At 39.0% G+C, this 72,089-nt stretch overlaps 1 protein-coding gene across 1 annotated transcript; it reads left to right on the forward strand.

The window, feature by feature from the left end:
- The first annotated feature begins 14,231 nt into the window (after positions 1-14,231).
- Trhr (thyrotropin releasing hormone receptor) lies at positions 14,232-52,833 on the forward strand. The gene is made up of 4 exons (XM_028867953.1): positions 14,232-14,462; positions 15,028-15,900; positions 44,883-45,269; positions 50,968-52,833. Exons 2-4 carry the CDS (start codon positions 15,112-15,114, stop codon positions 51,028-51,030), a joined length of 1,239 nt encoding a protein of 412 aa, XP_028723786.1. The 5' UTR covers positions 14,232-14,462; positions 15,028-15,111; the 3' UTR covers positions 51,031-52,833.
- The last annotated feature ends 19,256 nt before the right edge of the window (positions 52,834-72,089 follow it).

Raw genomic sequence — 72,089 nt, forward strand, 5'->3', positions numbered from 1 at the left:
ATGAAACATGGCCATCATAAGATCTAAAAATGATGAGACCAGTCCTGAAAGCACCGTGTCAACACTTAGAAACTGCAGTAGAGCACAAATAAAAATGATTAAATTTTTTTGTGGCAGAAGGTGCCAGAATGCAGACAACAAGCAGCTGTTTCCTTGGAGAATCATTCATTGTAAATGGTCCATTGAGGGTGGCTAGGAGCAGGTGGTCAGGGGCAGGTGGATAAAAAGAGTTTTACGATGTTCTGTTGACTTCAGAAAAGAGGAGGGGTGGAGATGGCCTTAATCTAGGCTGCATGAGCTCTTTCTAGCATCATGTCTTCCTATTCCAGCTAGTTACAATGGCCACACATCTTCCATAGTCTATAGAGGCGTATCTGTGACTCATAATTGTTCCTCTAAGTTAACGTATCTTGTGAAGAACAACTCTAAGAGGTACACACTCCCTTATTTAACCCTCAAAACATTTCTTTGGTTTTGAATTATTACCAATTTCCTGGTACATATTGGGACACCATGACATGGAGATTAACTGCACAAGGTAAACTGAGTAAGAAAAAATAATCCAGGCTTCCAAAAGTGCTAGTATGAACCCAAATCCCACTTTCTTAACATTCTATCCAAATCTGTAAACCACTTCCTCCTGGGCACAGCAATGCCTCTATTTCAATTGCCCATCAACTAAAAGTAACTAGGGAAATGAAAAGAAGAATGTTATATAATACATGAAAATCACACAAGATTCAAAATTCATTGCTAATGCATAAAGTTTTATTGACACACAGTGAAGTTCTTTCTTGTGTGTATTGTCTAAGACTGTTTCTGAGCTACATTGGCTGAACTGAGTCACTGCAACATATGATTTGGCAGCTGGCACAGGCCCTCAAATTTTCTTCCTTGGATCATCACAGAAAAAGAAAATGCAGCACCTAGTCCATGAAATACTGAGCAAGAGAAATAGAGAAGATCCAAAACCCCTTTCCCTGGCCTAGAGATATGTTTAAGTGTACTTGGTGCTCTGTCAGAACACGTGGGTTTGACTCCAGAACCCACCTAGAGCAGTTCACAACTACCTGTGACTTTAGTTCCAGAGGGTCTGACACTTTTTTCTGGCATCCTCTGAGCCCAAGTACACATGCATGTTTACACACAAAGACACATACACAGAAACAGAAACAAATTCCCTGTCCCCATGTAATGATCTAGTCATCTACACTGCCCAAGCCAACCCTCCAACCAACTTATTTCCATCTCTTTCATGTTTACATCTTCCTCTTGAACTGAAGCACATCATAACATGAAATCTGTTACACACTACCAGTAGGTTAGCTTGTACTGAAGTGTGTAAGCAGAGATATGAGCATGGAACACCAGCAATGAAAAGGGAAGACATTCTATATAAAATTGAATAGCAAACAAAGTAGTTTTCCCTAAGTGTAATTAATTTGATTTAAAAGGTAGCTGGAGGCAGAGTCTGAAGAGATGGCTCATTTGGTAAGGGTGTTTGCAATGCAAGCATGGGGAACTGAATCTGGATCCCAGTATCCACATAAAATACCAGACCTGGAGAGATACACATCTGTAACCACTGTATGGCAAGGGAAGAGCAGAGACAGGAGGCTTGTGGCCTGCTTGCTTGAACACTAGCTCCAGATGCAGTGACAGACCCCCATCTCAAAGGAATAAGTCAGATATGGATAGATAAAGACACCCAATGTCCTCTTCTGAGATCCACATGCACAGATGTGCACAGTACACACACAGTTATATACCACACACACCCACACCCACACCCACACGCGCGCGCGCGCGCACACACATGCATATACAAGTCATCTTGACTGGTGTTCTAGGAAGAAAGGAGAATTCACACTTGAAAACTCCTTTTTGATAGAGTGCGCCTATCAAAGATTCAAAGTTTGAGCAGTCACTCAGGAAACAAAGGGCCTTGGGCTGATCAGTAAGTGCCTTCTCTCTGTGGCTCAGCCATCCTCGGCAGAGAGTGAGCCAAGCCACCACAGGTGTGCCATGCCTGCAAAAGACACACATGTGCATACAAAAGCAATCAAAGAGAGGACAGAGCAATTGGAAAAGGAGTGCTTCATCCTCCCAGAGGACCAGATTTCAAATGTTTTAATAAACAAAGTAAAAGCCACATTTAATTTAAACATTAGTTTGGTAAAAATTTTCACCTGAATACTTCATGCCTGGCTTTTGTCTCTCAGGAATCACTATAGCAACAGCCAGGGCAGGATTCAGCATTTCCGAAGCCACAATTAACTTGATAACAGATAAAAGATGTGAATTTACAACAAAGAAACCATAAAATAGATGTCTTTAGACTATAGAGCTCTGTTTTCTTTCCTCTTAGATTAATATGCATACATAAGAACAGAAAACAAGTTTGTAAATATCTAGATTACCTTTAAATAGGAGGCATCCCTCTACCCTCAAGAGATGTGTCTATGTATTTACAGAGATTCAACGGTCCCATTCTTCGTTCTTTGACATCAATGTATGGTTTTTATCTATTTCTTTATATAACTCTTAGTCTTCATAAACACCAGCCAGCCACAGTAAGCCTTGTATACACCAGAGGCTAGGCATTTCCACAATGGAACTGAAGAAGTACAATAGAGACAGCATGGCAGAGGTCACAGACAGCAGCCTCGCAGGCATCCAGTAAACATAAGCAGCGAAGTTTTACAGATGTGATGAAAACAGGGGTTCACATGCAGCAGGTTCAACAACACAGTCTAAAATCAAAACAAAGCCTTGTCTGTCAATGGAAGAAACTAACATTCACTTCGGTTTCCTCAAAATAATCAGCTGGGAGAGATGCTATGGCATGACTACAAGCCACCAGAACCTTCTGTGACTCTCCAGCCAAGCCTGAAATGATCTTCAAATCCAACATTAAAAGCACAACATGTCACTTCTTCTAACCCTCATTTCACAAATGAGAAAATGAAGGCACGGAGAATGGAAGGAAATAGACCAGGACTGTCTGATTTATGGGTTACTAAAGTTTTTTGTTGTTGTTGTTTTTTTGGTTTTTTGGGTTTTTTTTTTTTTTGTGTGTGTGTGTGTGTAAGAGAGACAGAGAGAGACAAAAGAGATGGGGTAAGCAGGTGGATGCGTACAGAAGTCAAAGGAATATTGTAGATGTTAATAGTCCCTCCTATCACTTTGGGGATCCCACACACCTGTGCTCAAACATTTCTACTCTCTGAGCCATCTTGCTGTCTTCTAAACATCTGGGGGAAGACTCGAGTACTTTGTTTCCATAACCTCTAAGACCACCTATCTCCCTTGTTCTTCTAAAGCTGAGGTCATTTGTTTTAAAGACACAATAGATGAGAACTCCGTGAGTGAACTGGGAATGGGGGTGGGCAATGAAGGGTAGGGGATGAGGGATAAGAACACAAGAGAATGGGATGGTGGAGCTGGAACAGGGATGGAGTGGGAGAGCAATGAAAGAGATATGATAAAGAGAGAGATTTTGGGGACAGGGAGAAACTGGGTGCTAGGGAAGTTCCCAGGAATCCATAAGGATAATCTCATATTAGACTACTAGCAATAGTGGAGAGGGTGCCTGAACTGGCTTATCCCAGTAATCAGATTAGTGAATACCCTAACTGTCATCATAGAGTCTTCATCCAGTAACTGATGGAAGCAGATGCAGAGATCCACAGCCACGTACCAGGCCAAGCTCCAGGAGTCCAATCAAAGAAAGAGAAGAGGGATTCTATGAGTAAGGGGCATCGAGATCATGATGAGGAAACCTGCAGAGACAACCAAACCAAACTAGTGGTAACTCATGCAATTTAGACCAACAGCTATAGAGTCTCCTTGAGACTGGACTAGGCTCTCTACATAAACGAGACAGTTGTGTAGCTTGATCTGCTTAAGGGGCCCCCAGGAAGTAAGATCAGGATCCTTCCCTGGTGCATGAGCAGGCTTTTTGGAGCCCAATACCTATGGGTGGACACCTTGCACAACTTTGATGCAGGGGGAGGGGCTTGGACCTGCCTCTACTGAATGTGATGGGCTCTGCTGACTCCCCATGGGAAGCCATACTTTACTGTAGGAGGGAATGTGGAGTGGGTTGGCAGGGCAGGGGGAGGCTAGAGGGGCAGGAGGAGGGGAGAGAGGGGGAATCTGTGGTTGATATGTAAAATGAATAAAAAAATCTTTAATGGAAAAAAAAAAGGACAAGGGATCACTACAAAGCACACTATTGTCAAGAGTTCTATTGCTTACTGGGACGTGTTGTTAGAAACCCCTGTCTAGAAGGAGGAGACAATCTTCTACTGACTTGTTTCACTGGAAGGAAATGGTAAACACTTGACATAATCAAATTGAAACAAGTGAGGCAAGTTTAAAGTTGCTGCCCACAGCATCTCTCTTGGAAGATCAATATCAATCAATAAAAAGTGCTTCAGACTTTGAAGTGTACAGCCCCTTAGGTAAGCCATTTCAGGGAGGATTTATTAAGAATAGGCATAATACTGGGGGCAGTTACTCTTTTCTTGTCTCAATAGCATCCAGTTGTACATGGTCTCAGAGAAAGAAAACATCTACTTTGTCAAGGTTCAGTCTTTCTTCAGTTGTATTAAGACATAAGAAATGTCAATGACATTTTCAGCATTGGAAAGCATATTTGATGAATAGATTGAAATAAGCCATGATTTGTCTTCCCATTCCTTCCCTTTCTTGCACACATTCTTCCTTCAGCATGAAATGTACCTCTCCTCTTTCTAGTCTCAAGATTGAGGTCAAGCTTTACGATTATTACCCAGGAGGTTTTCGGAATCTGAAGGCCAGCATTAGGGTCACTGTTATGTATAACTGGAGACCTTTTGTAATTTTTTGTACCCTCATCATCACACTTACAAGGTTTTATTGTATCTTGTATTGTGTGTTTGGTTTTTTATCCATTAGGACAATAAATTACTTGCACATGGAGGATCTTGTTTTATTTATCTTTGTCCATGGAATATGTAGAGACATATAATATTTACTGCCTAAAAAATGTTCTGTGTTAGCCAGGCGGTGGTGGCGCACGCCTTTAATCCCAGCACTCGGGAGGCAGAGGCGGCGGATCTCTGTGAGTTCGAGGCCAGCCTGGGCTACCAAGTGAGTTCCAGGAAAGGCACAAAGCTACACAGAGAAACCCTGTCTCGAAAAACCAAAAAAAAAAAAAAAAAAAAAAAATGTGAACAATACTGAACTTTTTAGAGTTGGCACATCCTAGAAGTCCCTAAAAGCATGCCCTTCAAAACTTTGATGCTTTGTTCTTTTATGTGCACTTTCATTCCTTTTTTCATTCTTAAATTGATTAGATCACTTGGCTAAAACCCAGAAGTAACCTGAACACTGACACTAGGAATTCTTGCCAAGACTGTTAACTGTCTGCAGAGTGGTACACCTGCCTAGGAATTCTGGGGATGATGGGTCTGCTCATCTTCTCTCCCTGATGGTGTCTTTTAAACAAATGCTTTTGCTGAGGACCCACAGTGAGATATGCAGCATACATTACCCTCATACCTTTCCTAGCTTCTAGAGCCAGACTTTCAACTTGGCATTCACTCTGTCCTTGGAGGTTTTTCAAACTCTTAGTTTCTTCATTTGCAAATTTATGTTAATAATAAGATCTATCTCTTGGGGTTGCTGTGAGAATTAACTGAATTATCATATCAAATTCTTAGAACAATGTCAGGTGTTATGATCAACTTAACTATTCTGTATTATTTATATACATAAATAAAACTGGAAGCTTATGAAATAACACTTAATCATATCACCTGCAATTAAAACAAATTTCTCATGGAACTTTAACTTGGTTTCACAGCCCAATATTTGATGCCATTGCTAGTCAACATGAGTATCTTTCTTTGTATCCATTTTTGCTAGTTCAAGTGAAAGTGAATTGCTTTCTTTTAGAATAGGTAGACTAGACAATTTCAGTCAGAAGGATCAATAAGTCTAGCCCTTTATTTCAAGGATGTCTTCATCAAAGAAGGATCTACATTCTAGCACTCAAGTTCTTTTCTCTATAATACAAATGAGCACTCAGCTTTCTGCAGTTGGCCCTGTATGTACCAATAAACTGAGAACAATTTCAGAAGTCTGAATCTCAATGATCAGTATGGAGAGGTCTTTTCAATCTATTCTAATTGAAGCAACTGCTAAAACATAGTATGTATTTTCTTAGGTATAATTTAAGTAATTTCTATTCATATAATTTCACCTAATGCTAAAAAAAAAGCAACAACAACACAACCTTAAGAGATAACTACTTTTACTAATCCTACTTTGCATGTGAGGAATTCAAGGCACAGAGAAACTAAAGAGTTTTAGCCACATTGGCAGTAAATGAACTAGGATGGAGGTCAAGAGTCATGCAGTGAGCATAGGCCTAAGTAATGAATCCCCAGTCCCAGGGAGGATTTAGCCTCAGCCTGGGCTGTAGAGTTAAGCTTACCACAGGACCCCTTAGGCACTCATTGTTCTCTTCTGAGAATTTGCTTTGTGTAGAGTCTTCCTTATACCCCAGCTGGCTGGTCTGAGGCTCTCTTTTCCAGCTCCCTATTACCTTCTTTTTTTCCTCTCTTTGCCTGTGTCCTTTTGGCTTCTCCCTGGTCTTGGAAAGCTACTCTATATCATACATTTCTATCTCTGTACTCACTTGACAGTGTGCGCATACCTCAGTGATAGCAACGGACACTTTGCATTGTAATTGTCAGTTTATGTTAAGTCACCAATGTCAGGCCAGGAACACCTCTGTGCTTTCTATATTTACGTTTGTCATTGCATGGGGCTGGCACATAGCCTGGCAAATGACTGGCAGTCGGTAAGTGAGCACTTAAACAGTGTGAATTGATGGAGAGACAAACCTCCACACTGCAGGTGAGAAATCGCCTTAATGTTGCCTCTTAGCTGATTCACCACACTTCTCTGTCAGGCTTTGTTACAGAGGCTTTCCTAGTAGTCTGGAAATTTTAGGGGAAAATATAACAAGATATCTCAGAAGTGTCTTGCTTTCAGTGTTTTCTTGTGTTACACTAATAGTTTAATATTTCCACTGTTAAAGTGGCCTTTGATTATCAAAAGTGTGATACTTCTATATATAGCAGATTTTGCTTACTTCAAATAAAATGTTGTTGCCTATTATGACCACTCCCAACAAGTTCTTACCAAATCCACTTTCTACAAGGATTAGGCCACCCATGGGCTGTCAGAAAACATTTCTGCAAAGCAATATAAAGCCAGTAGCTGCACATCAGTGCTAGGATGACCACACAGTAACACCGAACATTCAATTGTTAATGTTAACAATTGGAATCCTTGATTGAATTTTAGTCATGGTTACTGTCTTCCTTACATTTTGGGGGGGAAATGCATATCTGGCTTAATACTGTATGTTGTCCTTTCTGTCTGAAAATGATACTTAAGCCAATGCAGCACAAAGGGAAGGCAGTGTATCACAATACAAAGCTATTTTGTAAATAAGTTATCTGATTCCTCAGATAAGTGACTTAAATTTAATTTATAGCATAGCTGTGATAAGTTAATGATATACCATACACTGGTCGGAGACTCAGTCCCATGGCTGATGTGCAATTGAAGCTTCTATTTACTAAATGAGTACTAAAGGGGGATTGTGAAAAATAAAACTGATATCATTATACTTGTTGAAACTCCACTTAACGTCATCAAAGTGATATCAAACTTATAAAAATATCTCTTTCTGTATCCAATGAGCTTTTTGATGGTTTGGCTAAGGCACATCACTATAGAGACCATAATGCCATATCACCAAGGAAACAAAATAACACAGCCTCAAAATGCATGATTCACAGCATGACAATAACAAAGGAATGAGGAATTCATACTTTTTTGTATACTTCCACACTGTATCCCAGAAATTAACAGAACAACTAGGCAGAAAAATCAATAGAGATGTGGAATACTTAACACTATCAGCCACTTCAAACTAATCAATATTTATAGAACATTCTTTCAAGCCAAAGCACAGCACGTGGACTATCCATCAAGATAAAGCATGTTCTAGGCCATAAAAAAATTGCAATACATTAAATAGAGTTGAAATCATACATAGTATGGAGTAAAAGACAGTAGATAACAATAACATGTTTAGAAAACCTACAAGAATCTGGAAATTAAACAACCCATTCATAAGATCTTAAAGATACTGTAAAATGAAAGCTAGGAAATAAAATTAACTATCATTTCAGAGACGTTTCAATGGGTAAGTGCTTGCCATACAAAGTTGTGGATCTGAGTTCAAATCCCCAGCACCCTTCTATAAAAAGATGAATGTGTCTGTGAGGGAAGAGACTGGGGATGGAGTTGATGGAGCTTCCTGGATGTCAGCCTCACTCCAGGTTCATTGAGAAATCCTGCCTCAAGGGATAAAGGTGGAATATTATAGAGTAAGACACATGAAATCCTCCTGTGCCCTCTAAACAAGTCTACATCTGGACACACATGCACACATACACACAAAGAGAGAGAGAGGGAGAAAGAGAAAGAAGAGAGAGAATATAGTGAACTTAATTAGAATAAAAGTAAAACATATTAATGCAATTCATTAATGTTAAAGAAGGAAATTTGTTGTTCTAATATTTACATTGAAACCAGGAGTTATAAAAATCAGTGAACCCAATAAGTAAGTTTGTGATATAACCTGTATTTATACAATGGAATAATATACAGCAACAACAAGAAAAAAGTACTGAGTCTTACAACAACTATTGGTTAAATATATTTAAATTATGCTGTTAAAAAACAACAGATGTGTACACTACAATTCCATTTATGTGAAAATGCTGTAGGACAAACATCTTCTAGAGATAGAAAGCTGAGCCATGATGAGCTGACTACAGAATTGTTCAGGAGCAATGCACAGAGACCATTTTATGATGATAGGAGTTTTCTTGTGATATGGCTATAAGAAGCTTATGTAATTGTTGCAGCTCAGAAAATTCATAAAAACAATCCTTTTGTTCTACAGAACTTACATTTCAATGAAGTTTCTTTTAGTAATGTATACATATATGTTTGATCCTTATGATTTTCTAAGAGCTCTGTGAAACAGCATATATAGGTGCTCATTTGTATACATGTATGGTATAATAAAGGTGTAAGACTAGGAGAGTAACTAAGGGCAAATTTTATATTGATGAGCTCAGTGAGGAAAAAAAATACCATTTTAGTAGCAAAGATTCACACAATTTTCACATATAGAGGGGAATGTGACTTAAAATTTCTAGAATACAAAGGAAAATCTAGATACAATCTACTAAAGCACTCAGATTTCACACTAGTTTTCTTATAGTAACTTCAAGTTACATGCATTTTGGAAAATCAGGTTATTTGTTTCATAAAACATGTAATAAATCAAACTATAAGTGAGCTCACAATCTAGACAGTTTGATTAAAGTCTATTCTTTTGTTAGATCATATCCTCGAGTAACACTTTAGAGCAACGTCTTCAAACAGTGTTAACATTTCCTGAATATGAGGTTCAAGTAACCTGCTAAGAACAGCCCAAAGCACAAGAAAGGGAAGCTTTGTGTGTGTGTTGGTTCATTTCCATTTTGCGTTTAAATATAAGATGCCTATTTCTCCACAAGCAGGGCCAGGTAATATAAAAATATGTAAGGAACAAAAATATGAAAATCAGTAGCTTGTGCCCAGCTCAGACAACACACACAGTGTCTCTTAGAGTTCTGAACAAATAAGATGACATGTCTATTTTACTCCATGATGAAACCCTTTCATGAAGAGAAGAGGCATCAAGTTCCTTCCTGTGTTGTTGAAGTGACTCACCCTCAAGTTATAGTGACTTTGTAGCCTACCTCCAGAATACAAGGTGTCCCATCTCAGACCCAGGGATCAGAATATTGATACAGTCCCTGTGATGGTTTGCAAGGAAATGGCCCCCAAAGGGAGTGGCATTTTAGGAGGTGTGGGTTTGTTGGAGTGGGTGTGGCCTTGTTGGAGGAAGTGTGTCACTGTAGGGTTGGGTTCTGAGATCTTATATATGCTCAAGCCACACCCAGTGTCTCATTTTGCTTCCTGTTGATTCTAAGATGTAGAACTCTCAGGCACCTCTCCCCACCATGTCTGCCTGCATGTGGCCATGTCCCACCATGATGATAATGGACTGAACCTCTGAAACTGTAAGCCACCACCTCAATTAAATATTTTCTTTTATAAGAGTTGCCATGGTCATGGTGTCTCTTCACAGTAATAGAAACCCTAACTAAGACAGTGTCTGAATCCTAATTTGGTAAATCATATTTCTCATTTCTAGAGCCCAGAAACTTGAATTTCATGCAATTTCCCCAAAAGAGTCTCTCTCTCTCTCTCTCTCTCTCTCTCTCTCTCTCTCTCTCTCTCTCTCTCTCTCTCTCCATTGTTTTCTGAGCTGGTAACTTTTCTAAATCTTGCCAAGTTACCAATGACAATTTGATGTCACCTCTCATGGCCTCTAGTAGCCTAAAATGAAAAACGTGGATAACATAAATAATTACCTCTTCATGGATTTGTGATGACCAGTGAAGAACCACCTATCCACTAGAAAAACTCCCTCCTAGACCTAGAGATGACTCTTATGAATTGCTTCTGTGGGTTTTTTTGTTGTTGTTGTTTTTTTTTTTGTTTGTTTGTTTGTTTTTTTTTTTTTTTTTTTTGGTTTTTCGAGACAGGGTTTCTCTGTGTAGTTTTGCGCCTTTCCTGGAACTCACTTGGTAGCCCAGGCTGGCCTCGAACTCACAGAGATCCTCCTGGCTCTGCCTCCCGAGTGCTGGGATTAAAGGCGTGCGCCACCACTGCCCGGCGCTTCTGTGGTTTTGATAGCATGCAGCCATGCATGTCCTGTGGGTAGGGGTTTTGGTCATACAAATGGAAACTTTCTTGTGGCAGCTAGGAAAGGAAAAACCAAACACCATAAGCAGGTCATCTAACTGTGAATATGATGGGCTCAAAAGAAGTGCTTGCTATTTTCTCAAGCTCAAAAGGAAAGTGTAAGGCAAGATCAGAAGACAAATGAGCAAATCCCAGCTAGGAACTGAGACAATCTTATGAGGTGCCCTATGAATTCTGATGCTCATTTTTTTTTCCATGCAAAATGTGGTACAAGATTGAGAAGTCCTGCCTGAACAGCAGAAGGCCAGAAATACAAGCAGAACGTGGACCTGAGATATGTGTATGTCACCCTGGGTCCATCATCTGTGTACGGTCCTCATTGTTACTAGCCAACTATTTCAAAAGAAATGCTTTCATTTCTCTCTAGTTAGAAGAATTTAAATAAAGACCACAGTTGGTTAGAAGTTAAGATAGTATTATTATGAAATCTTAATGTAAATATAGGGTTTGCTAACATTTTGCTTACTTTTTGTGTTATTTGTTGCAAATAAAAATATATTATATATTAGCCCATTAAGGTTTATAAACAAAATCTTCTTTACAAAATAACAGTTACTTTAAAAATACAATGCTGTAAGGAGCATGAAGTTGATTGGAAACATGTAGACACAGTTTGGGGGTTAAGGCAAGTGTGTGAAGAACTTTTTCCAGCCTGTAAAGAACAAGTTTATGGGGCAAGGGAAGAGGACTCAAGGGAAATGTGAGTCACAGCCCAGGGAGAGCCCTCATTATACACCCTACCTGGCAGTCACCCAATGTCTGTTTCATCACAGCTCGACTCCTCTAGGTCAAGGAGGTGGTAAGATCTTTCTGACCCCGTGAAATCCTTACCACTTCACACAGCCTTGCATATCTCATGATCATTAGTCACGATGTCATCTCTTGTCCCTCTGTTAAAGGAAGCTGTGGTTTTCTTCAAGACTGTTCTTAGATGTTACCTTGTGTGGGACAGCTCAACCTGGTCCCTCTGTCCACCGTACAGCCACTCAGAAGCACCTTTGTTTCATAACTCAGCACACTGAATGTCCATTTTCAATGTACAGCTCACGTAACGGTTCCTAAGTCTGTTTCTCCCAATAACTGTGAGCCATTTGAAGGTAAAAATGTGATGTTTACTTACTAACTATCCAACACATAATAAGAACTTAACAGTTATCTGTTAGGAGAAGAAGAAAACTGAGGGGCGGAGTATTCAGAACAGAGATGCTGAAGAATGCCAATAGGAAAGATTTAACAGGGAGGTCAAATCTTTGACCTCCTGCATTTGCCCACTTTATTGTAAAGATACATAGCACAGTAGTCATGCCACACACCCCTGGGACCTGAAGATTGACTAAAGGCTCTGAGAGAATGAGAAGGGAAGGTGAGATGTGTGAAGTAAGATTTTAACGTGAAGTAGTGAAGTTAGAGTAGGGACACAATGCCTCCCTCAAAAGCATTTTCATTCTGATTAACAGGCAAGAATGACACCATTCAGAGTAATCTCTGCCCTGTAGGCCAGGGAGAAAGGATCAGTCTGTTAAAGCAGTTGAAGGAACAAACTAAAATTCAGGCAAAGATGTACCTAGGATGAGAAAAGATACACTTGACTTTGCCACTCAGAATCCGGGGATAATTCAGAGTCAACACTCAAACACTGACAGAGATCATACATGAGTGATGACAGAAACAAAAGCTGACTTGTGCAAAAGATAGGTGGAAGGTTGTGGAGCATGTAGAAAATGGGAGCAATCGCACCCTACATCAAGGACTCTGACTCCCAGGACCACTTGTCCTCGGTTAACTTCCATGCGGGACTGCAGGCCCATGAGGGCCAGACCCTTCAAATTTTATGAGGAAAAAAAAAAGTCCTGATTTTAATACGTAATTTCTAAATTTTGAAAGGTAACAGCAATCTAAGTATTCTAAATTACACTTGAGCTGGTCCTGTACAGGCCAAACAACACACACCTGAAGCCTGGATGTGGCTGCTGAGATGTTACTTTGTAACAATGGGTGATGGAGGAAAAGGAAACAGGGTACTTAGGGGTTCCTCTGTGAGTCACAGCAGAGGTCATTCACTACAATCCCTAGCTTTGCCTCAATCTCATCGTTACCGTGGGCACAGTTCTGATGCCCCTGTGGTGGTCCTGTCCACTTAAAATAGACTCCCCAAGGATCTGATCTTCTAAAATAGAGACTTGGCGCTACATGTTGGGAGTCCAGCTAACCGCTGTTTTTCATGGTAAGATGGTCAGCTAAAAGCACACAAACATGAACAGTTGGTGCATTCAGTCGGTGTCCAGAGAAGAGCCATGTTATGGACTGGCCACGGGTAGCTTTAGAGAGCAGAAATAACCCTGGGCTAGAATTTCACTAGCAAATTCTCCCTCTTAGGAACATCTAGATAAAGCTTTCGCAGGTAGTTCCTGTGATTGGCATTTCAGGCAACGACATAAGGAACAAAGGTACTTGAAGTAAACAGAGGACCCCAAGCCCTACAAGTTTCCACAGGTGGCTTTAGGTTGAATTATTTCATTTGTTCGTTTTATTTGTTTGTTTGTTTGTTTTTGTTGGTTTATTTATTTATTTGTATTCATGAGGCAAGGTCTCCATATGTAGCCCAAACGGGCTACAACCTCCCAGTCCTCCTGACTTTCAACCTCTGAGATTGCCGCTACCCACCACTACTCCCAGTCTCAAATATTTTCTAAAGCTAATACTTTCATGTGAGCATCAGAAACTCGCAGTTAAAATGTTTTAAAATCGACTTAAACTAATTTTTCATTCATATGACATGAGAGGAGGGAGCCAGTTTTGCTAGTTTACGGAAGAAGCCGTCCAAGGGTTTCCATAGCAGAGAGAGAAGTTGATCTCATTGCAGACTGCTATTGCAGGCTTCTAGGGCTCTGCCCAAAAGGCTTTGCTACCTTCTAAAATCTTGTCAAGCAAGAAGTGGAAATATATTTCAGAGCAGCTCAGGCACAAGAGTTTCTGAAGAACTTAGAGCCTCGTCACCCACAAGATCAAGACAAGCGACTCCTTGGTCTTTTACCTGTGATCAGCCTTCCACACTGAGCACTGTATCAGCCACATGTTTAAAAGTAAATTCTTCAGCAGATTTTGAATCAGTCAGGACTGACTAGCACTTGGAAATGTGTGTGTAGTGTGTGTGTGTGTGTGTGTGTGTGTGTGTGTGTGTGTGAGAGAGAGAGAGAGAGAGAGAGAGAGAGAGAGAGAGAGAGAGAGAGAGAGAGAGAGAGAGAGAGCGCTCTCATTAAGGGACGATCTATGATTTGACAGCCTCGCTGCTGCTCCTGCTGCTGCTTCTGTTACTGCGGCTGTAGGGTCTGTCATGAGTTGAAAGGGATGTGAGGGTTTAGAGGAACTGCCGCTCTGAAGACTGAGCCTCTGCGAAGTGATCTCCCTGCCAGACAGACTAGGCAAGATTTTCTGCAGGACTGGAAACTTGGACCTATTACCCCTTCGTCTACTCTGAGAAGCAGGCATCGTGACAGAGGGAAAAGGTAAGAGAACTGTCTTCTGTTGAGGCTGGGGGCTGGGGAAATGAGGAACTTAGGTGCAAAGGCTTGCTATTTTATATGAACAATGTTTCATTCCTGAGAGCCAGAGGCAGAAGCTGAATTCCTACCAGGCTTGACCATGGAGCCTTTTGGCTTTTCCACTGGTACCTTTTTCTTCTTCATTGTACTTTTCCCGAGCGTCTGAGAGGTTTCTTTGTATTTATTTTGCAGCTAGCACATGATTTTTTTTTTAAGTTTGGGATTATTCGTTCGTTGATTTTTGTTTTCCCCACTGGATCCAGTTTCAAAATAGGAGTATTTTCTGCTTCTCCTTCCTTAAGCACCTTTCCCCATGAAGAGAGAGTTACCCTGTCCCTCTTGAGGTGATGGTGGTCAAAACCAGTTACTTCATTCTGCCTCGAATGGCAAACAAGGAGTTTTCAGAAGTACACAGGGACCCCATTTCTGTAGAAACTCAGAGGTGTAAAGAGAGGAAACAACTTGCCAGTGAGTGTACTTGCTTGGAAATCGTGGCATTGCAAGTGAACATGTGTGTGACTTTTCACAGGGGAAAGAACTACTTCAGTCAAGGTGGAGGCTGGAGAGATGTTTTAAAGAGTCCCTGTGTCCGAGAAACTTCAAGCCACTGAAGATGGAGAACGAAACACTCAGTGAAGTGAACCAGACCGAGCTCCCGCCACAAGCAGCAGTGACGCTCGAGTACCAGGTGGTCACTATCTTACTTGTGCTTATTATTTGTGGACTGGGCATTGTGGGCAACATCATGGTAGTCCTGGTGGTCATGAGAACCAAGCACATGAGAACCCCCACAAACTGCTACCTGGTGAGTCTGGCTGTGGCAGACCTCATGGTCCTGGTAGCTGCAGGCCTCCCCAATATAACCGACAGCATCTACGGTTCCTGGGTCTACGGCTATGCTGGTTGCCTCTGTATTACTTATCTCCAGTACTTAGGAATTAATGCATCCTCATGTTCAATAACAGCCTTTACCATTGAGAGGTACATAGCAATCTGCCACCCCATCAAAGCCCAGTTTCTCTGCACATTTTCCAGAGCCAAAAAGATCATTATCTTTGTCTGGGCCTTCACATCCGTTTACTGTATGCTCTGGTTCTTCCTGCTGGATCTCAATATTAGCACCTACAAAGATGCTATTGTGGTATCCTGTGGCTACAAGATCTCCAGGAATTACTACTCACCTATTTACCTAATGGACTTCGGTGTCTTCTATGTTGTACCAATGATCCTGGCCACTGTACTCTATGGATTTATAGCTAGAATCCTCTTCTTAAACCCCATTCCATCAGACCCTAAGGAGAACTCTAAGATGTGGAAAAACGACTCAACCCACCAGAACAAGAATTTGAATTTAAATGCCACTAACAGATGTTTCAACAGCACTGTATCTTCCAGGAAGCAGGTAAGCAAAGCTGAACTTCCAAATCAAGAAAGGAAATGTGGAATAGTTTTTGTAAGATGGGATCAACTTTGTCCTACTTAGCTGATGGCAAAACCAAAATACAATCATGCAAATGTTTTACAGTTTAAGCTTCTGCTTTGCATATTAAACACACCTCTGGATCACCTGAAGATCTAAAAATAAATGGAGGGATCTGATAGCACTTCAGCGGGAAGCAGTTCCCTGTTAAGATACAGGGGCGTGTAGACAGAACCCCAGAAATCTTGATTTAAAACACTTGTGCCTCTCCAAAAATGTTAACTGAACATTTAAAAAACTTCAGCCCTCTGTAGAGATCTGACAAAGAATTACCTTTCAGGAATTTTACTATACAATTATTAAGAGAATTTGAGACTATATCAATGAGTCAAAATAATGAAACTTTTCTTGCAGCATATAGTTACTCATAACTGATCCAGCAAAAGACAGGTAATCAGCCTTATTTGGTTGATCTTGATGAAAGATGATTCTCTACTCCTTCTCTCTAGCTCTCTCCAAGTTATTCTAGCATGCGGAACCTGGAAATACATTTTTGTCAGGAAAAAAATTACTTCAAAAGAATAACCAATATCAAGTTCAATCACTTAAAAACTAATTTTTAATGTAGGTTTTCTAGCTTAGCATAACTGGAACTCTTTTATGCTCCCAGATTACCTAAGTGCACATGTGGCCACGGTGAAATGATGGTTTTATTAGTGAGTAAAGCATCTCATTTATAAGATAATGTAAAAATAAAAGGCTCTATGATATATACTCATCTGTGTCTAGACAACTGTCCTGAGGTACTTATGAGCCTACCTCTCAGCTCTTTTTCCTTCTCTTTTCAATGTAATAAGTATGCAGTAAATATTTATTCTCATAATGAAAAGAGAAATCATGAAATCAACAATGCTGTTTCTTTCAAATCACCTGAATTTTCTGCAAGGAAAACAGTGTATTGTATTTGTATAGGTAGAAAACTGATTGTGCTTTTAAAAGCATGTATGTGAATCATCCATACTATTAATTCTTAAACTCTGGGTTACCTAGTTTGTTATGAATTGTGAATGAATAAATACACACAGATGTATACAGGCACACAGCAGAGCAAACTCATAAAAGTGAAAATGTCTGCAATAAAAGGTGGGCTGTAGCTGAAGAGAATGCATGCAGCATTTTAAATGAGATGTGACACTTGATTTACATGACATTTATTATGAAGACAGAGGGGACACATGAGTAACTACTCCCAAGTCTTTACTTCTGTAGACAGACAGCAATGTCACCTAATACAAGGTGTAGCTGGACATTACCCAAAGCTTGATTCATGGAGATGGAGAGAGATACATTGGCCATCTGCCAAGACAAATATTAGCAAATACAATAAGATAATAAAGAATATGCACATTTAATTGGGGATCAAATATGAGTTAATATTAGCAGCAAGGAAGGATGCCTAGAAAATTTGTTCTTTATACTCACATTTATATTTTTGTTTTATGTGTGTGTGTGTGTGTGTGTGTGTATTTTATAGCTGTTTGTCTAGCCTGATGTCCTTTCTTTCAATTACAGTCATTAGTACCTGTTAGCATTAATAATGTAGTTTAGATTGCTAATTATTTTAAATGTTGACAATGTTTTCAAAGAATGTTAATGATGAGCATGTGAGAGCAAGATAGAGTGTTTAGAGATGAGAAACTGGCAGCTCTGGATAAGGAAGATTTGAAAGTTGAGACATGGATGGCAGAAAGTTACCCATGAGAGCAGTTGGTGGTAATCTGCTTGCTTAATTAAGATCCTCTACATCAGTGGTTCTCAAACTTATTTAATACAGTTTTTCATGTTGTGGTGACACCAAAACATAAAATTATTTTCACTGCTACTTCATAACTTTAATTTTGCTACTGTTATGAATCATAAGGTAAGTAGCTATGTTTTCTGATGGTCTTGGGCGACCTCTGTGAAAGGGTCATTTGACCCTGATGGGGTCACGACCCACAGGTTGTGAACCACTGCTCTATAGGGCAAATTTAAAGCAAGGTGAACATATGAGACACAAGGGATGAGAAAGGGGCCATTCAACGTGGTAGCAAGCGCATACTGACTCCCCAAATATTGAAATTATTCTCAAATAGAACACAAAAAGTAAAAGTATTCATGACTTAATCAGTTTTTCTAAGCCCTGGTTTCTCATCAATAAAATGGGCACATCAACTGCCTTGTATAGTTGTTGCTGAGAGATGCATTCCCCATCCCAGAGAATGGGATCACAGCGGTGAGTGAGGCCAATGTGTTCTAAACTTAGTGACCTAAGTTCTGGCCTCTTCCTTTTCTAGGAAAATCTTAATTCTTCATACGGTTCAAATCTACGTGTCCTATAACCTAAGGACTTGTATTTTAATATTTCTCTCTGATTTTTTCTTTTAGGCAAGTGTAATTTACATTTTAATAAATACTTGTCTGGGCCAGGGCCTTGTAGCCAAGTTACTTAATATCAAATATACATAGCTTAGAGGGCTACATTTTTAAAGAAAATAAAGATGGTTTTCTCTATGAAAGACAAATGTGATGTTTTCTTTGATGTTTTTTTACTTGTATCTCCAATGTAAAAAATCTAGATTAAAAACTTATTTCTATTACTCAAAGACTTGACTATGTTTTAGTAAACCACCTGAGTTGAGATAAATTAAATTTAGCTCTACTCTGTGGCTAGAAGCTATGTAAAGGGATTACCTGGTTGAATTAGTCTTTTGTTTTACATTTGGGTGGTTTGACTCTGAGGAGATAGGGTTTTAATGGTGGTATTTGTTACATTTTAGCTCAGCCTACACAAAGCCACAAAATCCCTCCATCCACTCAGTTCCTATGTTCAGCATTACAAAGAGAAACTTTCTCTATCATTGACCGTGTATTTCTGCATAACTTATTGAATTTTAAATTTGGAAATACAGAAAACTTTTTTAGTAAAACTCTTATCCTTTTGGTAAAATTCTGTACTATCAATAAATTTATTTTAAATATTTTCTTCCCATGGGCTACAGAGATATGCAAGATATTTTACCAGCCAGGCTTCCGGTTTTGTTTCCAGTGGCTCCACTTAGCGATTTCTCTTGTCTTACAGGATGAGGAGCAGGACAATAGTGTGACCTCATCCCCACAGAAGCTTCCAGAGATTTTGTCAGTTTTTATAGGTTTATTTGATTAATCCATTCTTCAAAATACTTCAAAAAACAAAACAAAACAAAACAAAAAAAAAGCTGTTCCTTCTGTAAACTGCTTACTAGAAAGAATGCTGAAAGTCCAAGACACAAAACAAAAACAGCTTCCCTTTCTAAAGTAACACATGCCATTTGGGGATGACATTGATGATGGTGTTTACGTTGTTATAAATGGTGTCATGTGGGACACATAAAGAGTTAAAAATGAGAAGAAGGGGATTCTCTCTGTCAAAGACCATCAGTCATTTTCTTATATTTCTTTTCTTCTATTTTAAATGGGTCAGTTTAAATTACTATAATCACAACATTATTTATGCTTGCTTCTCATTTTTACTCCCAAAATATTGAAATAAAAGAGAACACAAACAGTAAAAGTTATCATGACTTAATCAGTTTTTCTAAGCCCCAGTATTCTCATCAATAAAATGGGTACATCAACTGACTTGTATAGTTGTTGCTGAAACCAAATGAGATGCACTAGACAAGATTCGTATTTGCTCTCTCCCCACCTGTCAGCTGCTCATCAATTATCACTGCTTTTCAGGAACTAAATCTTCCTTCCACCACCCCACCCCGCTGTTCTGATGCAGCCCTAGCCATTCTGTGTGCTCGTGGAAAGAAAGGTTGTGCTGCGCCTACTCTCTTCTCCTCCTGCCTTCCTCCAGTCTTCCTCTAATGTTAGCTCCCCACCGTGCGTGCGTGTGCATGTGCATGTGCACATGTGTGCAGTGATATGTACATATGTACATACTTGAGTGTGTGGAGGCCAAAGCTAGACAAAGGGTATCCTCTCCAGTTGTTCTTTGCCTTGTTCTTTAGACAAGTTCTCTCACTAAGAGAGCTCACCGACTTGTCTTGAGCTGGCCAGTAAGTTCCTAAGGATCCTCCTGTCTTTGCAAGTTATTGTGTTGGGGTGACCGACACAAGCAACACCACATGTGGGTGCTGCAGATGTGAACTCCAGTTCTCATGTTTGTGCAGCAAACTCTTTACCAACTGAGCCGTCTTCCTAGCCCACTGTGTGCTCTTTAAAGAAACAAGAAAGGTGTCAGGAGTCATAGCCACGCTAACATGGGAGGTGAAAGGCTCACGATGGCCTCAACTCTAGACAAAGAACCACAGGCAACTAAAGAATGCTGAATGCAGGAGAAATAGTCCCCCCCCCCCAAGGTAAAAGTACACTAACTGGTTATCTAGTATCAAATAGAGAGTTCTGAAAACATGCAAGTAGCATCATACAGGCTGAGGCAGGTTGTACGTATACATTTAGGAACACGTGCAAATATATACACACACGCATGCACACAGCAGCAGCAACAACAATTAAAGAAAAGGAGGCCATGGGTTTGAAAGAGAGCAAGGTGAAGATACATGGGAGGATTTGGAGGGGAGAAAGGGAAGGAGGGAAACTAGGTAATTATAATCTTAAACAATGAAAGTATTTAAAAAGAGAGAAAGAATCTCAGACAAAGCACAAAGGAAGTCCAGCATAGTGGTGGTTCAGTAATAGCTGTACTTGAAAGTTCAGCCAGGAAGACAACAAGTTCAAGACCAGCTAGCAGAGCAGCTGAGAAGTTTAATAAACATAACAAGACTCTAAATAAACAAACAAACACAAAGGAAAGAGGCAGAGGCATCATAGTAGAATGTCCTGGCTGTAGGGTTTCTGAGCTCAAAGTCTTTTATGTAGCATGACTCATGCAGCTGGCAGCTGCATGCACATCTTAGAGAACAACTCCCCTCCCCCTGCTTCAAAATCCAGCTCAACATAACATAATCTTCCCTCTCACCCAGGAACTTAGCCAATGATTGTCCTCACAAGGCAAGGACTAGTCAGCTTTCCATCAGAGTCTTCATTAAAGTTGGTGATGAATGCCTTTAATCCCAGCACTGGGGAGGCAGAGGCAGGTGGATCTCCAAGTTCAAAGCCAGCTTGGCCTACAGAGCTAGTTCCAGGACAGCTAGTACTGTTACATAAAGAAACCTTGTCCAAGTTTACTAAGACTGTTTACACAGGTTTGCCTTGCATGTTTAATTGTTTTATTTGTTCCAATCCTGTGGACTCAACTGTGTTCATACTAGTGTAAAAACAATCTAAGTTGCAAAAAAACAAAACAGTTTATCAGTTAGCACACAGCAATACCACTTTGATTCTATTTAAAGAATAGCTTCCTCGTTTCCTGATTCATATATTTTTTCAAGAGAATTTCCCATAAATACACTAAGTGATAACCTCTGCCACTGCGTGCTCTGTGTCCTTCATCCTAGACAAACACAGCCCTGTTTGTTTGCAATTTTAGGTTTGCAGCTTTGAGCCGAGTTTCACCATTACACATAACCTGTGCCACTGCAGAATTCTCAGTTTGGCTGACATACCAGAAGCTCTTAAAATCAGCTATTCTTGAGAATCACAAACCATACTTATCTATACAGTTCCTTGTGGATTTTTTTTTTAGTCCAAATTTTCAGGCAGTAGAGGCTAATCTGTAACATATGCTCAGTCTTGTTTGCTTTGCAATGAGTAGGAGAAAAGTAAAATGTACACCTGAATTAACAATTAACAAAATTTTACATGTCTCATTCAGTCCATACCCTCTAGAAAATCATTAAACATTCTTTCACAAGCAGGAAATGCCTGATACCACCCTAAATGGGGAAGATACAGCGATATTCAATGATAATTGTTTTCCCCTTCAAGGAGCTCCACGCTTGCCATGCACACAAACAATCCTGAGTCAACCACAGGTTCTGTGAAAGATGACAGACTGGGGTGGGGGTGGGGGAATGAGGGAGACTGAAGTGACTGTGCCTCTCTCTCTCCCCTGTTTTGTGTTTCCAGATAGAAACCCAGGAGTCCACCTGAGCACATTTCACTCCTCTTGTGCCTTAACCTAAATCTAAGCTGTAGTAGAGACCTGGTGGTTCTAGTGGTAACTCTCCTAGCTGACCCACTTCTCCACCCACACGGCCGCTGTGCCAGTTCACCACCTCTCACTGTTCTGTTTCAATGCACACCTCTCCCGACTCTCCAACTCCCATTCTACCCCCCACCAGCCCACTCTGCAACATTGCTGACTAAATGGTCTCTCTCGTGCAGAGCTACAGTATCAAAAATAGTTTTTAGGGTTCCCTGAAGCCTAACATTTAAACTACCTAGCATAACAAATAAAATCCTGGCACCATCCCATACTTTTCAGCTCCATCCCCCATGGCTCTTTCAACTTACACTTTATGCTCCAGCAGCACTGGGTTATTTTCAGTCCTCTAACAATGCTCTGTTCTCAGCCAGAAACTCCATCATCTGGCACTTCCCCAATTGTCTTTCAAATCTCAAATCAATCCTTCATGCACACTGTAAAGCCTTTTTTGACATTCTCAGGCAGAATTACACATCCAATTCCCTCACTAGCAGTACACATTTAAACGCTTTTCCTATGCTTCTAAAGTATTTTGCGTGTATTTCTGATTTAGCAATATTAGCCATTCAGAATTATTAACCTGTCTGCCTTCTACACCTTCCAATAGCCTTACCAGTAAGACCTTGCATCCTCTCCTATGCTCAGCACTGAGTTTGGAATATGGTAAGGACAAATGTAAGGACGAAGTAGTGTACTGCATCCTGGGAACACGGGTTTAACAAGAGCAGGCTGTCATGAGTCTCTTCCCACCCCTGCACCCAGTACCATCACAGCATTGCTTAAAACTGTCCTTGTATAGTGTGACTTCACTACAGGAATCAATAAATGTAATGATAAAGTCTTTCCTCCTTTTTTCTGGATAAATAAATGGGAAATATTTATCAGCATATTTCCCTTTGAGTGGTTATACCTCACAAAACCACTTTTCATATGTAATTAAGTAAAAGTGTAAAAAGTACATGCATGTGTGCTTAGGGTCTTAGTCATACCCAATAGTGTTTTTCCCCATGAAAAAACATTGTCTATGCATGTCACATCCTTCTCTAATTATAAGTAAAATTTGCACCTCTTCTATTAAATCCTTCTTTAAAATCCAAAATAGCTCAAATGGAACAAATCAGTGGATGATGGTTAACTTAGTAGATAAGACCATTCAGGGAGATTTTTTTCCCTACAACTCTGACATAGCTAACTCAGAAACATTGAAGACTCAGATAATAATTCACTTTGTAATGCAAAGTTCACTTGCCTTTTCCATGGGCTTTAAAAATCCTCTCCTAAATGGAGGAGTAAAGAAGTAAGTCAATGGCAACCCAGGGAAGATAACCAATATGTGCCCAAGTGAAGACAGTAATAGAGCCAGGTAAATGTCCCCGCATGACTAATTTTCCTAAAATACTTCACACACATCATGTCCTATAAAAAGTATTTCCACTCTCCTATGACTGGCTTTGAAAAACCTTATCATGTTTTCTGGCTTTGCTTATTTATTGTTTATTTAATTCAGTAATGACTAATTGAGCACCAATTTCATGCTAGGCACTCTAGTAGAGAAACCATTATAGTCACTGTTGTATAGAACTTACTGTAAGATGTAACAGATTGACACTAATTAAAAGAGAGAGGCTGGCAGTTAAGGTTTACAGGGTACAGAAGAGGCAACAATAAAGTGGTGATTATGGCACTTAAGGTTGGAGAGCAAGTCTCAACTGCAGTGAGACCTACTCCATTTCTTAAAGAACAATCAAGTATCTGCCAAGCCAAGACAAAATGCACAAACTTTCATAGAAGCAGAAGTCATCTGGGTAACCAAGGTGTCCAGAATAAGACCCCACCAGCCCCTTTGTGACGTCTGAAGGCATCTACACTTGGTCATAAACACTAGAGAACCAGCCACAGCCTTTCCTAGTACTGGTAGAAAATGGGACTTGACTTTTTTTAACTTGGTTCTCAAAATGGTATGATCTAGCCAGTAAGAATTAGGGAGCCAGAAATGAGATCATTGCAATCCAGTCAAGAAGAATCTAAGACTTGGGGTAAGAAGCAACGGTTGAGGTGGGTAGGAAGGACTGCAGATGAGAAATATGCAAAAACAAAATCAGCAGACTTTAACAGCAAAATTTGACAGGTGAGGAAGACAGAGTCTTAGCTGGAATGCAGCAGAATGCTGGAACACACTTAGCACAGATGCAGAGAGAAGAACATTTTTATCCGTATTTATTTCTTCCCTACAGATCCAATATATCAACTATGATTCACACACACACACACACACACACACACACACACACACACACACACACACACCAACTTTATGCCTTTCGATTTTTCACTGATGTAATTCTGTACCCTTCCCTGTAAGGCCCTCTCTAATTTTATGCTTTGGTGATGTTGCATTCAGAGTCTCAGTTTAAGCCAAAGTAAATCAAAGGACTCTGTACACTAGAAAAATACTGGGAGACAGGAAAGTATGTCCTCTATAGCCAGAAAAGCACAGTAGAAGTATCAGATTACTATCTGTATAACTTTTGGTAAGTTAATTTATAATACTTCTAAAATTTTTATTTTTATTGCATTTACTGTGGGGGGCACACGCACCTGCGTATGCATATATGGTGGTCAGAGAATAACTTGCAAGAGTTGGTTCACTCCTTCTACCATAAATGTCTTGGGGAGTGATTCATGTGGTCAGGCTGACAAGCTCCTTTACCAACTGAGGCATCCAGCCAGCCCGGTTTATTATACTTTCTATCAATGCATACAATAGGATATTAACAAGATTAATTCATTAGGTTGCTCTGAAGTAACATACTATATCATAAGTACTCAAAAATTAACATTACATCTAATTAAGTATTTATATTATATATTATTGCTTTAAGAATTTCGTTCAGTGTATTAGGATCATATTCACCCCTCCCCCAACTCCACACAGATCTAACCCCTTTTCCTGTTTACCCAACTTTGTGTCGCTTTTTTTTAACCAATTAGGTTCATTTTATGCTCTTAAAGGTGTACCTTCTACTGGAGTATAGGCAACCTACTATGGGCCATATCCCTAGAGAAAATGGACATTCCCTCTCCCAGCACTTGTCAGTCTCCAGGAGCTCCTAGGGGTAAGACTCTGTGCCCAACTCCAAGATCGGGCTTTGTCTGCCTTGAGCTTCTACTGTCAGAACCACTGTGAGTTCATTTGTGCAACTGCCTCGTGTGCCCAGAAAACAGCTTCATTGTAGTCACCCAAGATTTCCGGCTCTGACAGTCTTTATTCCCGCTCTTCTACCATGATCCTTGAGCCTTGAGAGGAGGAGGTGTGATATCAATGTCCTGTTTAGGGCTGAGCATTCTAAAGTCCCTTTATCTCCAAACTTTGACCAGTTATGGGTCTCGGTGTTAATCATCATCTACTGCAGAAAGAACTGTCCCTATGGAGGGTTGAGAAATGCCTTAATATATGGATATGACAAGAAATCATTAGGAGTTAATTTAACATCATATTCATTTTTAGAATAATAGTAGTAGGCTCTTTCATAGAGCCTATGATGTGTCTAGCAGCAGGTTCTGGTCCTGATAAAGTGGAGAGGGCCTTAAGTCCAATCAGAAAGTGGTTGGTTATGCCCATGGTGTTCATGCTACTACTGGGACAATGCTGTCCCAGTCTTTCTAGAGTAGTCATTATTGAAGCTCCCAGGGTTCACAGCTAGATAAGATTGATAATTACTTTTATCCTCTAGGAGTATACAGAGAACCTTCTGGTACTATGAAGGCTAGCCAATAGGGATGAAGCTTCCAGGTCAGGGGGGCTAGAGAGTTGCCTCAGCAGTGAAGATCACTGGTTGCTCTACTGGGTTGCTCTACCCAATTCAATTCCCAGCACTCACATAGTGGCTCAAAACTGCCTGCATCTACAGCTGCAGGGTATCTGGGGCTCTCTTCTGGCCTTTGTGTACACCAAGAATTCATGTTATGTACAGACTTACATAAAGGCAAAACACTCATTCATATAAAACAATATATGGCCAAATTTTAGTATCTTCCAGGTCAGTGACAATTTGATTTCTCCACTCTATTGTTCGGGTCTATGGTGTCTTCAATAGAATCTTACTGTCATGTTCTGGATGGTAAACAAGAGTATTGGCTATATTGTTTGTGGGTCTATAATATCTCACTGACCAACAACTCAGAAAGAGATAATCCACTCCAGGTTCTGGGGTTATTTGCTAGCCTTTGGGGTCTAGTAAGAGCACTTATTTTAAAAATACCACTTATTTACTCATTCACAAAATATCAAGATAGGTATATACTGATATTTCTACTACAGACAATCATTATATCTAACAGATATTAAGAATACTAAATCAGTAAGTCAGACCTGAGTTCCTTTTATGTGGTCAGAGTGTACACAACAGAGGAGAAACATTCATCGACCTTTTGTTATATGGTTTATACTATTTGGGTGCTTTGAACACACATACTCACTCAGTAAATCTCCACAACAATCTTGAGAAGTGGGAACTAATTATGGAATAGGAATTCTTAATCATCTCTCTACTAATAAACCTAGGGTTTGAACATAGTACTTCTGTTCAAGAATATAAGGGCAAGGGGGTGGGAATCAATGATTAATTTGGTAGAGTTAAGTAAATTTCTTGGAGCTGGAAGTGTGAAGGTTATATGGAGGCTTGGGGAGGATAGTTAAAAGGAATGAAAAAAGATTCATTTCAGATAAAGGAAAGAAAGTGTGAAATGATGTTATTATCATAGAAGAATAGAGGAGAGACCAGTATGAAAATAAGGATCTCTGTGTGAGAAATGATGGCATATAAGCCAAATGTTCATTGTATGCAAACATGGAAAATAAACTAATAGACACAGAGACTGAGGTTGGAACAGTGAGTTCAGAAAACCAAACATAAGGCATCGAGCAATGAACGATAGAGAAAGTCCCACTCTGCAAACCGCAGCCACCGCCCTCTTGAAGCTTCATTCCAAATAGGCTTTCAGTTATCTCTGACAGTATTTGGGGGACTATAATCTGTTCTTTTTTGTTAATTTTTTAGCTGTCATTTTTAAAACTTCTTCTTCTCCTGAAGTCTCTCTCTCAGCAAACTTACAGAGGCTCACAAAGCAATCTCCTTGCCTCTTCATTTCCTCTTCCAATTCAGGTCAGAGTACTGCTAGAATCATTTAAAATGCAAACAGTGTCATGACTCTTCATCTTGAAATCATCCAATACTTTCATCTATATTGAAATTCTAAGTTATTATCATGGTATGTTGGAATATTAATAATATGTTTTCTTATTATTTCCTCAAACTCATTCCTCCATCCTCTGCACTCTACCTCCGTGGTTCTCAACCTTCCTAATGCTGTGACCCTTTCATTCAGTTTCTCACATAGTAGTGACCCCCAACAATAAAATTGTTTTGTTACTACTTCATAACTGTAATTTTTCTACTGTTATGAATCATAATGTAAATATGTGTTTCCTGGTGGTCTTAGGTGACCCCTGTGAAAGAGTCATTTGACACCCAAAGGGGTTGTGTCCCACAGGTTGAAAACTTCTGCTCTACTACATCTTGAAGCCAGTAAAGTCATCCCATATTCTTAGCATTCTACAGCCTCTTATTGGGTGTGTTATTCTCCATCCATCCTTTAGTGGGTCCTTACTCAGTTCAGGCTTTCCTGTTCTTTCCAGGTAGAACTTGTGGTTCTCTATTCTCTTTCTTTCATTGGTATAGCTCACCCCATTGCTGTTGGATCTGCCTCTCCCACAATGCCTTACACTGCATGATGTTTCTTGATGCATGTGAACATAATAAGTGATGAGTGAACCCTGCTCATGAAAGATGAAGGAAATATATGAATCAAATGTTACTCTGCAGATTTCCTTCAGGTGATTGAAAATGGTAAAGTTACCAGAAGTAATATCAATGAAGAGATATTAAAACACTATCAGAAAAGTTTCCCTTAAGATTCCAAGTAATATGTAGGGGTGGAGACTATTAGAAAGTGAGTTGCCAGCATCAAATATGTGGACTTGGGGATCATTAGAATAACAGAAAAGAAGTGTGACAAGTATTGGATTTAAAGAAGGAAGGACAAGCTAACAGCTAATGCTTCACTTATGGAGAAAAAAGAACGAGAGACTTTGCTAAAGATAAAATGACTATTTTTTCCCTCTCAATACATGTCCAAGCAGTAGAAGAGAGTTTTAGGGGATGTTTCCAGTTTGGAGGGGAAGGATAGTAAAAAGTAATGAGCCAGGGAGCATGAAAGGACACAGTTAAAAGAGTTAGTGGACCTATATAAAGCAAAAGGCATGGCCTGGTGCTTGAGTCAAGTACAACACTGTGGAGTTGTATGGTGGCGAATAAGAAGAACTCAATAAAATTTAAAGGGGGAAGACATACAAATTGAGTGCATAGTCTAAAAGAATGATAGCCATATATAGTTGAAACAAAAATGTATAGCATTTAGAAAATAAAGTGTTGTTGCCTCTCATAAACAGCATGATCCCCTTCTGGCTACACACCCTGGCAGACTGCCCTAGGCATAACTCTATAGTAGCTTTGAACACGTCAAGTATCCCATGCCTTTCCACTTGGAGCCATTACTCTTTGATTGGTATGGAGATTGTGAGTATAGGTGAGCTCTGTGTGTTTATTTGGGCAACAGTGATTATCTCAGGACATTAGCGACTCGGTGAGATATGTGATGTCATTATGAGACTGGGAACACTATGGCCAGGAAGTGCTGAGCACTCCACGAAGTTCTGGAGATCGTAAAGTGAAGTGGCACAAGGTGTTCATCAGTGTTCAGGGTTGATACCCAGCATGCTTCCTCTGATAATGCTCAGCTTGGACGGCTCCCACTTTGTCATTTGACACAGATGTGAGATAGGGCAGAAAAAAAAGAATTCCCCGCTGTGTTTTATACTTTATCAAGAAAGATGAAAACAGACTCAGAGTAACAGTAAAATTATAGGAGAAATATTTAACTAAAGATCTTAAAGTGCCAGGGTGAGTCTCCAGGAATTTCTTGAGGAATCAATTAGCTATCTCTCAGTATTAAGAGCAATCAAATCAGTTGCTGTGCACAGACCAACTGCAGGGCAAAGTGGAGGTCCTATTCTGGATTCAGCATGGTCTAGTTAAGCTCTTACAGTCCCTTCCATCATGTTCTATGAGGGAGTAAACATGGGAAATAAAGAGCAGTTATACAAATCCTGGACAGAATTGCACTTTTCACCTGTGAGATGATGATGATGATGATAACACTTAGGCAATAGATCAGGCACTGTGTTAAGGCACCATGTTGCAAGTTTGAATGAGGTAAGAAGTTTGCAATCCAAAAAAGAAAGTAAAATAATAACTGTCTTGGTCAATGTTCAATTGCTGTGAAGAGACGTCATGACCAAGGCAACTCTCATAAAAGACAGCATTTAACTGGGGCTTGCTTAGAGTTTCAGAGCTTTAGTTCATTTTCATCATGGTGGGAAGCATGGCAGCAAGCAGGCAGACATGATTTTGGAAGAAAAACTGAGAGTTCTACACCTGGATCGGCACGGCTTGGGTTTTTGAAACCTCAAAGCCCACCCCTCATGACACATTTCCTTCAACAAGGCCCTGCCCCCTAATTCCTCCCAAGTAGTACCACTCCCCGATGTCTAAGCATTCAAACATATGAGTCTACTGGAGCCATTCTTATTCAACCCGCCACAATAACTAAAGCCACAAAACAATAAGAGCTGTGATAGTAAGCATCATCTTTTTGTGTCTGGGAAGAAGCAGGCAAACAGGAAGCTATGTGGAAACTAGGACTCCTAAGCTGAGCCTTGCTGGTTAATAGGTGTTTGTAGTTGGAATGGAAAGATGATGGCTTCAGCAGAGGAAACTATACAAGTAAAGACAAGAAGACCTAGAAGAATGACCCTGCCAGTAACTGCCAGTGGCTCCTTAGGACTAATGAAAGATGAAGGCACTCGAAAATCTCTTTATCTAATCTACATAGGGAGCTGGACAAGATTTAAAGGTTATGAAAAAAATCACCAGGAGATTTCAAGGCAAAAACCCATGTTGCAGCAAGATCTATGAATATCTTCTATATGGGAAAATAATTGAGAGCCAGGGTCAAAGACATTGTGTTGGGGAGATCTGCAGCAATGTAACATGAGTCATCATATGAAGGGATACCCAAATTAGATAGATGACAATGAATGTAGAAGACTTTAGTTCATTTGGAACAGAATCGATGGACTTAGTGTGAATAGATGGGTAGAAAATGAAAGAAAAAGAATTCAAAGGTGATCCTCAAACTATTGGAAGAGAAGGTAGTATTGAATTTGTAAGCATGAATTCTAGAATATTGTAGCATTGTGTCAGAGCCAAGATTGGCCCCTCCAATGCTATGTGAACCACTTAATTTACAATCTTGAGCCTCAGTTTGCACATGTCAAAAATGATAATAGTAATACCTTTGTTCAAAAATAATTAGGATTAGTACAAAAACCAATTTAAGCACTTGTCATAGTGCCTGGAATATGGAAACAATAACCATAAATTAATACTATCCTTCATGGGTAGTAAATAGGGAATAATACATTGCAATGGGGTAAACCTGCTTTGCCTCTGAGGTATTTAGAGTCCACAAAGGCATGGTTAATAATATAGATCTTGGGCTCGGAAGAATCAGTTATCCTATAAATACAGAGTTCTGAGCAAGTGGCTTGTAGATAGTGATGATGGTACAAGAACAGACTTGTGTCACTGGAGGAAGTGCTGTGGTCAGGAAGGAAACCTTAAAGTAGCCAGAGTTCTAGGGATAAGGAAGCTGAGAAGAAAAGAAATTTTACCCTGAGTATAAGCAAGAACACCAGGCTACTATTTCAATAGTGATCAGTAGAAACTTGTAAAGATAAGCCATCGAAGGGCTGGTGGTAAATGTTGTGAGTGCAGACTCTCTAAAGCACTGAGGGAGATGAATGATGCTGCAGGGAGACAATCGATTATGGATGGAGAAAGAACCAGAAAGAGCAGTCACAGGCAAGCCCAATGATGAAGAAAACCGTGATAACATCGAGAGATGTTTGACTTTCCTTCTGAAGAGAGAAGAATCCAAGCCTTTTAAATCTTCATGAGAAAGAGCCAATAGAATAGAAGGAATTATTTGTTGAGGTAGAACAAGACTTAATACTGATACCCAGGGTGGTAAGAAGGGTTACAGAAAAGAAATCTCCCTTGTCCTTATCAGCAGGAATTGTGTATCTGAGTCACTGAACTATCTGCGATGCCTGGTACTGACTGGCCCACAAGGCAGGATTCAGTAAGTTTTCAGTAAACAGATGGATAAAGGAATGGATAAAAGCAGGACTACGAGCAAAATGAGGAGAGATGGGTTATCATGGGTGCAGATCAAGTCTAGTTATAGGGGAGAAAATAACGAGTCCTTGCAAGCTGGTCTTTATTTCCTTGATGGGATTGGTGCAGGTAATTGCAGGAAGAGAAGTCACATAGCTGTCCACTGAAGAAAACAGGGGAGATAGATCATGAATAGAATGATAACAGAGTTAAGTCCCATTCGTGATTAGAAGAACTGAGCTAGCAAGATCATAAATTACTGAACATCTGCATTTATTAGTGATGCATAAATAATCACTTTCCAATGGGTCTATCCTGGACTTACTCTGCTTAACAATATTTGGATGGACCAGTTTGTTCCCCACAAGCTAAACTGATAGTATCCTTGAGGCGATTTCTTTTGTGCAGCAGTAGGAATACATTGCAATTAGTGCCGTTTTGCGCGTGGCACTCTACCCCCTTCACAGATGCGAGATCTTAAGGCAGACGGCCAGACTGAATCAGATTGGATGAATTACTGCAGGGCCCGGCTCTCTTTATTTGCTAAAAAGTTCCATCTGAAGCCCTAATCTTAAGGGAGGTCTCTCCTCTCTCTGCATCTCCAGCATACATATCTGCTGTTGAGTCTCTTCTCTTTTTACCTCAGATGTCTTGACTCTTTCCACTTTGTCTCTAAAGAATTCAGGAAACCCACTTGGAAGAAATTAGACTTGGAATAAAAGCCCAGAGTTCTTGACTTTACTGCCAACTCCATCCCAAAAGTACACGGTACCATGATACCTAAACACTCTTAATAAAGCGAGTTGGCTACAAGAGTGCTTCACTCCTCATTTTCAGACAAGCTCATTCTGTGTCTTTGCCTTGCAGAAATCTCTGAGCACATTAGAGAAATAAGCCAGAAGAATTTCTCTATCTGTGCGTCACTCTCATACATCACCACCACAGGATGTCTGTTTATTCCTTAGGGAAATGCTCCCAAATTTGTGTCAATCACTCAAAATCCAGTGCAGAGTAAAATTCAGAAGGGTGGGAAACTGCTGTGGACAGCCATATGTTTTAAACTGATGAGTAACAGTCTTTATTACCGGCTGCTCCTCATCTAGGTACACCTCCTCAGAATAATTCTCAAGAGATATTATTGAACTGCACTAGGCTTATTTTTCCTGTCATAATCATATTTTTAGATGAACAAATATTTGTGTGTGTGCATACTGTAAGTTTTAAAAGCACATATCATTTTAAAACAATATTTTAAGCAATCACTGCTCAAGCACTAGAAGGAAACATATTTTCTTTTTACGCTTCAGTATTCAGTAGTCAGATATACAAACTACTGGGCTGTGGTAAACTTAACTTACCTCAAATGAATCTTAGTGATCATGGAGAAAGTCTTAAAGACATTAAAAAAAATAGTAATTTTGCAAATGCGTGTTATCAAATAATTCTGCTATCTAAAAAGCCAAGCTTTTATCATTAGCATGCCATTTATTCAGTAAGGCCACCTTTTGACTGACCTAAACTTGACCCAACATGTTCTTTTAAATTAAGTACAGAATCAAACTATTTTGTAACAATGAGGAATTTATTCTTTCAGGAACACCCATAATTTCTCATACTAGCCCCTTGAAGAATGATGACCAGCAAAGCATAAAAATCACAAAAACACATTCCCTAAACAGAAATTGAATGTCAGCACTGAGAAGTAAAACAGTCTGGTAAATGGTCATAGATTAGTGTTGTGGGAAATACAATGCATAAGAGACGGAAACAAATAGTGGTTTTCCTGTGTACTAGCTAGCCAATCCTTTTTGTATTTGACATGTTTACACTCATCATAAAGATGTGAATATATTCTATCTTAATGTGTTTGTTTTCAACATTTATTCTACTCTAAACCCGTTGAAACACAGAGAATTGTCCCTTTAGCAGCTGATTCAAATTCTAAAAGTGGACAATATTGTAGGCTCTCCTGGAGTATGGAGACTTTTGGAGAGCCTTTTAATTTTTTTTTTTTTTCTTGAAGCCCTCCTCACGCTTCCTCACCTCAGTTTGAGAAGCACTGTTAAAACATGCCCGCTTACACTCTTCCTTTACTAGCTCCCACCACACTCCTTGTCTGGTCTTTCTGACAGTGCCAATTCAGAGCTATCTGCCCAGCTGCAGTGGTATCAGGCATGTTGTAACCTTTATGGTAGGTGATATTGCCGAACTCTTCCTGTTTGTCAGGCACGGTGCCAAGGGGCTTTCAAGTGCCATCTCATTTGATGCTACTGCTATTAATGAATAGAGATCTCAGGCTTAAGATCTTCAAGGTCCTCAAAACCTGGAAGAGCAAGAATTCTAATTCTAGTGTGTAATCACCGCCTTTGATCCACAACCTCACATTCTGGTCCATGTTAACAGGATGTTGAATATGAGGCAAAGATGGAGTGGGCTATATTTGTCCAAGAAAAAAAATGAAACTTTTCTTTATATACATAGCAGTTTAATTTATTTAGTCATTTTACAAAAAAAATGTATTTGCTATCTCCTTAAATATTCTAACAACTAATTTAAAACTTGAGAAACCAGCAATGAACAAATTTTCATTCCATGAACCTCACATTCTATTAGAAAGAGAATAGAAAAATTAGTAAACACAAATACTATGCCAAGATGTAATACAAATTTTGAAGTAAATCTGTGAATATAAGGGGAATAAGAAAAGGATGAAGTAGGAGATTTCTCATATTAAAAATGACAATTTTTAAGATGTCCTAAAATTATAATTCTGTATGCACACATGAACAAATCAATTCTTGAAACTCAACCAAGTCTTTCATATTGCTGCAATATTAAAGCAGCAGGTTGATCTACAGAGGTCTTTAGGCTTTTAAGCAAAGAAGTATGGCATTAGTAATACCATTCAGTTTTATTTCATAACATTTATTAACATTCATTCTAAAACAAAATGGCTTATGTGTTCTAATTAAGAATCGAAACATTCTCCAATAATGGAATAAGAACCATTAGGTAGAATGATAGATAGTAGAAGTTGTGATAAATGGTCTTTTATCCAAATGTTGTCTCAGCATTTGTGGAAGAAAGGATAATAATCTCTCAACCTGAGGAACAGAAGTTACCTTTTTAGGAAAAACGGGACATGACACTGTTCTGACTGGCTCAGATACTGATCTTACCATTCATAAGTGGAACTGGTGCTTGAATTCCCTCATTTTCTGAATGGAAGTAATCAGAGTGTTTTCCTATGTGCTGTTGTAGAAATTAAATTAACCAACACATGAGGTATTTCAAACAGTGCTTGAAACACAGTAAGTAATGTGTTTTCTAAAGATGTCTTTGATTTCTCCAGTGTTTATTATGTTACAAGAAGTGCCATGAACACTTTTGTCTTCTCACACAATACCCCTGGGAGAGAGATGAAATTTCTGTCATCATTTTACTGAGGAAAAAGATGAAAATTAGAAATAGCAATGGCCCAGGTCTAATAACTTCTATATGCTCTGGCCAGGATGTTAAACCAGAACAATTGCTGTAGACTAGGTGAGAGGTTTTTCTTCTGGTAAGTTAGGAGAACTTGATGGGAAAGCTGAGAACCTGACTTGATGAGAACCAGGACATCACCCCCATTGACTCAAATTGTGTCTTTTCCAAGGCCGCATGTGCTTGTTCCTACACAACTGCTGATCTAATCATTCTTGGAGTTCTTCCTCTTCTAGAAAACTTGATTCCATGTTTGTTAAAAGCACAGTGTTGCCATAACAACATTTTGAAATTGCTAGAAAATTAATGCTAATAATTAAAGGCCAATTTTTTCCCAGAGCTAAAAATCTTCCATTATTAATCTATATCATAGACCCATGAATTACCAGATAAAAGACTTGAAAAATTATCCATAAGTCACAGTACTAGTTTGAAAAAAGATTCAAGGCCACTTAGCTCGTACATCATTTTCTTAAACTTAACTCTGAATTTCCCTAAAGAAGATGCTTTGCCCATTGTAACAGAGAATCCTAGATTAATAAACTCTAGAAGACAACGTTACCATCTCTACATGCAGAGCGGCACTGGAAGAAGCAGCTTTCTACAACTTCTAAGTAACAGGAAAGCCACAGTTGATTGAATGTGACCGTAGGCAGGTAAGAAAAAACAAAAAGAGCTGTCAGAATGACAATTGTAACCTTTGGTGGCAAATCCCATCTCACTTAACTTTGTGATAACATAGCATCATCAACATTTGGTATTGAACATGATCCAAGCATAGATCACATTAAATTAGAATCTCCTTGGTTCTTTAATCTTCCTAAATTCTTTTTAACAATATACCCAATAATTCTTATTTTCACAGAATGAAAACTGTGGCTCAAAAAACTTTTGGAGGATCAACATAAATTGATTTACCATCTCTCTTTTAGAAAAGCAATCTTTTTTTTCTAAATTCAACTTTTACTTTCAGCATTTTATATAAAACCTTGTTTTAAGGTAGAGATAAAAATATCCCCAAAATGTTAGTCTTGCCATCAAGATCTTATATGCCAGAGAAGAAAGGAGACACAGCATTATAGTGATATGTGGAATTTGGGGCTGGAAGTATAAGCCAGCCTCTGGAATTGCATGGAGGCAGTAAGGCTATGGACACCATCAGTGGACTCTTTCCCCACTCATTTCCTGAACAGCTATTGTATCTGTTTCATGCCAGATATTCGTGTTGTTCATATTGCTTCATGCAAGCAGGGTAGAGTAGGACTCATCATTCTAGGGAGGAAGCAGAGTGAGAAGCAGGCAAGCAAATGCAAGAACAGGGTGTGTACAGGTTTTTGCTATTAGCAAAAATAAGAGTAAGGCAACAGAACAGAAGAGGGAACAATTTTCAGAATGATTAGTACCCATCCTTCTGTCCAAGATTAACTTCTTTGGGTCTCCTTTAAAAATGAAGAGAATACTTACCTTACAAACACCCTAAAGCTTAAATAATTCAACAAAGTCAGTAGCACTGTGGTTAAAATATAGATTAAGTATTGCTACTTTCAAAAGGGCATTATTTGGTTAATTTTGCCTTGTCTCTCCTATAGTTAAAAACCTTGCCAGTCTAATATAAATTGAGCTTTTTTTTTGAGCATGTTATTTATGATAGCTTTTGTGTGTTTATTGGTTTTGAGACAGGGTTCTGTTATGCAGTTGAGTCTGACCTGGAACTTCTGATACTCCTGCTTCTACCTGCACAGTGCTGCACATACAAGTATGTGCCCCCATATCTGTTGATATTTTATTTCACAGAATAGTGTTGAAGCCTTCAAGAGTAAAATGGCTCATTCCCTGTCATCCAGATATGGGTAGAACTAGAAATAGAGTACAACCCTGTCTGAATAAGCTTTAGTCATTGCATAATTCTTAAATCAACCTAGACTATATCACCCAAAAGGGACTTTGTTGTACACAAATCTGTGTCAAAAGCATAGACCACAGACCCAGGCCTCACAAGCCCCCGCTTTGTCTACTAGACTTTGTAGACTCAACTGAGTTTCTAGTCAAATAGATAAGAAGACAAATGCAAAAGAAGGCTCATTCAGGGTATTGGGTCAGTACGATGATAAAGTGGTCACCCCTTCGCAAGGATGCAGATTCCACAACAGGACAGTGAATATAACCACCCCGTACATTGAAAGAGTATGTACATGCTACTTTGGATTTTCATATCTTCCATATGAAAATTAATCACCACACATACATTTTTATATATTAAATACATTCTGCAAAGCAGACATCAAACGCAAAGAAGTTCTGAGTGACACTGGTTGATAACGCAAACTAACAATCAAGTCTTGGTTTTGGACAATGTGTGTAGCACTCCAGAGAGCTAAAACAGAGCCAGGTGTGGTGATGCATGTCTGTAGTCCCATCACCTAGGGAGTGAAGGCTGAATGATAAGAAGTAAAAGGCTACCAGAGACCCTATCTAAAAATAAAAATTAAGAAAAGCTGACATCATGAAAAATGAGTGAGTTTGTGATTTGTCGAGGGCATGAAACAGAGCTGGCCTGAAGTTTGTTTCTGTGTATTCTTCCAGACTAGCAAGAAAATTAGCTCTGTCGCTCATGACAGGTCCCACCAAGGTACAGACTGTCTGTCCTGAGTTAGACACAGGGACAGAAGGAGCTGGATGTTTCCCAGGCACTGCCAGTCCCTTGATAAAAGATGTTGCCCAAGAGTTTTAGAAGGAAAAAAACACCTAAATGTCCACAAAATTCTTGACACCTTTGAGAGCTTTACCTCTATATATCAACTCACCTTTCCTCTCTTCTGTCATTCAGACTTTAGATTTTTAACAAACAAACAAAAAGTTTGGGCTCAAAGTTGATGGATAAATGACAACAGTCTACAGTGTCCCCTCTTGCCAGACCATGACTGTGTAGCCAGAGAAGCAAGGGAGAGAAACAAGGTTGGGAAAACATCACCTTCAGAAAGAATCTGCAGAGAAGTGTTACAACTAGCAGTCATAATCCCGGTTGTCTAGCCAAGATGCCTGACCATTTAGAATTTCTAAGGCTGTTTCTTGTAGATGTAATTCTAAACGGTCTTATTAAATAAGAAACACACGGCCAAATAAAGAGTTAAAGCCCAGAGATCAAGCAGGAGCCAAGAGCTAAGACCACCTTATCTTACCACTTGCTGCTGTCCTTCCCCTGAGAGATAGACCTTCTTCCTGTGTCCTGTCTTTTTATTGACTTTCTGTTCTGCCTTCTCATTGGTTGTAAACCCAACCACATGACCTCCTCATCACTGCCTGTCTATACAGACCTCCAGATCTCTATGGTTGGTACTGAGATTAAAGACGTGTGTCAACATGCTGGCTGAGTCTTTGAACACACAGGGATTCTGCCTGCTATGTGATCGGATTAAGGGCATGTGCTACCACTACCAGACTTGTGCTTAATGGCTTGCTCTTAGCTCTGATCCCCAGGCAACTTTATTAACATACAAATAAAGTCACATTTCAGCACAAATAAAATATCACCATAGGTTCTGAACAGAATAATGTCCAGAAACAGTAACCATACCCTAAAGAGCAAAACTAAGAAAACCAGTGTGAGATGTTTGAGGCAGCCTTTACCTACAGTTAGCAGTTTGCTGGTAGCTTACCTGGAAAAGATAGCATATAGAAAGGCTCAATCGCAAACCAAAAGCACAGTAGATAAAATGTGGCACTTTTGTAGCATGGCTCATTAAAAAAAGAAAAATCAAATGACATTTTATTTTCTAAATTCAGATGTTATTGTAATTTGAATCTCAATGCTGCCAGCTGAGATTTTCCTTTCCCAGGGTGTTTTCATATATCCACCTCCTGTGAACAAGAAAACATCCAAGCAACAGGAGCAGAGCCAGCCTTTCATCATGTAGCACTATCAAGACTAAGTAATCAATCCTGAAACAGCCGTGCTACAATAGTTGCTAACATTATAGAAAGTTTTGCATTGAGCCTAACTACAGATCTTACCTAGAACACAATTGCTTACATTTGTAACAGAAGAACCCTGAAATAAGAAGCATTTAAAAACATGTCCCAACAGGATTTAGTGTCACAGTGAGAATAGAAATAGCCTTGTTATGTACTTCAGATATGTGGTTCAGTTTAGAAATAACTCATTTCACGCTGGCTTCTTTCTTACAGCCTCTACCAACTCTATCTTTAAGCCTGAACTTTTGGTTTGTTTGTTGTTTTGAGGACATTAGGAAAAATATTTTCTCTCAAAAAAGAGAAAAAGACTGTGCTGTCAGCTATGGTAGCCTTTAATCATTAATATATTTATTTGTGCCAACAGTCTTATCCTCCACAATGCAGGTAAGGCAGGGATGATATGAAGAAAATACACAATCATGTGCCATGGAACAGCACAGATTATGTCAGACATCTTAATTATTTCCTTCCCTTTAATATGCTAATTCCTATTACTAGAGTATTCTCAGCATCCATCCTGTGCTGAGAATATAAACATTTTATATGAAAATGTTTAGAATTACTGCACATTCCCTATATAACAGGTGCTCAGCTTTCTTGTATGCTAAGAATGTTTGATGTTAAGTTTCCTTTGGACCCCAGTTTCAGACAGCTCAAAGTCCCATCACCATGCCCTCTTTGTGGGTTTTTGCCTCACGGTCATCCTGTATCAGAGTTCTGTGTAAAGCTCTGTCCATTTTGCAAAGGAAGGCTTTCACACTTGCATTGGGTGGCACTTGGATATTTTCCTGGGGAACTGCGCTTGTCCCAGAGGAAGAGTCACACTGTGTGTTGCATAGAAATACATTTGCATGTAACTTCAACTCTGGTATCTCCAGATGGCAAATCTTGTGGCCCTACTCAACCTGCTGGCCTCCTGAGTATTTAAGTCCAGTTCCATCTTTGTGTTTGTTTCTTTTAGGAAAAACGTTCACCTCAACTCCTGCTAGAACTGTGGAGGGAAATAAAAGCATTTTTGTGTATACACCACTCTCATAATCCTGTACCTTTAAAACCGTCTACCAGTCTGCCCTTTTCCCTCAATCCCCATCTCTTGAGAAAGAATTACCAAATACAATAAGAAATTCTCTATTATGAATCTTTTACAAATTCTTTCATAGACATCTTAATCATAATAAAACTCATAATGTACTCTATCTACTTCTTGCCAATATGATGATTCTGAATAGAACATTCAATACAGGGTGACAGGAGGAGTCAAGAACCCTATGGAATTGCATTTCTGCATGGCTTCCTGTCAAGAAATCAATAAGTGATGTGGGGAGCAACATCTGACAGTCCATGGTCTCTTCACCATGAGTCATCACTCAGCCTTTTACTACACTTTAACTGATCTTGAGCTGATTCCAAGACCCTTTCCAGTCTCATCATTCAACTTTTAAACACCAGTAATGACCTCACACGATGGTATGCAGCACCTCAGGCTGACTGCATTTTTTTAAAAACGGACTTTCCAGACATATGTCAAAACAAAGTGAAACACTCTGCAAGAAGAAAACCCCAGGGCCCCAGTCAGCACAGAAGCTTGGCTACATTCAGATTTATTTAATTATCAAGTCTGTTTATCCTTCAACTGCCTCAATTAATATAACAAAATGCAAAAGGTCATTGATCATTTTGCTGAGGGCTAAGAGCAAAATATATCCAGTTTCAGAACACTTTGTTAATATGCAGAGAGCAAGTGAACATGGATAGAGTCCAGACACAGAATGTATTGTTGCCCTTTAAAAGATGGCATTAGAATATTAAAGGATAACTGTTTTGTATTCATTAACCAACAGTTGCTTCCAGAATGAAGTGTTCTGAAAGTGAGTCTCCCAGTCATTAAAAAAAAAGCAAGAACCACAGCACTTTGCTAATTTAAAGACTCTTATCTCACACATATTTTGTAAGAATAAACATTTATTCAATAATACAATCATTCATTGAGCACTTGTTATGTGTCAGGCTTCTGTAATGAGGACTCATCCTAACCTTTTGTCTCCAAGACGTACTTTGTAAGTGTCTTCTTGATTTATGTTTCTTGAGAGACCAAAAGTAGAGCAGTGGATTTATACTGTAGGGAATCCAAAATTAGTAACCTGCTCACAAATTAAGATTAAGACTTCCTGCTATAACACCTGGAAAGCCAACAAAGAGGTAAAGAGTTGTCAGTAAAAGCTAAATGACAAGTTTGGACTTCACGTTTTTAACATTAGCAAACAAACAAATAAACGAATGAAAACATTCTCTATACCGGAGAATACAATTGACTAGAGAAGTCCAGCCGTGGGTCATGTTCTCTGTGCCATGTTCCTGGGAGGCAGACACAAGCTGGAAAACCTTGATACTGTGCGTCCATTCCACCTCTCCTACTGTAGTCACTCACTGGTGACCAAGACGATGTTGTCTTCTTTGTTCCCTGACAGCAGCAAGTCCCGTCACCACACACAGAATCCGTTTCCCCTCTGAATCATTTACAGAATCAAAGTTCAGGTATTTTTCTGAATCAGAACAAGAATCCCAACTAAATATCCTAGGGAACAGAGGTATGAATCAAAATCCTATGTCTTCCTAGGAAGACTAATAAGCTGATCTCTGACAATTAATTAAAATGTCCCCAGGTCCCATGAAACCAGAACCTAATAAATGATTTGCAATTAATCGGGCTGTGTCCTAAGAAACTCGAGTTTCCATTACTTTTCGTGATTATTTCCTGCATTTCAATTTTCTTGTTTGTGTGGTTCCCAGGGAAGCAGATTGTTGTGAAGGACTGTTGACTGCCTTGTGACAACTGTCTTTTTCCTAATCAGGACTCTAAATGCAAGACTCCAATTTGGGGCCAAAAGACTTGGGGGGCAGAGCAGATTTCAGGGTTACCAGTGATATCTGGTAACAGTACCATCCCTTCCAGATAGTCCACAAACAATATCTATAGCAAGTACATGTCTTAGCTTAATAAATCTGTTAAATTTATCATCCCTGGAAAGAAAATAAGAACTAGAGTCAAGGGTGTTGGTTCAACAGCTGCTCTGTCACCTGAAGTATGATCCTTTTCTCTGCTTCTATGAGTTCATTTCCCATTTCCTCATCAACAAAATGGAAACACCAACACTTCTCCCACAGATGCTCTAGTGATGTGAAAGAATTCTGTTAATTACAAAGACCTCAAAAATTAACTGCTGCTACAACTCTCTTGGATTATAGAGAATGATTGAAAATATTTTAAGCTTTTTTATGCATTGTATTGATCTCTTAAATGTGGTTAAAAGAGATCCTATCCTCACTGATAGTGCACTGGATATGCTCTCCGTCCTGAACACTATTCCTTCAAGCATCTGATTCCTCATTCTCTCCTGGATTCTAAGTGTTTTTCTTTATGGAACTGGTTCCTAAGGAAACAAAAATGCTGTGCTATAGTCCATCTTTGAAAGAAAGAAATAAAACTGATGCTCCTCATCCCTCTCCAATAAGACAATGATTTCTCTACTCTCCTTGCCAGAAAAACATATACAAGTATTTCAATTACACCCACTTCTCTCTTTCTCTTTTGAATGCACTCCAAACAGACATATCTGAAAAAGTGTGTGTGTGTGTGTGTGTGTGTGTGTGTGTGTGTGTGTGTGTGCAGTGTCTGGACAAACCAGAAAGGAACATGGCTTGTGATTCCCTAGAGCTGGATGTACAAAGGACTATGAGCCACTCAATGAGAGTGCTGGGAACTGGACCCTGGAAGAGCAGCAAACATTCTTAACCACTGAGCCATTCTTCCAGCCACTATTCTTCTATTTTCAAGAACAGCATAAAAAAATGCATCCCAATTATTTTAGTTTTATTTTACTCTGTGCCTCTCTTGAGTTCCAGTGTCTCTGTAAAGTCAATAAGTGGTTTTGCTATGTATCATGATGAGAATTATCTCCCAACATTTTTCAAAGATTAAAGGTGTGTTTCACATTATTGCAGAAGATCTCACTTTAAAAATGTACAAACCAGTAGTTTCACTGCTTTAGATTGAACAGATAAGAGAAATAACAACAATCATTCACATAAAACTTAGTCTCCAGTGTTTCATAGCAGTACTAGTGATTACAATTAAATATTTAAAGAATGGATAAATCTATTGTGACATATATGCACTATGAAATACTATTCAGCAATGAAAATGAATAAACAACTCTCTCTCTTGTATATATATATATATACAAGCTGCAGTATGGTTCACCTTATGACTATGATGCTGAATGTCTCCAGTTGTGCACAACTGACTGTATGTTTCATTCATATGGAATATTTGAAATGGCTAACTCTATAGGAGTATCATATAGATTGGTAGTGGTTTAGGCTTTAGGAAGGTAGAAAGAAGATGGGACATGATTGCTAAAGGGTACTCACTTTATCCACATTGTCACACACCAAATCTCAACAGGACCACTCTTTTCAACTCATTTCACCTCAATGTCGAAAGAAAAAGAATATATTTCTGGCCTGGTATTGTTCATTTTTAGAATATCTACAAAGTGTGGACTAAGGAAATTTAATTCTCTCAAATGCAATGAAAGACCAAAAGCTTGTTAAATGTGTAAAATTTTGCATTTGAAGAAAATCAACTAGTTATTATCTCTGCATGCGATGATAATCTCTGCAATAATTACATACATTCATCAAGTTGTTGGAATACTATGATCTCTCTATAATGCTCTTAATGAGAGGTTAGAATTTCATGGTGCTTTAGGGTTTCTAAGTCCCAACCCACTCACTATTTTAATTCTTCAGTAACTCTGTGAAGAAAACATTATAACCAGGCAGATCTTCAGATGTCCAAATGCAACAATAACTTGATTAAGGTCCTAAAACTACTTGTAGAATCAAATCCAGATGGTCTTACTGTAAGTCCAAAGTGAGCAGTGCCAGATTTCACTGAGCATCAAGATAAGAAGAATCTGCTGAAAGACACTGTTGATAACCTCACTCCTGGATGGTCATAGGTATTAACTTCACCTAAACCATTTTCCTACCTCTGGCATCTCGTTTGTTTTTCAGAATAGTTTCGCTCTGCGTAAAATTTCAGAAAATTTTTTGCACTCCCCTCCCTTTAAGCCTAAAGGAAGTCAAGCTGTGGCAAGAAGGAAAGCTCTGTATTTAGGCTGACACAAATTCCAGTCCTGCACTAAGGCTCAGCAACTTCCTCCAACACGTTCTCTAATCTGAAAACTGGCAGATACAATACTCACTCTGAATGGTCTTAATCTTTGCAGTTGTGATGAGAAATCTGCAACATTAGTGTGTTACCTGATATAGAGCAGATGTTACACAGCTTCCAGGATTTTTCTGTATCTTTTCACACAATTAGGTTATCACATTTGATGATGGAAGGTACTATTGTCCCATTTTAAGATTGTCTATGAGAAAGGCTAGAATGATTTCCTACAGCTAAGGAGATGGAGTTAGAACCATATCTCATAATATGTGTCACAGACACTTTTGGGAGCTATGACAAAAGCCTTAGCTGGACTGATCCTACCCACTCTTGAAGTGGGTGGCTCCTGCCTGCATCCCATTCCCTGTATGTCAGTACTTTTTTTTCTTTTATCAGAGCAGTTTGTCTTGAAGTCCCCAGAAGTTCTTAAGATAGGAAGTCCTGGAAATACATAGGTTTTTAAATCCTTTTAGCAGCAGGCAGCTGCTGGATCAATGTCTTTTGGAGCAAATAATTCTGAAATATAAAACTTGAGTACAGTTGTCCAAGCGAGAGCTATCTCAATCAAATTCCTATTTTGTTCTTTCCTCCTGGATCACATTTTCCTCTGCTCCCTCAACCTTACATTCTGAGTTAAACTTCCAAAGAAGCAACCTGACTGAAAGGTAGTCTTGGACTATATCTTGGAAAACATAAACTCGGGTGCGAAAGAGAGTGATAGGTATCTTGATTTGTTTCCACTGGTGTTCGTACTGCATTTCTCTCTGTTTCTCCATAGGTCACCAAGATGCTGGCAGTGGTTGTAATTCTGTTTGCCCTTTTATGGATGCCCTACAGGACTCTCGTGGTTGTCAACTCATTTCTCTCCAGCCCTTTCCAAGAAAATTGGTTCCTGCTCTTTTGCAGAATTTGCATTTATCTCAACAGTGCCATCAACCCCGTGATTTACAACCTCATGTCTCAGAAATTCCGTGCAGCCTTCAGAAAGCTGTGCAATTGCAAGCAGAAGCCCACAGAGAAACCTGCCAACTACAGTGTGGCTCTAAATTACAGCGTCATCAAGGAGTCGGACCGGTTCAGCACAGAGCTGGATGACATCACCGTCACTGACACTTACGTGTCAACCACCAAGGTGTCCTTTGACGACACCTGCTTGGCTTCTGAGGTAACCCTTAGTCAGAGCTGATTCATAAATGAGAAGAAAGTGAATCACGGTAAATGAGAATCTGTGCCGTTATCTAAGAGAGAGAAAACAGCCTATACTTACATGTGCTATGCTATGGAAACACAGCAGGCTTGGCTTTGCTCCTCCACGTCTTGGCCCCGCATGCTTTAAACCCATGACAGCATTTTTTTTTTTTTACTTTCCTTCTTTCCAAATTAGAATCACAAAAGTGGAGTCTATCTGTGGAGGGGATAAATGGTGAAAACTAAAAAGACTCTTGGCTTTCATTTAATGTGGGAAATCATGCTCTTTCCTGGAGTAAGGACATTTCCATAAAATTTAGATAACAATTTAAATTCTTACCAACAACCTTATTGAATGGGATTTCAAACACCATATGCTCCAAATATCTGCACATGTGGAAATTTGGCAAGATGTGACTTTTAAATGTTTAATTTGGTATTTCATTTACCAAAGTACAGTACTGTTTCATGAATATCTGAACTACATTTAAAAAAAAAGAACTAGAAACTCAAAATACCCTCAAAATTACAAACATGTGGATTTGATTTTGAAGCAAACCTAAGTTTTATTAACTCTTCATGTTTCCTAAATAATGAGTGGAATAAAGGCACACCCAGTTTAAACAACTGTGAAGATAGCAGCTAAAATACAATGAACTTTAAATATATAGCAAGTACCAGGCTGAGTATTTAAAACATGGTTTCACATTTTTCTCAAAACCTTTCAAGTCAAAATCCCCTTTGAACATTCTTGTGCATAAACTACTGAGCTGTGTCAAGAGAATTCTTCCAGTAGAACCAAGCTTAAAGTTCTGAAGCAGTATCTGAGGTTCAGTTGTTATTTGAAATCAGCCAAATTCTGGCTATTTTGCCTCAAGGTGAAGACGACCCACTCTGACTCGGACTTTAACTTACCTGCAATTTTGTCTTTCATTCATTGTTCCCCCTTGTCATTTTTCAGACTCATTTCATTTTAAATACTTCAGATATTTTGTTTACACACTCTAAATCAAAACATTGCAAGTCCCCTGAGTTTGTTTTGAAACTGATTTCATCCTATTATTGCTAGCTCATCTTTACAGTTTGAACTTTGACCTAGCATTCCAGTTATTATTAGACAGGTGTGAATGTGCATCTACCCAGGAGGCTTATGGGTATTATTTTAATTCTCTTCAAATAACTCACCCACTGGGATACAGCCAGTCAGATATTGAAGACTATAAATTGGCCTTGGTGATAGTCTCATAGTCATTAATTTTTAATAGTTGGGTCAAAAAGCCATATTTTTAAGTGCCCCATAAAGTTGGTACTTTTTCCCTCCAGTCTATATCTTTAGTTTATGGTGTTTCTTTGAAACTTAATGGATAATGATTATTAACCCTTTAAACCTTCTTAAAAAGAATATATTGGCTTCATGGAGAGCCTGTTATCCAGGAACCATTCTAAGTATGCTTGTATGAAATCTTCCTCATCTACTCCATCCACAATATCAATAAAAAGATGTCAAATATTTACAGAAAGTACCAGAAGTCTAGTTACAAAACACTAAGCAATCTATTTTAATTCAATTTCTATTCTGTATTAATTACTATTACTGGATTAATGTGAGTAGGGAAATAGTATGACCTAACCTCAAATCACATAAATATGTGTTTAGGTACAAAGAAATACACACCCATATGTACATAAATTTAACTTTATTGCAAAAGAGAATTGGAATATATTAGACCTCCTACATTAGGGAAAGGAAATACTATTATTTAATGTGTACTATGTCTAACACACTGGTAGATACTTAAGCACCATTATCTCAATTATCATGTCTTGACAAGCATCCATAATGTTTTCCTAAAGAGTGTGGCCACTACAGAGAGAAAATATTTTTTCCCATTTGTAAAGTTGACAGTCAAATTCTTGTGACCCAATGGGCCACACACACACACACACACACACACACACACACACACACACACAAATAACAATATCAGATATTGAAAACAACATGTTTTACATAATATACACGTGATAAAATGCACTCTTCTGACCTTTGAACATTTAACATATAGCCTCAGTTTTCCCCTTTTTAATTTTTGAAAAGTTATTTGCTAGTCTTGCTTTTGGACTACATAAGAAATTCAAAAGAACTCAGTCCATAGTGTTCCAACTTTAAAAAAAATGCCATTATAAAAGCAAACGTTTCTGCATAATGTGAAACACCTGGTTGAATTTACACAAAGGAGGTATAACTTTCTAAAGTATTCAATATCATGCTACATTAACTCATAAAGTATCTCCATCGACAATCAAAATTATATATCATCAAGTGGAAGCTAAAGGGCTAAATTAAAATTTGCTGGTGTGGTGGAATAATCTTATTACGAGACTCCCCGAAGCTCCTGGAGTGGTTGTATTACTTCCAGTTCTGTTAATTGCGGAGGGACTTTGGGGAGGTTACACACCTGAGAGAAGTGGGCAAAGGTGAACGAAGAACAAAAGCAAACATAAATCTTCTCTTAGGATTTTCAGTCTGACATAGATCACAAGTATTCTACATGCTGAAGATAAGTAGGAAAAATTCAGATTTTATAAACATGTCTAATAAGTCGATGGATGAAGTGCACAGAATCATGTGTACATCTTGATCATCTACCAAAAGTGATGGGTCGTTTGTGTGAACGGCTTAGTAAATCTGTGAAGTCCAGCTAGGTTTTAAGTCGACAGTGGAGTTGTTTTTATGGAGAGTATGTGTCTTAGGAAAGCAGGAGCTACACTGTTCTGGTCTCTTCTTTTAAAAAGTGGATTGGGGGAGGGTGGGGAAGGGGCGGGAGGAGGGAGGACAGGGGAATCCATGGCTGATATGTAAAAATAAATTAATTATAAAATTTAAAAAAATAATAATGAAGTTAAAGAAAAATTTTTTTAAAAAAGTGAAACCACTAGTAATGTCATTCTAAACTACTTTAAATCTATAAAAATGATGTTAGAAAAAATAATTTTTAAGAGAAAAGTAATTTGAATTATTAACATATGATTTGATTAATTTTACAAATAACACATTCAATATTATTTTCCTTTCGATTCAACTCCAAGAGGGGATGGGATGTTGCATGTGAAGTCAGGAAGCCATACATGAGCAAGAGAAGACTCAGGAGCATCTAGTCAGTCCCAAGTTGAAGACACATTTCAAATATTTAGACTCCCTCTGGCGACAAGGGTACAAACTTGAGTCCCTGAAGCAATTTATCATGGATTTCCTCAGCTAGTAATGAATAAATAGCCACCAAAACAAAATTGAACTGAACGACTCTAAAATGTTACCGTAGCACACGAAAGAAAGCGTGTAGAACCCTCTGTTGATAACGGTGTCTCCCCTTTCCTGCCTCCCAAGCTCTCATCCTTCCACAAATATCACTTTGCTCAGAGCAGGGAAACTTGGCTAACTTCCTCAGAGAGTAACCGTGAACTTGAACTATTTTGTACAAATGTTCTGTTGAATATAATATGTATAGGCAAATACTACACAAATTCTGATTCTTATAAGAATCTTCATTAATTAATGGAAAAACTGGTCTGTTGCTTCTAAAATTCCTATGTAGGTCTGTGACGATTTATATAGGAGGACTAATGTAGAACTGAGTTGTTTAATATGGCTTGTTTTCTTCACAGAATAGAGACTTGACATTTCACAAGCTTTAGTCAGAAACTAGAAAAAAAATAAATATATATAAAACCATTGCTAAAATTTTATGAGAGAAATATGAGTCTTTCTATTCTTGTAAAACTCACACCCAAATGAAAGAAAGCAGATCTGCATGATATGACCTCAAGATGCAACTCTTAGGCAGTATTTAGAATATAGATTGGAGTCATCAGAACTATAGCCAAAAACAGTTTTTAATAGCCTACTTGAACATTCCTAATATGACTTGATAGAAGGATTACTTACATACTCTATTTTTAACAGACTATCATCAGAAATAACTGTTTTAACTCTTATTTTTACTTACCACAAAAATAAAAAAGCCATAAAGGACCCTGGAATGTTTTCCTTGTTTGTTTATTTCATAATTATGATTTCAAATACTTCAGCACTGCTAATCAGGGGAGTTGTGTATTGGGAAGCAGTTCACTGTTAAGATTTTCAAGAGCAAATGGGCAACATTTACTGACAAGTTTAATCCATATCATTCTTAATTCAATACCTAAATAATCTCCTTTGATAAGAGTGATCATGGATGTCTGTATTCAATGTTGTCAGATGAAACAAAATATAAATTGCATTATTTTATACCAAGCAAATGCATGCTAACCAAATAGAATGTTTATGTCATATTTTGAGAATCATATCTAGAAAAATGGAAAAGTCTGGAACATGTAATACCTATTAAGATAGTACATTGTACAAAACTATCAAATTTGGATGTAATAAGACAAGAAAGGAATGTAGGGGTCAATAAACCACATAGTCACATAATGATGACTTTTATCTTTTGTTTTCTTTTCCTGTTATCCTTTTATTGAAAATAATTTTTTCTTTTCTTTTTTTTAAATTTTATTTTATAATTTAATTTAATTTTACACATCAGCCACAGATTCCCTTGTTCTCTCCCCTCCCGCCTCCTTCTCCCCAGCCCACCCCCCATTCCCATCTCCTCTAGGGCAAAGACTCCCCTGAGGATTGAGTTCAACTTGGTAGATTCAGTCCAGGCAGGTCCAGTCCCCTCCTCCCAGGCTGAGCTAAGTGTCCCTGTATAAGCCCCAGGTTCCAAATAGCCAGCACATGCACTGAGGACAGGTCCCAGTCCCATTGCCTGGGTGCCTCCCAAACAGATCAAGCTAATCAACTGTCTCACTTATCCAGAGGGCCTGATCCAGTTGGGGGCTCCTCAGCTATTGGTTCATAGTTCATGTGTTTCCATTCGTTTGGCTATTTGTCCCTATGCTTTTACCAACCTTGGTCTCAGCAATTCTCGCTCATACAAACCCTCCTCTTTCTCACCAACTGGAAGCCTGGAGCTTCACCAGGAGCCTGGCCGTGGATCTCTGCATCTGGTTCCCTCAGTCATTGGATGAGGTTTCTAGCATGACAATTAGGTTGTTTGGCCATCCTATCACCAGAGTAGGTCAGTTCGGGCTGTCTCTCAACCATTGCCAGTAGGCTATTGTGGAGGTATCTTAGTGGATTTCTGGGGACCTCTCTAGCACTTTGCTTTTTCCTATTCTCATGTGGTCTTCATTTATCATGGTCTCTTATTCCTTGTTCTCCCTCTCTGTTCTTGATCCAGCTGGCATCTCCCGCTCTCCTAAGCTCTCTTTCCCTTGACGCTCGCCCTTCATTACCCCCACTCATGTGCAGGTTGTTCATGTAGATCTCATCCATTTCTCTGTCATTGGGCGATCCCTGTGTTATCTTTCTTGGGGTCCTGTTTTCTAGGTAGCCTCCCTGGAGTTGTGAGTAGCAGTCCAGTCATCTTTGTTTTACATCTAGTGTCCTCCTATACTATACTATAAACATGTCTATACCATGTTTGTCTTTCTGAGGTCCATACTATAGACTCTCAACTGGAATAAAGGAAATGTGAAGGACATTGAAAGTTATACTAAGAGACTGAAATAACTGGTAGTGTTATTCAGCATTCCTGCAAGCTTAAAAGTGACTCTTTCTTTCTTTACAGAAGAATGGACCCCAGTCTTGTTCATATGACTGTTCTTTGACTGCCAAACAGGAGAAAATATGACCTTCTTCAAGAACATCTTGGATTGGTATTAATACAAGTGAAATATTTCCAGAAAAGAAACAAGTACAATATGACTCAGAATAAGGTGGTCCCAACTGACCAAAAGCCTTCATTCAGAAGTCAGTAAGGACATCATGATACCAATGGTACAGGATGGCACAGTAAGGAAGCGAACATTTAATCCCTAGCCATGATTAGAAGCCACTCCTGTTTTATATACATAAAAATAACTGAAGAGTGTATCTTAATATGTGCTTTGTTTGTCTCTGTTTTGAGAAATTATCATTTCCTGGGTGACTCTGAGCACAGCCTGAACACCACTTTGCTCCGAGCCTCCACATATATCCTTCAAGAATCTTCAATACTGAATAACTTTGAATAAGCAAATAAACAGAAAATGCCATTAGGACAAGTTCATTTCATCTTTGTACCCCACAAATTAAACTCAGATGATGACTTTGATGATGACTTTCTGTTAAATGAATGAATAAGTAAATCAATGAATCTCCAACTAAGAAATAAGACCTAAAATCTTCATGATGCCTGATTTTCCCATAGATTTATCTTTACAATTATTTAACTTGTTTACTGTTTGTTTTTGTTGTGTTAAGCCATTGTCCTAGCTTATTAAAATGTACTACAATTGTTTTGGATGATGGTGACAACCATCCCTTGTGTATATATTGTAAGCGCAAACTTCAATAGTACCCTCATATCTCTCATCGAATTTAATACTGATGAAGATTAATACATTGTATGGTCAGAGAGTGAAAACATATTATCCCTGAAATGTGAATAAAATGAACAAAATATGTAGAGTACATAGTAGAAAGACAAGTTATATGGTTTCAGACTACAAACATAAGAATTCCTCCTGGGAAAAAGAATATCAGTGAGTTCCAGAATCATTAGAAGGACTTTATAAAGAATCTTGGATTTCTTTTAAGGGTAGACTTAGTTTAGATAGTTAAGAAAAGACAATCCATATAAGAGAATGGAGATGAATAAGCTCAAGATAAAAAGAATCAACTCTGGATATTAAGGCTGTGTTTTGAATAAGTTCAGGGTAAAAAGAATCAACTCTAGATATTAAGGATATATTTCCAGTGCAGCATGATTCATCAGGGATTAGTTTAAGCAAGCAACTAGTAAAAAGGAAAGGAAGAGAAATAAAGTACTTTCTGATGCTTATATTTGATGAGAAATATTCACCCAGACACAGTAGGTAGATGTGTATATAAGTAAGCTACTGTGTATTTCCTAAACCTTATGAATTTCATTACTATCTACAGAAAATATAGTATACTATTTGTCTTCTATGTGTTATAATTCTGAAAGTATTCTTAAAGTCATAATTTTCCAAGTAAAAACTATATTGTATATGTGTATATCTTTTCTATAGCACATTGTCATCATATATGGGGAAATATTTATTTCTGTATATATGATTCAGAGTTCCTTAACAGCCATGCAGTTATCCAGTTATGCTAAACAGAGATCAAAGCTAGTTCATAGGCGCTTCATGAACCTGAGCACCCATATTAAATGTGAAACTGAAAAGCAGTGAATAGTTTTCTAACCCCCATGACCTGCCGACTTGCAAGTTGCTGACATCATGCTGCTGATTGCTTTGGTTTCCTTTAACCAGCTGTAGAGAGCTGTATGCTGACTCATCTCATTGCTTGGAAGTTAACCGTCGTGTTCATGTGGATGAAGATTCTTCTCTAAGATAGTGCAGTATTATGTGTCCTCTCTACAGTGGGAAACTGTTTGTGTATATGTATTGTGAGAAATAAAGTGTCAAACTGAAAAATCCAGGTCCTTTGATTTCTTTTCTTTGAAATCATCCTGTTTTGGTGTAGCTTGACTCTAAACCATTTACCCCAAACATTTCATTTTGATACATTGTTATTTGGCATGTACCACTGATTGTTTTTCCAGCTAATTATAAGTAAATGCACAAATAGATACTTTTCAATTTTAATAAGAAATTTAATGTGTATTGGTTCAAAAATGACTAACTTATCATGTCATCCATGATTACACTGACATTAATGAGTTCATTTTATGTTAATATTAGATGAGGAAAAATCGTAGTTATTAACACATAGTTGAAATTTGGGAAGCTGCTTGAAGTAGTTGCTTCAAATATTTCTTATTGTTGCTTTTTACAACTATAGCAAATTACACTCAAATCTTCGTGTGTAAAGCAGATTACCCTGATAGTCTTTCAATTCCAAATACTCTCAGACAGGGCTGTAACTGGTGAAACAGGTTTGGCCAGTACCTAGAACACTCCACTAGCAAAGAGATAAAATGCATTTTGGCATATGAAAGGAAATTCATGCTTAAGTAAATCTCAACTTTGTTTGGATGACTCCATTCTTTCACAATTGAACACAGAGGTTTAAGTGTGTGTGTGTGTGTGTGTGTGTGTGTGTGTGTGTGTGTGTGTGTGTGTGTGTACTTGAAGCATTGTAATTTTCAGAGGGCAAAAGAAGATTAATTTAGATGCTTCAAGATTATCAATCACTAATACTATTCACCATTCAAAGAATTGTGATGTGTAACACCTTAAGCTTTAGAAGTTTTCAATGGTCTAAGATAATTAGCTTCATGAGATTTTACCAAGTTATGTATCTCCTTTTCTAGACCTGAAAATGTCAATAAAAGATGATGAAAGCACATTTTTACTTACCAAGGTCACCTAGTGCAGTCATCTGCTCAGTATCTGGGACATGGTGGACCTTTCAAGAAACTTTTGTCAGTACATGAGAATAAATGGGCTTATTAAAGAAGTAAATTTAATTAAGATGAAACATTGTGTATGACATATACTAACTACAGTGTAGATTCCCCACAGACACCAAGAAGGCTTAGGACTCCTCAGAATCGAACAACATCCACTTATCCATGATAAACTGAAAATAACTTCAGTTTCACAACTTAATTATATAAACTCTGACATGAAAGCCGTTTGCCTTCTCCATCCCCTTTTCACAATGCCATTTTGGTTGACATATCTGTTGTAAAAGGTAACATTTATTATGTCATTGCAAATCAGTACACCTTGTGGTGTCTTGTGTACCAACTTCATTATGGTTCTGTGATTTCATCACAGCTGTAGTAGACAAGTTCACACACACTGCAGTTCTTCCCTGTTGAGAAAAGTGAAGTGACAGCCTTGTTGGCCAGCACATGGTTCAAAGCTATGGAAAGCCTTCAGTATGAACACAGATAGCCCAGAGTTTCAAGGGAATTAAGACACATGGGGAAAGCAGTCAAACAGTGAAAGATGAAACCCAGTGGGGAAATGCCCTCATCTTCTGATGGAATACTTCTGAAGTGCCTACATGGCTGAGCTTCCACTGTCCATACTGGAAACAGCCCCCAAACACTCTCCTTTCTTTTTTATCTGACTGCCCTAACTTCTTTTCCTCTGCTTTCTAAATAACCTACAACACAAACCATTGGTTTCCAAATGCTTCTTTCATGATCTACTTTATGGCACCATCAACAATCAATGTTATGACATTTTTTTTTTTTTCTGTTTTTTCGAGACAGGGTTTCGCTGTGTAGCTTTGCACCTTTCCTGGAACTCACTCGGTAGCCCAGGCTGGCCTCGAACTCACAGAGATCCACCTGGCTCTGCCTCCCGAGTGCTGGTATTAAAGGCGTGCGCCACTACCGCCCGGGTATGTTATGACATTTTTAAGTTTTAAATGTAACTTTGTTCTCTTTACTATCGCTAATGGAGCCTATGAATATTTGACTCATGGAGACTGTAATCATTACACATATATAATGGAAAACCATGACTTATGAATGAACTAAAAGGGTTAAATTACATTTAAAAGTAGTCTTAAGATATCTGGCCATAGTACATATGTTTTTTCAATGGAGTGTCAAGAATGAAATAATACACTGAAATCAAGCTATTTTCATTTAAACCGAATACTTAGTTGGGCTATGTCTCACTTTCTAACTAAGATGCTTTCCTGAAAATATAAAGCATGATAATAATAATAATAATAATAATAATAATAATAATAATTTACTTAATTTTTTCTGGTATAGAATAATGGTAATAGTTGGAACTATCCTGTGTATCTAAAATTATCCAAAAGAATATGCTGGCTAAAAGACAAGCAAGCAAACCAAAATATTGGCATTGGATGTCCATTAAGTTCCATCTAGAAAGTTTCCCCTATAAACTCCAAAATTATTTTAGCACCAAGACAGATATTTTCAAACATTAGCCAAATGGCGGAATTATGCAAACTTTCTTTTCAAAATGACTACCAATGCTCCTAACTGTCAAACACAATTTAAGTGCAGCGAGTCAGGATCTCTGTGGATGGATTACTTCAGTAAGTTGGCTCGGTATTTTTTATGTAGCAGCATAAGCCAGGAAAGATCTCATAATAAAACTAGTTCTCATGTCTCACAGAATTTTTGGAAGTGTAAAATAATATTAAATAAAAAGAAAATAAAATTTCCCTTCACTCCATACATATATTACTCATCAATCAACATACATAATGTGTCCTCCATATGACCTTGGGAATTATTACATTCTCAAAAGCTGAAAAGTGACTTAAATGAGTTTATAATGACTCTGATTTTGCCATGATGTCCTTAGAAAATTCCACACTGATGATTAAAAAGAGGTGTTTAAATTTTTGCTTCATACTCCAAACCTTAAATTACATCCTAAAGAAGGTCTATTAATTGTGGTAATTTTCAAGTTTTATGGAACACTAACTCTAACTACTGGACAAAAAAAAAAATCTGAAAAGCAATTGGCGGTAGCAATGTGCACAGTATTTGAGTCCTGTTTCTTATCATTGAACAAAATTGTACAGAAACATCTAGAAATGTTACTCCTAATCAGATAGACCAAGGCAATAAAAAAATGTTTTTTTAAATCAAGAATTGGTGAAAATGCTTCCAAATAACATATACTATCTTGGATTTATTGCATAAAAGGAAAGGTTTTTCACATTTGATATTAAAGTATTTTATATGAATAAGTTACTCATGATCAATCTTTTTCTCTGGGCTGAATCCCATTGGCCACCAGAAATGCTTGAGATAACTGAAAGAATCAGCACCTTCACTTAGAAGGTGTAATATAAAGATGAAAAGAATGCAGAAACAAACTTTCCACTGCCAGATGGAATTTGCTGAGCTTTCTGACCTGTTGAACATCTAAGCTGTAGCTCACAACCATTCTTATGATGGCAGGCATGAGACAGCAAGGAAGACGGTTACTATGAATCGCTCTACCTTATTTTGTTATGTCACTTACATAAGGTTGGACCTTTTATAGAAATTAATGTGGCTGTGTCTTATGGTTGGTGTTACATAATCAAACAGAGTAATATAATGGAGACACGGAAAGACTGAGGTACTGTATCAAAACTGACACCTGCAGGAAGCAGGATGGCGGGATGGTGTCTCCTGACTCAGCCCTCCACTTCCCAGAATTCTCCTTGTCTGTTTATCCCACCTATACTTCCTCCCTGCCTACTGGCCAATCAGCACTTTATTTATCAACCAATCAGAGAAACACATTCACAGCATACAGAACTTCCCACAGCAAGCTGATTTCTGATGAATGCTTGACTTGCTAATGCTAGCCTTTCCTCTCTATGTATCAATTAGGCTACTCCAGTAATCTCTAATGGGTTTTCTGAGCACTTGATTATATGATATTTTGTTATCTATCTGAAGCTTCTATATGATAGTCTCTATTCTTTATTTTGCTTGCTATATACTTAATAAACTCACTCATTCAAGTGCAGCTACAAGATCATTCTGTGCCTTACAAAACAGCATTTATTATTTCGAGATTGAACATTATCTTTGCTTAGAACAATTGGCTGAATTGAGATTAGCAAACTGCTCTCTCTCTTGGCTTATGTGCTTTGTCTACAGGTGGTAGCTAGTGGCTAGCTTCTTCCTCTTGTCAGCTTTAAATTCCACTTTCAATCATCTTAATTCCATTCTCCTGCCCAACACACAACAGGTCAGGATGTTTATCTTTTTCTTTCTTCTTTTTTTTAATTTAAAAGGTTTTTTTTCATTTTACATACCAACCACACTACCCCTCCCTCCCCTCTTCCTGCTCCACCCCACACCTCTCCCCACCGCATCTCCCATCCACTCCTCAGAGAGGGGAGTCAACAAAGTCTGGCATATCAAGTTGAAGCAGGACCAAGATTCTCCCCCCTGCATCGAGTTTGAAAAAGATGTCCCTCCATAGGGAATGGACTCCAAAAAGCCAGTTCATGCACTAGGGATAAATCCTGGTCCCACTGCCAGGGACCCCAAAAACTGCCCAAGTCACACAACTGTCACCCACATTCAGAGGGCCTAGTTTGATCCTATGCAAGTTCCCAGGCTGTCATTCCGGAGTCTATGAGCTCCCACTAGCTTGGGTCAGCTGTCTCTGTGGGTTCCCCATCATGATCTTGACCCCCTTGTTTGTATATTCCCTCCTCCCTTTCTTCGACCTCAGTCCAGTTTAGCTGTGGATCTATGCATCTGCACCTACATCTGCTTCCATCAGTTACTGGATGAAGGCTTGTAGCTGGAAGTTTTCCTATGTCCCATCTGGTCTGCAGCTGTTCAGACCCAAGTAAACACACAGAGGCTTATATTAATTAAAACTTATAGCTCAGGCCTACCACTGACTAGCTCTTACACCTAAACTCAGCCCATTTCTGTTCATCTATGTTTTACCACGTGTCCTGTGGCTTTATCTCTGTGCCATTACATGATGCTCCCTGGATGGCAGGCTGGCATCTCCTGACTCAACCTTCCTCTTCCCAGAATTCTCCTTGTCTGTTTATCCCACCTATACTTCCTGCCTGGCTACTGGCCAATCAGCATTTTATTTATAAACCAGTGTACAAATGCATTATCCTACAGCAAAGGCTCTATGATGACAATTAGGGTAGTCACCAATCTGATTACCAGGGTAAGCCAGTTCAGGCACCCTCTCTCGTAGCTGGCGTCACGGGAAGTTGTCTTATGGAATCAATTGATCTTTTAATGATTTTTCTTTGTCAGACTGAGTTAAAGTGTGCCAGACAGTCAGACAGTAAACAACTGAGCATCTGCCTTGCTTACTTAAAGGCTTCATTTTAACGTGGGTAATTAATCTTGGCATACTTCTTCCTGCTACTATTACTAACAGTTTACTTTCTAGCAGTTTCCTCAACCTTGTCTCTGTTGCTTTTCCAGCATCCTTCATCATCCCCTCTCACCCCTCTGTGGATAAACCAGTTTACCCAGCATACTGTGCCTTCCAAGAAACAAAGTTTTGCATTTATTTTGTTACTAGGGGAAATCATTTTTTGAGGCTTCCATTTCTGAAACAATCTAAAACGAAGTTTTTCTCAGACTATAGAAAAATCATCAGACGCAAATATGAAATAGTGGAAATAAAACAAGGTAATAATTGTCAATAATGTGATATAAACTCACAGGGCTCTCAGAAACAAAAGGTCAATGCTTCTGTTTTCAAGTGAATGAAACTTAAGGTCCCAAATATGCACATGCATTTGAACTGTCTGGGATAGAAGCAAATACGGTTTGGTTTCCTTTGTCCTTCACCATCCTATAGATACTAATTAAGTCATATTAATATCAATGGGCAGTTCTGCCAATAATCCAATAAACTGTCTAACCAGGGAGCTTTGGCTTCTCCTTCGCCTTTTCCTTCCATGCCCTAGAAATAAAACACATATGCAAAACCTGACCCAGGAATAGCACTTCCCAGTTGCCTGGCTTCTGGTTCCACCCCAAAACAGTTACATGCAGTTTTGGTCCAGGAATCCTTTTCCGACCTCAAAAACACAAAACTTTCCCATTTCCAAGAAGAATTGCATGCATTTCCCTGTCCTATACATCATAGCCCTCCTGTTGCTTTCTGTGTCCTGGTCTTGTTTGTGTATATTGAGGCAGGAAATTAGTGTGAGAAAAACCTATAGGCCATGAGTAAACCTGGAGTACCCAGGCCTCAGGGCAGGCACAGTGGCACTCCAGGGAGTAACAAAGCAGCTTGTGATGCTATACACTTTGTGAAACAGACAGCATGTGCAAGAAAGCCTGCACTATACAGATGACTCTGAAATGACAAGCCTGTACCCTATAAATGTCTCCATCCTTTGTGCGGCACTGTTGTTTTATCCCCCACCCCTTCTCTTCGCTCCTGTCTGCTTCCCAGAAGTATACTGTTTCTTGGAAAACGATCTCTGTTTCTGCTGTAACTGAGTGTTGCTGTTCAATTCTTTGTTCGGGGACACAAAAACCTGGAAAGCCCAGCAGGTATCTGCAGATGTCAATAACACTATTTTCTATATCTTGTGGAACAATGATTTCTATGAAAACAGGCTCTCCATTTCCACCAACAACTGCGCTCTTGCTAGACAATGGAACACAAGCTGGACCCAACCTCTTCCATCTCTTCTTTCTAATTCTCAGTCACTAAACTCTCACCTTTACTATATTTTTTCTCTTGACACAAGCCAACCTGTGCATGTAACAGGAGGCCCTGGCCCACCTGAACAGCGAACTGGTCTAACAGATGGGTGCAGTGAAAATGCCTTGGGGGAGGTTCAGACCTGTAATCTAGCTATTCAGGAGGTTGCGACAAGAGGATTACATGTTTAAGGCTTGCTTGGCTGAATTAGTTAGACCCTTAAATGTAAAAGGAAGTCATTCAGAGGACCCTGAATTCAGTCCTCAGCACTAAACAAAAAGAAAAGCCCCCTTATGTTTCATGCTTCTCAATCCTAAGTGGTCAGCCCTAAACTATGTGTGTGTGTCCGTGTCTCTGTGTTTGTGTGTGTGTGTGTGTGTATGTATATGTATATGTATGGATATATATATATGGCAATGCTAATTAGATTCAGTAGGCTGTGTGTGTGTGTGTGTGTGTGTGTGTGTGATGTAACAATAGTAATTATTAAGTGAGAAATCCTTAATTCAAGGGTGTTTGGGACATGGGAGGAGTAGAAGGGGGAAGTAGAAATGATTTATAATGTACTCATGTATGAGCATCTCAAAAAAATTAAATAAAAAAATTGAGCATAAGCAAAAGTTTTAGAGTTTCACAAGTTATAGCAGACCTTGAAAACAGAATAGTTTATGTTGTCATGGGATTTTGAGTTTCATTAGCAGTATTTGGGTCAATCTATAAGCATCAAAATAAAACATCTATTTTGAAAACCCAGAAAAAGAAAGAAAGGGGGAGAGAAGAAGAAAAGAAGGAGAAAGAGGAGGAGAAGAAAGAAGGGGAAGGAGGGGGAGTAAATGAAAGAAAGAAAGAAAGAAAGAGAGAAAGAAAGAAAGAAAGAAAGAAAGAAAGAAAGAAAGAAAGAAAGAAAAGAAATTCATAAAGAAGATAAGAGGAAAAAGAATTAGTTTTACTGATGTATGAAAATAGATGTTTAAAGATTAAGCAAATGTGTCACTTATTTTATTTATTTTTCTCTGGGGAAACTGAATGGACAAGGCTTGAGGTTAAAAAAAAAAAAAACATAATGGGACTCCCTAATATATTTAACTTGGGTTCAACTTCGCTCAAAGGAGAAGCATTGATACAACCTATGGCATCATTCGTCAGGGCTTCAAAATGCCTCTCCACCCCCAATGGCATCAGCTGGCATGGGGGCGATGAGGAGAGGGGATCCAGAATGATAAATATTTGGTTATCACCAGTCTAGAAATAACCAGAAAGGAAAAAATATCCACTTACTAAAAGCAAGTGATATCAGAAAGTGCTAAGGTGGAATTCTGGGAGATTTAGCTGCTACGATTTTTAATGACAATAAATTCAGACAAATTTATCCTGCTTTTCAGCTGCCCTTTTGAGAGCCTTGAGACAGGACTGAGATTATAAAGCATGCTGCCCAACAAACCTAACTGCTGAACCTTGTCTGTGCACTTGGAGGGAGGCCACAGAGACCATACTACTACAATCATCAGCTGATGGGGTCATAAAATTCAGGTGCACGGTGAAAGGCTGTGGAATTGCTATTTCCATGGTTTAGAGCCTACCAGATGACCCATTTTGTCCTTTCACAGGGTAGCAGGAATTAGTGAGAACTAGACCTTCTTCTGCATTTTTATTAGCAAATAAACAGTGCCCCAAAGAAGCTTCATCTCAGCTTGGACATGCAAATCACAGAGCACAGCTCAACCTGATTCCCCAAACCCAATAAGAGCAGGGGCAAAATCCATTCTTTAAATGGAATCCTCGAAGCTGATTTCCCTTTTTGCTTATTACCTCTCCCAGCAGAAGTTCCTCAGCAATTAAAGGTATTGAATTCAGGCAGAGAGCCTGCTACCCAGACAAAATCACACACAGAAATCTGGGAGACACACAGCAACAGCAAGTACTGTAATTAAGAAAATTATTTTTCTGCTTTTCTGTGAATACTAATGAGTGAATAAATGACCTAGTGATGTGGCCTCTTCATTACCTAAACTGGCAGATGGAGGAAGGGCACTGAATTCTTGAGGAGATACAAGATGACTTAGCAGGAGAAATGGAGTAAGGTGCCAAGTTCTCTCATTAAAGAGAGAGGCATGACCGTTAAGTAGAAGACACAAATACATAAGCTTTAGTGCAGTTGCTCATGCGTTATCCAGGGTCAAAGAAGAAAACATGGCAGATATCACAGCAGAAGGCAGTTGGGGAAGTGTGCAAACTGTGCTGTCCAAGTACGTTTCCCCAAGTTGTCAACTTCCTGAGGGCAACACTGCTCTTCACCCTGCCCATGATCTATGCTCCAATCATGATAAAGGCTTTTGTTCTCACCTCTCTGTGTTTTGCCGGGCAACACTGCTCTTCATCCTGCCCATGATCTGTGCTCCAATCATGATAAAGGCTTTTGTTCTCACCTCTCTGTGCTTTGCCGGAGAGCAAGATGGTTGTAGAATGCAGGTTTTAAAATAACAACCATGAGCAAGGCAGAGAGGCACTGAGCGTGGCTCTCAGAAGAGTCTACTTGTCAGAAATGGAATGAGGTCCTCTTCAGAGGGCACCTTTGACAAAGCAGTGAGGAAATGCGAGAAACTAAGGAGTAGACATAGGAAGCAAATAGAATCCAACATGCCAGGGGCATAATGAACAGTGAAAGAAGGAAATAGTCTATTGTTGAGCACTGTGTGCATTGGTTGTAGTTCATAACTTCTCTGGGAGACTTAGTGACACGTCCCAAACCAATGCCCAAATCCTTTTCACAACTCTGAGTCTTCTGAGTACAATCTCAGCTTGAGAAGCTCTTTTAAGATATCCTAGGAACATTTAAAGAACTTAAAAGTTCAAGTTAGAAAACAGACTACAACATACCTCTAGATCTAATACCACAGTCTGACTACAAAAACTATATCGTAATAGTCTGGCGCAGTATAAAAAGATAAAATTTTGGTAGAGGAAGCATGTTCCTGCCCAACATCATGATGGACTGAATGAGACAAAGAGATTCACATACAGGCCAAGTACAGAACACCCCAGGCTTTGAAGAGAAAACAGGGGCACATTATGGTGAACAAATGTATGGTGTGGTATAGGGGAGAGAGACAGGATGGTTCATGTCCTGTGGACAGAGGCATATCTGAAGAGGCGAAAGCAGTGAGGAGCAGGCTGAGGTGGGTGGCTTGGTGATGTGTGGGTCTGAGACTGGGATGCCACCAGGACCCACATCTGGGTTCACGACCCTGATGCAGTCATGGTCTGTGCTGATGTCTGTGGCTCCTGATACCACCAAAGGCTCAGAGGATAGGGCTGCACAGAGTTGGCCCTGCCCCTCAAAGGCTGAAACACTAGGGAGAACTTGCCCTGCCACTCAGTGGCTGAAGCAATCAGGAGAAAGGGTCCTACACCTCACCTGGGTAGCACAATAGAGCTGACACTGTTCATTATAGGGGCATGGGCAAGCTGGCCCTGAAGCCATGAGAATGGGATAGCAGGTCACACCCCTCTCTTTTGCCATGTGGTGACATGGGTGAGGTTAAGATACCCTCCTCCCCTCACCCCTCAACACCTGCAACAGGTGGGGGACCTGACCCAACTTCTCATCAGCTGCATCGAGCCCTGAGGGTGTGAGAGGAACACAGCTGGTACTGCCTCCCTCATCTGCAGTGTGGGGGTGGGGGTGAAGGAACGATGCCTTCCCCCCTTTACCCTACTGCCTCCAGCTGTCAAGGGAGCTGACCCTCCCCTTTATCAGCTGCAACACTCAGGAAAGCAATCTCTTCACCCATCTGTGCAGCACAGTGGAGCTAACCCTGTTTGTTGATGAGGGGGGAGGGGACAGGTGAGCTGGCCCCAAGAACATGAGATCTGGTCCCACCCCCATCTGTCATATGGCTGCATGAGTGGGGAAGAGATTGCCAGTCCCCCACCCCCGTGCTACTCTGTGCCTGAGGCATGTGGGAGAGCTGGCCCTGAGGTCCTAACAGTGGGAGAGCTGCCCTTGTTCCTCACCACCTTCAGGACTCGGGAAAGCAGGCCCTGCACCTCATCTGGGCAGCACGGTAGAGCTGGCCCAGAAGGTGTAGGTGTGAGAGAGCTGACCCTGAGGGCAGGAAAGCATAGAACTGGTTCCATCCCTTGCTCATCACTGCAAAGGGTGAACTAGGCACTGCAATGCTGGAGAGCTCACCCCTGTGGTGGAGACAGAGGAGAGCTAGCAGGCTGACCAACCCTGCAACTACCCAGGTCCAGAAACAGAGTTATGAACTGGTCCACCCCAACATCCACCCCATCTGCCTGGGGAGATTTATGGAATTGTTATAATCATATTGTTTACAGTGGGGCACCTGGAAAAAATTTACTCTGCAAAGAAGCTGTCTCACTTTTTGAATTTTTAAAAATATTTTTATTAATTTTTGAGAATCTCATACAATGTATTGTGATCATATCCATGCTAACTCCCCCTCCAATGCCTCCCAGATCCACTCCTACATCCCTAGCCCTGCCTCTACTTCATGTCCTCTCTTTTCTTTTAATAACCCCTCTACTCAAGTCTGTGTTGTCTATATGCTCCTGGATGTGGGGCCATCAACTGCCCACAGAACCTCAGTTAGGATTTGGAGCTCATGAACCCTTTCCATTCCGTGCTTAAACATTGATTTGCTTGATTTGGTGCAGGTCTTGGGCAGGAAACCTGTGCTGCAGTGGGTTCATTGTTTCACTACAGTCCTCCCTGACCTCTGGCTCTTACGATCTTTCTGTCTCCTCTTCTACAATGGTTTCCGAACTTTGGGTGGGGAGAGGGGTGTGATATACATGTCCCACTTGGGGTTGAGCATAACACAGCCCCCTATTCTCTATACTTCTACCAGTTGTGAGTTTCTGAGTAAGTCACCGTACACTGTACAATGGAAATTTTCTGATGAGGTCTGAGAGCTGCACTTACCTAATGATAGAGAGATATAAGTTTAGAGGGCAGATTGATACTGTGTCAATTTAGCAAAATAGTAGTGATAGGTACAACTCCTCATCCCAGTGAGCTCCCAAACCATGGGCATATTTTACAGTAAAGGTATTAATTTCTTCTTGTATAGTGGGCTTTAAGTCCAACCAGAAAGCAGTTGGCTGCCCGCATAGTATTCATGCCACTATTGCATTCATTAGCATATCTTGCCACAATTGTCGTTATTGTTGATCACAGAGTTTACACCTAGGTAAGACTATTGGTGACTTTCCTTCCCCTCCAGCAGCCTACATAACACCTTCCAGTAAATCAGTGAGGAAGTCTCCTGGTCAGTGACAATATTTATGTGAACAATATTTGTGGTGTCTTCAGCAATAGAATCTTACCATCAAGTTATGGTGGACAACAAAGAAAAATGGCAATGGTGTATATTATTTGAGCAGTCTCTGGGACAGTCTTCAATGACTTTTAGGGGGGATAGCCCACACTTAGCATCAGGCTTTTTATTTGGCAACTTTATTTGGCTTCCAGAATGAATAACACCTCCTGTGTAAGATAACTCCAATCAAATTCTTTCATATGAACTGATACACTATCCTGTTTTCGAAAGTGGTTTTCAGTCTGCAGTCTAATATACTCTGGAACTTCAGATGCCCTACTTTAGCCTGACGTGTGCTGGGGTTACTGGTGTCACCATTCCTGGTCTTTTACTCCTTTCTGTGCTCATTTTTAATGCCTATGTATGGCCATTTGCCACTTGAAAATAGTTGTTTAAAAGCCTATAGATTTGTCCATCACTCACACCTCATTAAAGCAGCTTTAAAATTAAACAAATAAAAGTGTTTAAGAGTTACATCAACATTATCCAGACTCATACTTTTGTTTTTGGGTTTTAGAGACAAGATTCATTTTATTTCAGGTTGGCATCATCCAACTTGCTGTATAACCAGAGTAGATGTTAATGCCTGGTCTTACTTACTACCTCTCCCTTCCAAGGGCTGGGATTGAAGGTGTATACCACCATGTTCTTTTTTTCTTCTCCTTCCTTCTCATCTTCCTCCCTACCCCCTTCCTCCCTCATTTGGTCACACTAGTCTGCCAAGTCTTAAATGCTGATGTGCAAACATGTATATGTAAAAGTTCCAGGTATACAAGCTTATAGGTGTTGAAGTGTGTCTTTCCACAGAAGGACACTTTCAAAAACAATGACAGGTATATACGATGTGAACAAAATATTAATAGCTGAGTTCAGAAGTTGGCATATTAGAAGGAAAAGCAGGAAATTTCCTTTATTGTTTTATTTATAGGACATCAGAGAGCCCTTTTAATCATTTTCACATTTTAATTGTCTATATTAAAGTTTTACCCCTTTGTGCTGAGGTGTTGCTGAGTCCATTTGGGGAGTGAACCACCACTAGAGGGTTAGACTCTGTAGTATAGGAAATAATTCCCATTTATTAGAAAGGAAATAGAATCTAGAATATTAGTTTCATTAACTTCTTCCAGAAAGTACAGCCTAAATATTCAAAAGCAGACCTCATCTTCGCACTGAAGTTTATCAACCTAATGAAATTTATATTTTTATTTATTCAAATAGTGAAGCAAAGATGGACCTTAATATCTATCTTGAGTGGATGCCTGTGGTTGGAGAATCCTTTGAATGCCTGAATAAAGAGATGGAACATTGAGGAGGAACAATTAGGGGAAGACAGTGAAATGATGCTAAGACTAACTGGGCTTTTCCTAGTTTCACCTGTTACTAACTGTAGCTATGGCCCTTCATACCACAAAACAAGAACATGCATCTCTGAATTACTCAGCTTGCTGGAACAATATCTCATCCATGTCTCTTCCATGTTTGAACATGTATATACCACAAAAAGGATTAAAAGCCTTACAGATTTATATGTGTTCTTTGTAAATGAAAGAAGTACCATTTGGCAAGTTAATTGACAGCTCTTTGCTTCTTTTCTTTCTCTAAAAGCAGTTTTTATCTAATTTTCTGCTATTTGGAAACACTTCATTAGCCATTTAAGTGTTTATGACATACTTCATAAATAGTTGGAAAAGTGAACTTGGAAATTGGGTTTCTAGAAAAAAGCAAAGATAGAGAGAATTGCAGTGTAGACAGACTTTCTTGGACTGCCAGTCCCAAATAACAACATAAAAATTTATTATTAATTATGAAAGCTTGGCCTTTGTTTAGGCTTATTCCACTAGCTCTTATAACTTAAATTAGCCCATTTCTATTAATCTATGTTCTGCCACTTGACTTGGTTACCTCTCTCTGTACTATCCTTCATGCACCTAGGTTCCTTCTCCTCTCCCTCTCTCTCTCCCCAGAAATCCCACCTATCCTCTCCTGCCTAACTATCAGCCAGTTAACTCTTTGTTAAATCAATCAGAAGGCGCCTTAGGCAGAAATACATCTTTACAGTGTACACAAATAGTCTGTAACATTGCAGAATGGAAAAGAATGAAAGGCAAACATCTCATCTCATGGCAGTGAAGTGAAGTAAAATGGAGTCCAACAAAAATGAACTGCTGTGAACATGCATTCTCCTTCTGTGATAAGGGTATTACAAAAAAAGAAAGAACTATTTTTAATTAATGAATAATTATTTTTGCTGTGATGAAGCAGTACCATGACCAAAGGCAACTTGGGGAGTAAATGGTTTATTTCAGTCTTGGTTCCATATTAACAGTTCATCATCAAAAGCAGTGAAGGCAGGAGCTCATGTATGGCAGGAACCTGGGAGCAGGAGCTGATGCAGAAACTGTGGAGGGGTGCTACTTACTGGCTTGCTCATCATGGCTTCTTCAGCCTGTTTTCTTATAGAACTCAGAATCAGCAGCCCAGAGATGGCACCACCCACAATGGCCGGGCCCTTCCCCATTGATCACTAATTAAGAAAATGAGGTTCCTTCCTTTTTGATGACTCTAGCTTGTGTCAAGTTGACATAAAACTAGCCAGTACAATAATTAAGGAAAATGATATACAAGCTATAAAATCAAGATACTATTTAAAAGGAATTTTGCTTTTCTTGTTGGGAAATTCCCCATGCTTTATTTGGCTTATTGTCTCTAGACTTTTGTTTCTTTATGTTTGATAAGACACTAATCTCTCATGGAAATTATCACCTGCAGAGCTAATTTAACAAGGTCATACAGAGTAAGTATTGCATGTGAGCTTCTGTACGCTGCTGCTAATGTCCTAACACTATTTAGTGAAGAATAGATAACCAACCATATCAGGCACACAGACATCAAAGTTCTATTAGAAGACAAAATACAGAAAACACAACTTTGATTTATTTGAAGGTGATAAGATTAGAAAAGCCACCAGTGAGATGGCTCAGTGGATAAAAGCACACTGAATAAGGCTGATGATCTGAGTTTAATCCCTGGAAACCATGCAGAGGTAGAAGGAAGAATAAAGAAAGATAATTTTAAAAGAGTATAACCCCTCTTAAAACAACAGATAGCACAAGATGCATTTGCTGGATTTAGAGGCAATATCCAAAGATGCCAGTTATGGCAATGTACAAAACTCTCTTCAGAACAGAACTAGTCAACTGAAGAAGCTAATGTGAAAAAAAATTAATTTACAGCAGCAACAAATATTTACACATTTCTTAGAAAACAAAAATGTTTGGTTATGCATGGCAGTGCATGCTTTTAGTCGTCTTTAACCCTAGCACCCGGTTTAATTTTCAATTTTCATCCCCCCTTTGGTTCTCCAGATCGAAACCTGGACCTTGTGTATGCTGAGGTCACCTTCTGCCTCTAAGCTACATTCCCATGTTTTGTTTTTCTGTCTGAAGTAAACCACACTGTTTTCCAAAAGCTCAGAACAAAGAAAAAAACATGTCATATTTCTGCATGGAGAGATTCAGTGTTGTAAAATCTCCCAAATCAATTCATAATTTGATTTATTTGCAATTAAAGTCACAGCAGGAGTTTTCGTGGAAATTGATGTCTGTATTCTAAATTCTACATGTAGAAGAATATTCATAGAATATTTGTCAAAAGAAAAGTGAGACGGAAATAGAAATATATATATAGAGAGACATATTAATATATATACATTCCACAAATGTGTTTGTATGTGAACCCCAGGAGAGGACTGGCCTGATTTTCTGGAAATTTATGTCAGAACACTCCATCTAGGAAGAAGATAACTAACAATATAAAGAGGTAAGTAAATCAACTCTATTAATCATTGAGGTGATAAGTTATTTAATTGACGTGTTAAAACAATTGAGTTTCTGTTAGAAGAGAAGTATTTGACCTTATTTCTAGATATGTTAAAACTCAAAATTTGAAAAAGATAGTATTAGAGAAAAAGATAGGAAAATATTTTTACTACTTCGACATAACTATAGTTTCTCAAACAAGCTGCAGAACACTTAAACTAGAGAGGAAATAATCATCAAGATTTATACATGAAGAATTAATTTTTGCATAATAAAAGATACCATAAAGCCTATTAAAAACAAATAGCTAAATGGGAGAAAATATTTTTCTAAATATACTGAAGATAAGGATCTGAAGAGCTTCCATAAAGAATTAAATCAGTAAAACTCCAGCAATTTTCAAAATAGACAAAGAATACGAATATGAAAATTATAAAACCATGGAATATATGTAAAAGGAGGAGGAGTGTGAAGGGTTGTTAGTAGTAAGGAAACTCAATTTTAAAATGTGATCTTTTAATCACTCATATAGAAGGCTTAAAAATAATAATAATGTTTAGAATAGTTGAAAACAAAGGAACATGCACTCTCATGTTGTGGAATATTATTTTAAGATGTGTTACATTTGTTTGTGCTGTGGAATATTTGTTTAATGATGGAAAAATGTGTTGCATTCTTTTATGTTGCATGTGTTTAACTCTGTGAAGCTGTGTTACTGTGCCTGTCTAAAACACCTGATTGGTCTCATAAAGAGCTGAATGGCCAATAGCAAGGCAGGAGAAAGGTTAGGCAGGGCTGGCAGGCAGAGAGATTAAATAGGAGGAATCTGGGAGGAAAGGGAGAAAGATGATGGAAGAGAGAAGAGGAGTGTGTCAGGAGCCAGCCACACAGCCACACAGCCAGATATCGAGTAAGAAGGAAAGAAAAAGTATACAGGAGTATCAAAAGATTAAAACCCTGGGGCCAAAGGTAAATGGGATAATTTAAAGTTAAGAAAAGCTGGCAAGAAATAAGCAAAGCTAAGGCCGGGTATTTGTAATTAAGAATAAGCCTCTGTGTGTGATTTATGCCATTCTATGGACCATTCACATGGCCTATAAGAGCGTGGCCTCGGACACAACTCACAAGCACAATCCCACAACAAACTCCCTGATCCTCTGGTTCTTGCAGTCTTTTGGCTACCTCTTCTGAAAATTGGCCTCTAAGAGCATTTTAATACCAGAAGTAGGAAAGCCTTAAAACTGACTACAGTCTGAAGTCCAGGAATTAAAAGGACAGAATGGTTAAACTCCACACAAGTCTCTTTCACTAAAACTCAATTACATAAAATTCTAATTTGTATTTAGTTTTAGAGTGATAAAAATATAAATAAATGAATACATAAATAATAAATAAAAAGTACATGCACATGATTACTGTTCTCTAAAAATTCTTTAAGATGGAGCTGAAACTGAAATTCAGAGGACTTGACCAATTGGAAAAAAAAATCACACCTATTAGTTTATAGCCTCTTATTAGTGATAATTCTCAACAAATAATGGATTTTTCCACCTTGGGAAGGCATGAGCAAACAAACATCTATTCACCTCAGATAGAACATTTACTGCAGACAAGAGAAATGAGCCCATCCAGATTGGCTTGGTGAACTAGTACAGTTTGCTGGTGTGGGTGACGCAAAGACAGCTGCCTCCTAGAGAGACAGATCCAGCACTGGTGGCTGAACTCTTCCACTACCTCTCTGGAGTTCCCTGCTCAATTTCAGGATGCTCTGCTAAAGAATCACCACCCCCCCAGCAACTGTTTATTGCTTTTATAATCTGGGTTAGGGGCTGGGACTTGTGAATCTTATATCTTTCTGAGCTTTTTGAGTATACTAAGGAACTTATTCCTTATTTTTCCTTAGTTTTCTGAGTCTTATGAGACTCCCTGGTTCCTCCTGGAGGAAATATTCAGTTAAGAGGAAATATTTACACAATCACAATCCCAAAGCATTGGAAATTCAAGGAAAGACTAAGACAGAATCAAGGAGGGGTCCTCCTGCTTGTCTGGAGAAAAGTCAGAACAAATTAACTGAGCAACAAGTCACACACAAAGAGTTACATTATACCAAGAATTCAGTACAGTTTTTCAGAAAAAGCAGTTTGGGCACCGGTAGTGATTGACTGGACAGCCATCCACTCCTTTTCCGGGAGGAGGGTCAAAAGCTGCCTGCCCACTGAGGTTTCTTCACCCATTCTCTCTGAAAGCACTCTTGAAGTCACTTTTATTTGTCATATTTCCAGAAGGATCTAGTAAATAAATTAATGGCTCATTAGATGGTATGGCATCTAAATGCCTATTTATTTTTAAAGGTTTTTAATTTTAGTTACGTGTGTGTGTGTGTGTGTGTGTGTGTGTGTGTGTGTGTGTGTGTGTGTGTGTGTATTTGCGTGGGTATATATGCACATGAGTGTAACTGACCATAGAAGACAGAAGGGAGAATAAGATCCCCTGAACCTGCAGTAATCAGTACTTGTGAACTGTCTGACATGGGTGCTGGAAGACAAACTCAGCCCTCTTTCCAGCTCCTTAACCCTGTATTTAAAATAACATCTAAAATTTAATGTAAAAATTTCAAGAGACAAGAAAATTCTGCCTATGTATGTTTGCACGCACACATAAGTGCTCACATGTGTTGTATCAATCTGTTTACCTATAACTTGGGAAAGAACATGCCCACTTATGCCTAGATATATATCCCTTGTCCCTTTTCATATGTGTAGGCTTTATTCTAAGACCACTGCTGTAGTTTTCCCTCTGCTGCTGTGAGAAAACACTCTGACCAAAAGTTATTTCACAAAGAAAGGGATTTATTTCAGCTTCCAGGTTATAGTCCATCATTGAGGAAAGAAAGGGAAGTAACTTGACGCAGAAACCACCATGGAGAAAAGTTGCTTGCTAGATCATTTCAGGTTCATGCTTTAGCTAGCTTTTTTATGGATGACTTGACAAAGGAAGGGTGCTACCCACAGCAGCTTGGGTACTTCTACATGAGTTGTCAAAACAATACCTCAGAAACATGCCCACAGACCAATCCCTTAATCCAGACTCCATTTCAGTTGATTCTACCTTGAGTCAAGTTGACAATGAACACTCATAGGACAACTGCCAGTGGAAGTCTGAACCCATGAATGTGATCAAATTTTATATGTGTTATGCTTTTTCCTGTATGCACATTCCGTTGATGAAGTTTAATTTATGAATTAGCTACAGAAATATAGTAACAACAATGGCTAATAATATAATATGGCAGTTATAAAAAATAAATTATAGTAAAAATGCAAATAATTTTTTAAACTTTCTCTTCAATGTTGACTATAGGTAACTGCAACTGTGAAAAGTAGCAGAGGGAACAATTGTTTGATT

Source organism: Peromyscus leucopus, chromosome 20 (assembly GCF_004664715.2).
Source record: "Peromyscus leucopus breed LL Stock chromosome 20, UCI_PerLeu_2.1, whole genome shotgun sequence".
NCBI lineage: Eukaryota > Metazoa > Chordata > Mammalia > Rodentia > Cricetidae > Peromyscus > Peromyscus leucopus.

Bases quoted from the DNA above. Each gene is read 5' to 3' on its own strand.
- Trhr (XM_028867953.1), top strand. From the start codon at position 15,112: ATGGAGAACGAAACACTCAGTGAAGTGAACCAGACCGAGCTCCCGCCA. The intron at 15,901-44,882 runs GTAAGCAAAGCT...GTTTCTCCATAG, and splicing joins CTGTATCTTCCAGGAAGCAG to GTCACCAAGATGCTGGCAGT. The intron at 45,270-50,967 runs GTAACCCTTAGT...CTTTCTTTACAG, and splicing joins ACACCTGCTTGGCTTCTGAG to AAGAATGGACCCCAGTCTTG.